A 72,089-nucleotide genomic window follows, 5' to 3' on the forward strand; every position below is an offset into this window, starting at 1 on the left:
AAAGTCCGATGCTTAACCAACTGAGCCACCCAGGCGCCCTCAAATAGTTTCAACATAATTTTTTTTCAAGTTTTTATTTAAATTCTAGTTAGTTAACATATAGTGTAATAATGATTTCAGGAGTAGAATTCAGTGATTCATCACTTACATGTAACACGAAGTGCTCATCACAATTGCCCTTCTTAATGTCCATCGCCCATTTTGCCCATTCTCTGCCCACTTCTAGCAACCATCAAGATTTTTCCTATAGTTAAGAGTCTCTTATGGTTTGTTTCCTTTCTTTTTCCCCCTTCCCTATATTCTCTATATTTGTCTCTTTTGTTTCTTAAGTTCCTCATATGAGTGAAATCATATGGTATTTGACTTTTTCTGATTGACTTATTTCACTTAGCATAATACACTCTAGTCCATCCATGCTATTGGAAATGGAAGATTTCATTCTTTTTGATGGCTGAGCAGTATCCCATTGTGTATATGTATGTATGTATGTATGTATGTATGTATGTATATGCATATGAATAGACACACACACATCTTTATCCATTCATCAGTCGATGGACATTTTGGGCTCTTTCCATAATTTGCCTGTTGTTCATAAGAAATTTTGACTTCATATGACTTCATATTACTTAAGATTTTGGTATTGAGACAAAACGCACATTAATAGAAACTTTGCATAGTCTCCTTGCAAGAGTTTGCATGAGTGAACACAAGATGTGATGGATCTATATGTGGGTGTTTTGGCTGTTTTCTTAAGCATTTGTTTTTATCAGAGGAAGTATATCTTGCTTAAAATAGCGGGATTTCAAATACTTAATAAGAATTACTTATTAAAGATAAAAACAAAAATCAGAACAGACAACACAAAATTTGAGGGCCTTTAAAATAAGATGAGAAACAGTAGAAGCATGTATCTCCCCTTCCTCCCAACGCCCCAATGTCCAAATGGAACAATTCTGGTGCTAGGAAGAAAAAAACGGAGCAAACAGATGGCAGCAGAACGGAAGAGTCCAGAAGCTACAGAGCAGAGTGGATTTGCAAGAACAGAGCCTCACGCTGTGGTCCTGTGCTTCCGGCACTGCCTCAGGCGTTCCTGTCAGGCTGAAATCTAACACTTATTCTGCTTACCACAGGGGCACCCTGGCATGGGGCTGGAGCACTGGGTGCCTTTTAGGTTTGCAACTTCCGAGTTAGCTGCCTCATGCCATTGTGGAGAAAATAGGGAACAGGAGAATAAATATATTAATTGTTTTGAAAGGAAAGCTGATTAATGTGTAAGTTAGGATTTATAGTAGTTTAGACAACAGTGAGATTAAAAAGAAAACCACAAATGATTATTTTCTTAAAGTGTATTTATTGAGAGAGAGAGAGAGAGCGAGCATGGGTGCACACATGGGAGAGGCAGAGAGAGAGGGACACAGAGAGAATCCCAAGCACTGTCAGTGCAGAGCCCAATGTGGGGCTTAAACTCACAAACTGTGAGATCATGACCTGAGCTGAAACCAAGAGTTGGATGCTAAACCGACTGAGCCACCCAGGTGCCCCACAAATGACTATTTTTAATTGCTTATTTGATTTTCCTGTAGTACTTTTTATGTTACACTGGAGGGGTACCTTAGGTGGCTCAGTTGGTTAAGCATTCTACTTCGGCTCAGGTCATGATCTCATGGATCTTGGGATCGAGCTCTGCATCAAGCTCTGTGCTGAATATTTGCTCAGAGCCTGGAGCCTGCTTCAGATTCTGTGTCTCCTTCTCTCTCTGCCCCTCTTCCTCTTATGCTATCTCACTCTGTCTCTCAAAAATAAATACATGTAAACATTTTTTTAAAAAGAAAAAGAAAGTTTAATACTAAAAGGTGAGATTTTTAAATATAATTTTGAAGATGTTCTGTATGTCAATTTTAAGGAAACTATTTGGCAAATATTTAATAAGGTGAGTGGACCTTCTTTCAAAGATACATCAAATATTCATGCTTTTAATCCCCATTAGCAGTAAGTGGTATTAATGTGTGTGAATCTTCATGCATTTACCACAGAATATAACATTAGACTAAAAGATAACACTTTATCAATGATTAGTATTCAAAACACCAGTTAAATGGTAGTATAAGCAAATGCCACATGGCACAAACTGATTTACATTTTTAATTTGGTACATTTTGCAAAGATACTAAAATAAAATAGGACACAGGCCCTAAATCCTTTAATAGAACATCTTGATCTTCCGATCTTGGTAGAGAGTTGGAGAACAGATAGTTTAAGTTCTTATCAAAGCATGTTTTTTTAATTTTTAATTTTGTTTTTTTTTATTTTTGAGAGAGAGACACACACAGAGCATGAGCAGGGGAGGGTCAGAGAGAGAGGGAGATACAGAATCAGAAGCAGGCTCCAGGCACTGAGCTGTCAGCACAGACCCGGACGCGGGGCTCGAACCCACGAACCATGAGATCATGACCTGAGCTGAAGCCGGACGCTTAACTGACTGAGCCACCCAGCCGCCCCAGGCATTTCGTCTTACTGGATGCTGTAAGATTAAAAAAAAGGTGAAGGCTTTGAACTGCTAGATTGCTGTTGTGTTTGGCGCTGGTTACAGAATCCCCAGTTCCTTGATTTGGGGGAAGAGCGTCTGTCAGGAACAGGAGATGAGGGGCAAGGCCAGTAGGCTGCAGGAGTCGGAGGAAACTGACAGGGATGCTCAGGATTCGAATTAGATGGTCTGCTGTTAAGGGAAACAGGGCAAAATCATGGCAGTGTTAATGATTTTGGTTTTTTCTCCAGGTTTTCTTTTCTTTTCTTTCTTTTTTCTGCATAGAAGACCACTCTTTAGAATGGTTTTCCTGATTAATTGTACTCCTGAATTATAAAGTAGAATTAAATGTTTGAGTTTCTTCTCTCTCCTCCCTTCACGGATCCTTGCATTAGGATCTCTTTCCTGCAGTCGCCCAGTTCCTTTATTAACAAGAGGTATTGGAAGAGGATTTTAGCTATCAGATTCTCGTAAGAGATATGAGCTCAATGGATGTGATGATAAGTCGTAAATATATTTCTGACAGTTTCTCTCTATTCCAGTAATTAGAGACGTGGCTGTACTTTGCTATTGATTAATATGGAGTATAATAAGTGCTTGCATGTGGCAAGCCCCAGGCGATAGAGGTTGATTGGTTAAATCGGTTAATTAAATTGGTACAAAGAGGAATGCTCTGCAGTCAGCTTATGTTTCCTGGACTGATAACTAGCTATAACTGATCATAAGTGAGAAAATGGGAAATCTAAAATTCTCGTTAATGGCAGTTCTTTATCAATTTGTATTTAAAAATATAAAGGAAAGGTAACCTATCATAGATTTGAGGGGTCCTCAAGAAATTATTGGGGCACCTGGGTGGCTCAGTCGGTTGAGCCTCCGACTTCGGCTCAGGTCATGATCTCACGGTTCGTGGGTTCAAACCCCACATCGGGCTCTGTGCTGACAGCTAGCTCAGAGCCTGGAGCTTGTTTCATATTCTGTGTCTCCCTCTCTCTCTGCCCCTCCCCTATTCATGCTCTCTCTCTTGCTCTCTCTCTCTCTCAAAAATAAATAAAACATTAAGTTTAAAAAAAAAGAAGAAATTATCTAGAACTGTCTTTAGCATCATGACAGGACTATGCATGACTCTTCAATACTGAAGACTCTCCTGTTGATTCTCAAACGTCTGAGAATGGAAAGTTCCACTGTTAGCAAAGCTGTCCTTATGTTTAAATCAGATTTCTCCGGGCACCTGGCTGGCTCAGTCATTTAAGCGTCTGACTCTTGATTTTACTCAGGTCATGATCTCTAGACTGTCATGACCTCATGGTCCTGAGATTGAACCCCAAGTCAGGCTCCACGCTGGATGGGGAGCCTGCTTAAGACTCTCTCTCTGCCTCTTCCCCTCCTCCGTATGTGCATGTGCGCACCCTCCCTCTCTCTGTGTGTCTCTCAAAAATAAATAAATAAATAAATAAAAAGAAAGAGAATGTGTCTTGCTTCAGTTTCTAGCTTCCCTTCTGTACACGTGCCTTTCATCTGGAGGAGGAGTAGCAGAAGCAGGCAGGGATGTGCTGGCGCTGGCTTGTACCGCTGGGGAGAGGTCACCGTTACATTTCTAGAGATTCTGCAAGCCAGTTGTTGAACCCAGCCTTTATTAAATATTAATTGCATAAACTTTAAATTAAATTAAAAACGCAACCCTTCCAGTTTATTTTACCGCATTGTACTGTTAATCTGTGCCAGCCGTTGTGTCTGTAAGGTAGACATCCCATAGAGCACTACGCTAGTGAGCATCTGTTTCAAACTCAGCATCCAGTGCGATCATATTGGTAGCTAAAAATCTATGATGGTGGAAGTATTGACATCATGAAGATACACAAACCCCACAAATCAGGCCTCCTGCCACCCCTCAGAGCCAGTTATTAAACATTTACCAGCACGCTTCTGGGCAGGGGCTTTCCTCAGAAGAAAGCTAATTTTCTCATACGAGGAGGGACTGATTTATAAGCCCTTAATGTAACTAATTAATGCATGAACTGAAAGTATATTTCCTAACCTAAATGTTTTATTTATTGCTTTGAGTGCATTTATAAGATTGTTTAAACATAATGGAATTTTTATTTTCAAAAGTTCCAATATTAACTCCTTTTATATAACAGCTTTCAGATCTCCCTAAACATCGAAGTTGATAACTGATTTGTAACTAAGCGACCCAGAATTGGTAATGGTTCCTAACTTTCATCTCCAGGTAACCGACCTCACTCTAGAGCCCTTCACTATGATGGAAAGCCATCTCTGCCTAATTTGAGCGAACCGATTCCCATGGGTGATGGAGGACCCACTCCAAAGCCCCAACCTGGCCACCTGGCCATGTTATCGGTTCTCATTTGCTTAATGACCAGCGTATCTTCCTGAATCACGCCAGGTTCCTCCAGGCTCGGGATGGGCTTCAGTTTTATGTTTCCCGCACCTTTAAACCCTTGAAATCCTAAGTAGTCATCCTTGAAGAAGGCTGTTGGAAGGGGATTTATTTGAGCACATACTAAAAACATGTATTTTCTGTCATTTCTAGTTTTTTACTTAATGTTATTTTTCAAAAAGTAGTCATTGTTACAATATGGAACAAAGCCCTCTTGCACCTCAGTTTCCTTGTTTCATTCTTTAAAAAAATTTTTTTTACATTTATTCATTATTGAGAGACAGAGAGACAAAGCATGAACAGGGGAGGGGCAGAGAAAGAAGGAGACACACAATCTGAAGCGGACTCCAGACTCTAGGATATCAGCACAGAGCCCGATGTGGGGCCCAAACCCATGAACCGTGAGATAATGACCTGAGCTGAAGTCAGACGCTCAAGCGGCTGAGCCACCCGGGCGCCCCATTTCCTTCTTATAACGTCTCCATAAGGCAGCTAGTTAATATATTTCCATTTCCAGATGAGAAAACTGAAACATGGAGAAATGAAGGAGTATGTGAAACTGTATGGTAAGATGTGGCGTCAACCATGAGAAATGCAGAAACATGGATAGCAACGTTTTGTTTATTACCTTATGGCTGGATTACAAGAGTGGTTTCTCTGGGTTCAGGCCAAACCTGTTGGAAAGAGTATTTATTTAAGCAAGCCATTTCTTGGCATGCAATGTAGTTTTCTTAAATGTTATCCAGGTGACTTGAGTAATAAGCAGAGACACTGTAACTCTTTGAAATAGCTTTTATTTCTCTTCTGCTTCTCTTAGTAGAAGGCAGCCCCCTCATGACTGATGCCTATATTTGGAGGCCCTCAGGAGACACTCCAATTTATCCTAAAAACAAAAGAATAAGATGCAAGAGTTTTTGCATGCTCTATTTTCTTCAACAGAGAAACCACTTCCAAAATGCTTTCAGTGTTTAGATATAACTTGTGAATACCATTGGGACATCTACTCACAAATATCCTTTCTCTCCATGAGAGTTTAAAACTTTTTTTTTTCTCTTTCTCTGATGGCAGGTTTTGTTTGTTTGTTTGTTTGTTTGTTTGTTTGTTTTGGCCTTGGAGTGTATGACTGTCAAAGATCTGTTACAGCCACACCATTGACTGAGTGTCTTCAATGCAGGGCCAATTAGAGGAATCACTAGATGAAGCCACTGAACAGTTAGGAAACTGCAAAGATTTCCTAACAGCGGTTTCATCTGAACAGAGATGTGGTTGGTAATACGGATGGACTCGTCCTCAGGGATCTGTCCTTCCACACGTGGTTCTGGTGAAGCATTTCACAAGTAGGAGGCTTAACATTCTGTAACATTTCACAGACTACATCATACAGAGGAGCCTTGGTATCTATTAATGTTTGTTTGACTAGTCCTGAAGTATATTTACACGTTCTTTTTAACTGCTTCACCACTGGTTCTATTTTTTATTGGAGGACAGAGGTTTGGGGGAGTTTGATTTAAGATAGAAGTAGTGGCTTTTCTTTTAAGATGACACGAGGTACAGGATATTAATTTTCTTCATACATATTTTTCCTTATTGATGACAAACCTGTTTGGTAGTTGAAAAAATATGCATGGAGTCTAATTCAAGACCATATTTTTGTCTTATGATATTGAGGAACTAGTATTATGCTCATATTTTGGAGGACCATACCCAAACCAAAGAGAGATTAAGTTTAAACATATTTTCAGACATTTGAACTTTACATTTCTTATAGTTTTAGTTGTTATAAAATTTGATTTGATTTTGAAGTGTTGATTAATTGTCATTCTACTCCTTAAGGAAAGATTTAAAATGCCCTTAGGAGAATGGTAGTTAAAGCCCTTTTTATAAAACAGAAATATACTTCTTTGGTCAATATGTGTTTTGCATTATATTTAATGAAGAGGTAATCTGAAATTTAGATTTGGGTCAAGCAACGCCTGCAGTGTCTATGTGCTTTCCAGGACTCAAAGCAGAAGGAAAAGCAGTGGAGAACCCTGATCTGACAGGCATCAGAATTATGCTAATGGATGGTTAGCCTCTCTGTAGCCTGGACTCTCTTCAAGGTGCTCCAGGGCCACTGGAACTTGGTTGACCCTTTGGAGGTACTCACAACTAAAGTGGTAGGATTAGTGCCATAAGAGCACCTTTTATGTGCTGTAACTTAACCCAAGATAGCAGCAGAGTCGGATGACATTGGAAATAGGCTGCTCAGATTGAACTAAATGTGAGTAAAATAGACGGTGCAGTAAATCATGGCAAATTTTATCAGCTTTATCTCTATACGTGTAAGGAATAAAATCATTGCATGTTTCTGGGAGTTTCTGATCACCAGACTTCTTTTCTTCTACGTTCATGCATAGGGGAAATGGTGCGTTTGGTGGGATTAAGGAACATTTTCATGTATAAACTCCATTATATGCAATGATAACAATGTACCAGAAAGTTCTGGAGATAAAGACCTTAACAGTAATAAACTACAGATAAAAGATGAATAAGCCTCGACTTATGCATAAATATAAACATGATATACAGCAATCACTCTTGTCAGCATGTATCAGATATATTTAAACAAAATAATGTGATAGTTTTATGTTCCTCATAGTGAAGTACTTTGAGAAATGTGTAGTCAAATTTAAAGGGAATGCTAATTTGGAAACGATTCAGAAGGAAAAATGAAGGAATTCAGATTCTTTAGCCTAATGGTGGATTATTAGCATAACAAGGAGCTGTCTCGGGACTTTGAAAGGAAAACATGAACCACAGCCTTCCGTTTTCGTCATCCCTGGAACCATTGTCCCACTGTGTATATTCTGGCCCATCCTAGCTACTGAGCCAGTGCTGACAGCGTCACAATAGTGTACATGTCATCTTTAGCTGTTCAGCTCGTTGCCAGGAAGAATTTAAATCATATACCTAAACGTCTTTTTTTTCTTGGAAGCTGAAAGAATGAAAGACAACAGTATAGCAAGAGGATATATCAGCCTAAGATGACCTTTCCCAGGGTGTCTTACCCACTGGCTCTCTGAGCGTTCTAGGTGGTTCCTCCGCCGCCAGCTGACTCCACCCCATATTGTTGGCGTGGGCGTCTCTGTGTCATAAGGTGCAATCATGTTCACTTGGCACCATATTTAGTTACTTCTCTTCCTTGTGCTTCCTGCATCAGTCTCTTACCGCCATGAAAGGTGCAGACGCTGAGGTTTACATACCAATTGTCATAACAGACACCCTCACTCTGCACATCCCAGCTGCAGTTCGATCAGTTCAGCTGTCCGTTGTGATCATGAAATTACAACATAAGCCTGCCTGTGCCACTGCTTCTGTGACCGCCGTCTGCTTGTGTCACACCGTGAGTTCTCTCCTCAGTTGTATTTCTGTGAATGTGACACTCTTATGGAGACACTCAGAGGCCACCTGGAATGGTGTTTAATGATTAGGCCCTTTCCACCCATATGGCTGAGAAGGAGCCAGGCGACATTTTCCAACATGGCCACCTCCCCCAGTGAAGAGAAAAGTGGTATCAGAAACTCGTACCTTATGGCGGCACATGGTGGATAAAACAGGCATAAAAGGTACTATTACAGAAAATGAGTTTGATGTTAATTTAGGTATGTGAGTGATCAATTCTTAACTGTCTACTCAAATCATTGTTTAAAATTACTACCTGGACTTTGAGAGTAAATGCATGTTTCTTTCTACTACTCCATTTGCTTTTCCATACATGTTTGTCTATCTGTCTGTCTGTCTATCTATCAATCATCTTATCTATATCTAACTATGTCCAAAGACAGGAGAAGATGGATGTCAAATGCAAAGATAACAAATTGTCTCTCCTGCCCATTGGTTTTATTTGGCCCTCAACAGATTTGACGATGCTCACCAGCATTTGGGAGGTGATTTACTTTACTGATTCAGATGCTAATCTTTCCTCAATCACACCCTCACAGGCACACCTGGAAATAATGTGGGTTTTCCCCTCAGTTTTGTTGAGAATAATTGATATACATCATTATATAAAGTTAAGGCATATAGCATCATGGTTTGATTTACATGTATTGTGAAATGATTATCATTATAGGTTCAACTAACATCCATCACACCATATAGATACAATAAAAAGAAAGAAAAACAAAAGAAAAAATTCTCCTTATGGTTAGAACTCTTAGGATCTACTCCTTTTGCAACAAAATGGATGGACCTGGAATGCACTATGCTAAACAAAATAAGTCCGTCAGAGAAAGAGGAGTGTCACATGATTTCAGTCATACATGGAATTTAAGAAACAAAACAGAAGAACATAGAGGAAGGAAAAGAAAAATAAGATAAAAACAAAGAGACGCAAACCATAAGAGACTCGGCAATACAGAGGACAAACTGAGGGTTGTAGGTGGAGTGGGGGATGGGCTAAATGGGTGAAGGGCATTAAGGAGGACACTTGTTGGGATGGGCATTGAGTGTTGTGTATCAGTGATGAATCACTAAATTCTACTCCTGAAACCATTATGATGCTATATATTAACTAACTTAGCTTTAAATAAAATTAAAATATACCCATAGGATCTACTCTCTTAACAATTTTTTCTGTGTCATATAGCAAGGCTAGCTGAAGTCATCATGTTGTAACTTGCATCCTGAGTACTTACTTATAACTGGAAACGTGTGCCTTTTGGCCCACTTCCTCCAGTCCCCCCTCCAGTACTCCCTGCTGGAGTGCCGCCTCCAGTGACCACATGTCTGATTTCTTTTCTGTGACTTCTTTCTTTTTCAAGGATTCCACATGCAAGTGAGGTCATACAGTATTACATGTCTGACCTTTCTTTGTTAGCCTAATGCCTTCAAGGTCTCCATCCATGTTATTGCAAATGGTAGAATTTCCTCATTTTTATGAAATAGTATTCCATATTATATATAATACTATATATAGTTTAGTATATACTATAGCATATATGTATGTATGTATATATATATATATATATCAATCACAGCTTTTTTATCCGTTCCTCCATCAGTGAACATTTACCGTGTTTCCACGTCTTGGGTATTGTGTATATGCTGCTATGAACATGGGGGTGCAGTATATTTTCCATTTAGTGTTTTCACTTTTCATTTCCTTTGGATGTATTCCCAAAAGTGGAATTGATGGATCACATAATAGTTATTATTGGCTTTGTGAGGATCTTCCATACTGTTTTCTGTAGTGGCTGTACCAATTTATGGTCCCTCCAACAGTGCCCAAGGGTTTCTTTTCCCCCACATCATGCTAGCTTTTGTTATAGCTTTCATATTTGATGATGACTATTCTAACAGGCGTGAGATGATATCTCATTGTGATTTTAATTTGTATTACCCTAATACCTGGTCACATTGAGCGTCTTTTCATGTGCTGTTAGGCTTTCCTATATCTTCTTTGGAGAAATGCGTATTCAATTCCTTTGTCCATTTCTAGTTGTATTATTTCTGTGTTTTTTTGTTTTGCTATTGAGTTGTATGAATTCTTTACATATTTTGGATATTAATCCCTTATCAGATATATGGTTTGCAAATATTTTTTCACATTCTATCGTTGTCTTTTCACTTTGCTAATGGTTTTGTTTTGTTTTGTTTTGTTTTGTTTTGTTGGTGTATAGAAGCTTTTTAGTTTGATGACTCCTATTTGTTTATATTTTCTTTTGTTGCTTGTGCATTAGGTGTCACATCCAGATATCGGTACCAAGACTCTTATTGAGGAACTTTATATCTATGTTTTCTTCTAGGATTTTCATGGTTTCAGGTCTTACATGTAGGTCTTTAATCTATCTCCAGGTAGTTTTGGTAAGTGGTATAAGATAGGGTCTAGTTTCACTTTTTTACATGTGAATATCCAATTATTGAAGAGACTGTCTTTTCTGCTTCCTTGTCAAATTTAGTTGACCATTAATGCTTGGGTTTATTTCTGTGCCCTTGATTCTATTCCATTTATCTGATTGTTTTCATGCTAGTACCATACTATTTTGATGACTATAGCTTTATAGTAGAGCATGAAATCAGGAAGTGTGATGCTCCTTGTTTTTCCTTTCTTAGGATTTCTTTGGGTATTCAGGGTCTTTTGTGGTTTCATACGAATTTGAGGAGTGTTTTTTTTTCTGCCTGTATAAAAAGTGCTACTGGAATCTTACTAGGGATTGCGTTGAAACTATAGATGACTTTTGGTAATGTTAACATTATAACAGTATCTATTCTTCCAATCCATGAACACAAGATACCTTTCCATTTATTTTTCTTTCATCACTGGTTATCGTTTTTTTTTTAACTACAGATCTTTTAACTCCTTCACTGAATTTATTCCTAAGTATTTTATTATTTTATTGTTTTTGATACTATTATAAATGGGATTAATTTCTTTATTTCTTTTTCAGAAAATTTATTGTTAATATATTTAAATGTTACTGATTTTTATTGTTAGTTTTATATCCTGCAACTGTACTGGATTCATTGATTAAATCTAACCATTTCTTGGTTGAACCTTTATGATTTTCTATATATAACACTATATCAACTGCAAAAGGAGATTATTTTACCACTCCCTTTTCAATTCTGATACCTTTTATTTCTGTTTCTTGCCTGATTACTCAGGCTAGGGCTTCCAGTACTGTGTTGAATAAGAGTGGTGAGAATGGGCAGCCTTTTTTGTTCCTGATTTGAGAGGAAAGCTTTCAGTTTTTTACAGTTGAGTATAATGTGAGTAGTGGACTTGTCATATATGGGCTTTATTATGTTAAGATATATTACTTCTTTGACTAATTTTTTAAGCATTTTTGACATAAATGAATGTTGAATTTTGTCAAAGGCTTTTTCTGCATCTATTGAAATGATCATTGGATTCTTTCCCTTCATTCTATTGCTGTGTTTTATCACATTGATTGATTTACATGTTTTGAAATATCCTTGCATCTCAGGGATAAATCCTATTTGATCATGGTCAATGATCCCTTTAATATGCTGCTGAATTGGTTTGCTAGTATTTTGCATCTGTAGTCATCAGGGATATTAGACTGTAGTCGAAATAATGTTTTATCAATGATTTGGGCATCCCTTATCCAGTCAGGTTGACACATAAAAATTATCTTCATTATCATTATACAGCCATTATTGAGGCAGAAAAATAAAATAAGAAGTTTTCAATAAATATTTATAGGCATACAATTGGTACATTGCACCCACAAAGCAAATATTTGCCATTTATTTTTTAAATTATGAATTTTAATTATGTGATTTCACTTAAATATGATTTAAGCATATTGTATTTTTCGATGATGTCATCGAGACAGTTCCCCTCCTTTTTTATTAACACTTAAATTTTATACTCTAAATTAGAGTCTCTGGGAAGCTGTATATTAGTGAAACTTCTTTGGTTGCATTTTTTTACACATTTTCAGTATGTAGCATCAACACTGAAATTAGGTGGCTTCAGAATCGGAGGCACAAGGAAATTTGAAAGAATTCCAAAGTTTTAATATTTTGTACTGCTTTCCAAATCAGTTTGGTATGAGATTTAAGTATCTGAAAGTCGGTGGATTCAGATATGCAGTATAATTCCTGCATGATCGTGTATGACCATGGTGAAAATCCCCAGCACCCTGGGAATATATTTCTCAGGATATTCTGTGCCTCACAAAATGGATTTCAATTGAGTTCCTCACTTCAAAAGGAGCACGTTCTTTCTTTCCCTACCTCTGCCTTCTCTTCTTTCTTCGTCTATTCTTCTTTCTCCTTATCCTTCCTCTGCCTTTCCTGTCCTATATTTCTTTTCTATCTTCTGTTAACTTTATGTAGAAGACAAGGAGTTTGAAAAACTAATTATATATTTTATAATGGTACATATTTTCTCCTGGATGCCAATTTACTTTTGGACACTATTATTCCCATTTGATGTACTAGTGGCACTTAAAAATTACTCATTTCTACCAATGAGATTTTTTCTGAGGGTGTTAGCGCCTCATCTGTGGAATCACAGCAGCAAATATGATTAGATAGATATGAACCAAATCTCGGAAGCCATTAACACCCATTTATTCTCTTAAGCATCTAGTGATTTATTCATGAATTTATTCAGGTATAATTACTAAAGGCGACACACGTGCTCTGCCCCGTGCCAGGCAATGGCTGACTAGGGCACACATGGCTTTCCCTTCACGGAGTGTGGCGCTCAATGATAAACAGAGTTTAGTTACAGTAAATGGCTGAAGCACAGAGGATTATAACATGAGTAAGTGTTATATGTCTGAGTGTTTTTGGCTAATGTTTGTAGTGAGATTGTGGTTAATATTAACATTACCTAACAAGATTGAAATAATTTTACTTACTACTTCATTATTACTACGATTACTACTACTACTACTACTACTATATGACTGTCCTTGAGAGAACTTACAAACTAAGCCCGATGTTGGGAATAGAGATTATTTAACTAAATAAAACTTTACTACAAAAATTCATGGTTATCTTAAGGAGTCTATAGTCTTGTGAATGGAGATAGGGAGGTAAGTAGGTAATGTCAATGTCAAATGCTAGGATACAGAACTAAGCTTGGAGTTCTCAGTAGACATCTAACCCAGGCTAAGAGCACGGCACTCACAGAGGCCTCCAGGACGAAATCATGCTGGAACAAAGTGTGCAGGAAGGTGGCTCAGTGTCAGTCAACTTTAACTGATAGATATGGTCATGGGTAAATCATTCATGCACAGTATTATTGTGAACAAGGCAGAAGGTCAAACCATATGGAACATGAGTAATATCTATAAGAATGAGAAATATCAATAAGAAATGCAGTTTTCTGATATAAAAACAACCTACCATACTTTCTTCAGTACAGAGAATATCAGGTATGAGCATTGAAAAAATGCTGTGGCACCAGTGTGCTGCTTCACACAGATGTCAAATGTTCTAAGGAGTCCTAGAGTTCCAGAAAGTGCCTCTTGGCTCCTCAGAGGGGAGCAATAAGTGAATCCAGGTCAAGAGGCCCCGGACTCCACTTCTGATCCTTTTCTGTAGGACATGCAGGCTAAGAACATTTTCATCAGAGCAGTTAAGATTCGATGTTTTAGAAAACACTGAACTCTAAGACTTCATTTGGGAAAGTGGTTCTACTACTGAAGAGAATCATAAACTCACTAGTTTAGAAAGTATAAGTGGTTGACTTATTAAAATCCAGATTATTTATTCTTATTGATTTACAATTTAAAAAAACTCCTTATTAAAATTCTTGCTAGGAAGTGTCCAGATATAAAACATTAAGACTTTTCTCTTTACATGCATAACTTCACATTAAATGATGACAAATACATTTAGAAATATAAATAATAATGAAATAATAAGTAATGAATAATGAAATAATAAATGAAATAATAAAACATATTACTTCAAATGCATATCATCAAAACCTCGGACATGCTCAAAGGGGAACATCACCTGAAAAAGTTAATCTCATAGTGTGAGTTTTAAGGGGACTCTTGAGAATTGTAATACATATTCCATTGAAGAGATGGAGGAGACTGTATCCATCACTGCCATTTTACAATAACTGTATTTAAAGCAAACAATTTTCCTATGTTGTATTTTTTTCAAGAGTATATAACTCTGAGGGCACCTGGGTGGCTCAGTTGGTTGAGCGTCCGGCTTTGGCTCAGGTCATGATCTCATGGTTCATGGGTTTGAGCCCCACGTCAGGCTCTGTGCTGACAGCTAGCTCAGAGCCTGGAGCCTACTTCCAATTCTGTGTCTCCCTCTCTCTCTCTGACCCTTCTCTGCTCACACTGTCTCTCTCTCTCTCTCAAAAATAAATAAAACATTAAAAAAAATTTAAAGTATATAACTCTGTTTTCTGAATTAGAACAAATAATAAATAGAACTCTCTTTTTGTGTTCTACAGTGGAAATTTTGGCTTGTGTAGATTATTCAAAGTTGTAGCAATACAAAAAATGACTCAATTCCATTTTCTTGCTCAGCATTTCTCCTTACATGGAACCCATTTGTTTAATTTTTAATAGATTACTAACTCAGGGAACCCTGGTGAAATTTCAGTGGGATTTCAGCATTTTTAGGTCAAGTATTAGCAGTTTTTTATGTTTCCCCCTAATTATTTGTCACACTTATATTGACAGATAAAATTCTATATTAACGTGAGTGGTTATCTTCTCTGAATTAGTTCTCTGTGCTAGTGTTCCAGGTTATCACTTTTTTATTATTTGTATATATGTCCCCCCTGTTGCAAGGATGGAAGTTTCCTGCTCTACTTGTTTTTATAGTCCTCACAGTGTCTGTACTCTGATTCACACCTAGGAGCTGCTCAATAGATACCTGCTGAATTCGGAATTAAGTGAGTTATTGTTTCCTATACTATTAGGATGGCTTTGGTTGCGTAAAACAAAACACGTGGGTAAAAGATGCTTAAGTCAGTGCTACTCATAGACTGGAATCAGCACACAAACTTCACTTCTGATCTGTAAGGAGCTACGTACTTAAGCATTTAGAAACATTTATAGCAATTTGAATTTATCATGACATTCAAGTGTCTGACTGTTATCCTAAGAACTTATTTTTATTGTATTTCACAACTGGTTTTGCCTTCAGCTGATTGAAAATTTAAAAAAACAGTTTCTTTATTATAGAGTGTTTGAGATGCACACATTTAGACACTGAGTGTTGATATTACTAGGTCTCACATACGAGAAACCCAGAGGGAAGTAGTTGCCAGGATGGCATTACCAGGGCAGCAGTGTTAGGGCTCCAGGTTCGTGTTTCCTGCATTCCTTTTCTTCTACCCTGGTTACAGTGAGCCATCAGTGGTTCAAATCTTCTGTTTTCCCATGAAAATACTCATCTCAGACAAGAAAGGAGCCAGATGGAAAAGAGCCTTTTCTCTCTTTTCACTTAGAATCTTGGGGTGCCTAGGTGGCTCAGTCAGTTAAGTGTCTGACTCTTAATTTTGAGTCAGGCCGTGATCTCATGATTGCGAGACTGAGCTCGTCATCGGACTCCATGCTTTGTGTGGAATATGCTTGGGATTCTCTCTCTCTCCATCTATGCTGCTCCGTCACTCACACTCCACCCCCCAAATAAATAAACTTAAAAAAGAAACCCTAAAACAAAATAGAAAGAGAATCTTTTCCAGATTTCTTTGCATATTATACTGATGAGAATTGGGTCACTTGCCCTCCCTCAGTCAATCCCTGCAGAACTCACAAGGCCAAGTCCAGCATGACCCATCCTCTGGCAGGACACCTCGCTGCATGATGGATCTAGGGTTCTCTCAGCAAGAAGGACGGGAGAACGGCCGATCTGCACATTTCTCTAAAGACTTAACATTATCAGAAATTGACATAACCACTGAGAATATTTCAGTAAGTTGGGAGGTATAATAATTGCTCCAGTTTATAGAATGCCTACTATGCCTGGTATTTTATGTTATTCTTCATACTTTGCACAACTACCTGCATGTAGCCAGTGTTACCCTATTTTACAGATAGGGGAAATGAAACAGAGAAAGATTAAATTTCTTGCCCAAGGTCACATCACTGGGAGGTACGCAGAGCTGGGAATCCAGCCCTGCATCGTGAATGTCTCAATCCAGATTCTTTCTACTATACTAAAAAGGTTAGTTTCATTTGGTGCCATAGGGTGACCAGACAGTGGACAGGATATCAGAAACCTGGGGAGGTCTGACCCAGCAGACTGACGTGAGTGATGTCCTCTTTTAAATTGGTAATATGAACTATCTTAATATTTCCAAGTATAATTATTGGCTTTCTGGCACATGGGTCTATACTTTTTTCTTCTCTGGTCACTAAAATGTGAACCCACTCTGCTATTACCTGAAAAGCATCCCCTATACTACATCTGTCCCTGTCAAAACCCCGTCTCTTGTCACAGGGATGTAGTCCCTGTAATTCTGAAATCTAGAAGACCACTGTCCAATAAAACCCTTATGCCTGGTGGATAATTATAGCTTGAAACTTTCCTAATATGTCAGTATTTACTAACATATCAGCAGCACTCTGGCTTACCTGGGCTTTCATGGGCTTCCCAAAACCATTTTGAACCCCAAAGTGTGCCAGACAACCAACTTCCAAGCACTTCTTTACAACAAAGCTCTTTGTAAGCTGAAAATTGCTCAGTTTATGGAGCTTTCTCTCAATCCTATAGTTTCTCATATTCCAATTCCCTAGAAAATTGCTTCTGAGGTACGTTAGATGATATATCTCTGGAGCAGTCCATTTTTTTTTTCATTCTACTGCTTAGCTGGGCACACAATCCTAATTATCTTCGACCATTTCCTTTCTTCAGGTGATACTCTGTTCTGGTTAATGCATGCAGCACAGCAAAGTTTATAGGGCTGCGAAAATAAACTTTGGAACATTCATGTTCACTGCCCAAATATGTGGATTTTATGATCCCTGAACATTTATTTTAGCATTTATCAAGCTATGTGGGCCCACCTTGAGGCATATCTTTCCTATCACAGCCATATATTGTCAATTATACTCAATTGTAAGTTACTTCAGGTCAACAACTTTGACACGTGTGGCATTTGATGATACTCATTAATGTTGTTGACATTGCCTTTGGGTGGAAAATTCCAGCATGTACATAATGCATAATTGAACATTCTTATCAGAATCCCCATTTCATGGGAAGTTACAAAAACCACACTTCAGGTAAAATAAGTCCATATACCTTCTAAAAATTTCCATGTTGTTTAGGTCAAGTAAAAGAAAAATAAAAATTTATGTTGAAGTACAAATAATGAAAGAAAATTAATGGATTCATTTTATTTTAGCTCTGGAGGTCTTCATGCTGTTTCCAGTGTTTGGTAACTCAAATATCAAATGTTTCCTTTGAAAACATGTTGCGGTATTGGTATTGCAATAGTGAAGGGTGGTCATGTTGAAATTTAAGGTCTCTTGTGAAATAATGAAAAATTGGTATTACAAACAAAGTATTTTTAGATGTCCTAAGAAAATACATATTCCTCATATTTTCCTAGTGTTGAACATGAAACACATTTAGAGTATTCTCTCTCCAGAAAAAAAATTTCAAAGTACTTACAAACTGCTTTAATTTTACTTAAAAACAATACAGAGAGTCAAAGATTGAAATTATAAATCAAAGTGGATCTTTTTCTACCCGGGTTGGAATGCAGCATAAATAATAAGATATACCGTGACCTAAACTTTCAACGGAATAGTTCGTGACAACAAGATAGGGCCACGAATGAGGGTTTTTTTTTATTATTATTGAAAAAAACTCTATAGCTGTCTGTTCTTACTATTTTCTTTGTGCTTGAGATTTGTGGCAGGCCCCGAAATTGGGAATTTTAGAAAGAAAACTCTACATGGGCCTGACTCAGGGCGATAATTGAGAATAGCTTCGTTTTGTTGTCTGTGATGAAATATCAGGGTGTGCCTGAGAGCTGAACTATAATAAATTACTCCAGCTCTGGACTGGTAGGACTAGGGGGTGTGCAGCGTGAGAGGAGCTAAGAACTTCAATTCTACTTCATCAAGCCAGGAACATCGTGCTTTCTTAATGCTGTGTTTTCCATGTAGTAAAAGTATCAAGAGTTATATTTCAATGCTTTTAAGATGCTAAGGATTCCATTTGGTGTGATAGCACTGGAAAGGACTTAGAATCCTTTTCCTTTTTTTTTTTTTTTTAAATTATGCTTTAGAGGTCATCTACCATAATCCCTTTCTTCTGAGATACAGAATTGATTTCAGCTGTCACGTTTCTTCAGCGGGCCTGCTCGGGGGCTGAAATCCTGTGGTTCTTCAGCTTTATTCTTCACAACACTTAGTGAAAGTCCGCAAGGATCTGTGGTGAGCTAGAGGCAATTTCCCTCTCCGCTGTGGTTCGAGGCAGGATTGCTGGGTGCAAGTGTTGCTCAACTTGGGTAGTTCAGCTGAGCAATTCATAAAAAGATGTGACTAATGATAGAGGCGGTAACTGGTGGTTAAACGATGGGGAAAAGTCTGCCCTCCAGCCAGCCTCAGATGAAGTAGTAGGATCATAGTGTCTTCCCTGAACGAGGTGCTCCGTAAATATTTGTTGCACAAGTGAATGAAGGAGGCTATGGATGGACAGACTTGTGGAGTGGAAGTAGACCCCAGATTTAGACCCTTCAATAATTTTTCTTTGGAATTCCAACAACGTATCATCTCAACTTGGTTCTTAACCCAGGGCAGTGTTGCACCTTTCTGCTTATGTAGGGCGTTTGGAGTTGTGTGAGGACATTTTGGTTATCACAGCGTTGGGAAGGGTGGGGTGTGTGAAGTGCTACTGGCGTAGCAGAGATGTAAATGGGCTACTGGGCAGAGATGTTAATGCTTTTCAAGGAACAGGGAGTCCTGCACCATGAAGAATTCTTGACTAAAACGTTAAGTAGGATCCCATCTGGGAACACTGCGTCTCCATCTGAGTTCTCAGATAGGAAGGTCAGAGACAGGACAGCCACCACTTTATAAAGTATCCAAATGCCTGTTGGACAGGTAACATTCAGAGAAAATACTTCAGTTTTGCCAGGGCTTTCGGTCTCTGCTGCAACCACTCAACTAGCCATTGCAGCATGAAAGCAGACAGAGATGATACATAAATGAACACGTGCGTTTTGTTTCAATTAAACTTTATTTACAAAAACAGGAGGGGGGTAGATTTGGCTCATGGACCATGGTTTGCCAACCTCTGTTCTGTACTTAAAGAATAATTTGGTTAAAATCCAAACCAAATTATGGATTATTCATATTATGTCTGTTCATGTTATTGTATTGGCTTCAGCCATTTGTTCCAAATAGCTGAGAACCTCTTGAATGTTAGTTATTCCAGTTCTGGTTATTCAATTAAAAAATTAAACTCTATTTCACTTTGCATCACCCAATACATAATTCTATACTTTTAGCTAGTTATTCTTCAAACCAAAGACACCTTAAACATAATAAAGCCTAAAAATGACTCTGTACCACATAACTCTTTTTTCAGTTTAAGATGGTAAATGGTCTCAGTAACAAATATGTTTGATTACCATAGTGTAACCGTCAATTAATTCATGAAACTACACCAAAGTTATATTATGCCCTACACTTGCTGCTCTTCTTTACAAGCATCATAAGGGGATTGTACTGTATTTTCTCCCAAAAATCAAGACGTATGTCTAGGACAAGTTCATGCATGACACTCTATTAATGCCAACAAAATTCATATTGATAATATAAAACCAACTTTCAGTAAATCATCTGTTTACTCATATATTCTTGCAACTTGCCAAGAAGAGATGTGAATCTGATCAGTCTGACCCCTGCACCTGCTCCTCTTAAGATACTTGCCCAGTGGGTTTTCATACATTGTAGCATGACTACTCAAATGCCTGACTGGGGTCCTGAGTTATAGATGCGGTAGTGCCCTACGTGGGAAGGAAGGAGTTAACAGTGGTCCTAGCTTTCTCCTGCCCTTCTCAAGAACAGCAAGACCAAGTACTGACCTCTACTAGACATGCTGTAAACACTTCAAGGAGATTTAGTAACAGGTTATCTAAGAAGTTCATACCTAAGAATTTTTTTAACAGAGTATTCTTTTTCTGTCTTGACTACCTATTATAAATAAACCTGGAATTTATGTGATATAGGTGGCTGGAGAATGGTAGTCATATGAGCTCTTTATCCATGTGAGGCATGAACAAGAAAAACTAAGAAGCCCTAAACTGCTTTTCCTGAACCAACCTGCGCACGCACACACAGTGAGCACTCATCTGTTACTCTGAGACCAAACTGCATCCCGTTTGAAAAAAAGGAATTTTTCAGAAACTGTGATAGGTCAGGGTTCTTCAGATTACAAATGTGCCTGTGTCCGGGCACCTGAGTTGCTCAGGTTGGTTAAGCATCCAACTCTTGGTTTCAGGTCAGGTCCTGATCTCACACAGCTCATGAGTTTGAGCCTTACATTGGGCTCTGTGCTGAAAGTGCAGAGCCTGCTTGGGGTTCTCTCTCTCTTCCTCTCTCTGCCCCTCTGATCTCTCACTTGCTCTCTAAATAAATAAACTTAAAAAAAATGTGCCAGTATATGGTTACTTATACTGTCAAAGACAAACAAAGCCTGACACTAAAGTGGTGAGGACAGATTTTAATTGGTTATTTATTAGTAACTTACTAGTTATTGAATTCCAGTGTGTATGGAGCTCAAGTTTGATTTGTACAGCGGTGACGGGGCATTTTAAAGGGAGAATGAGAGAATAAGGAGTGGAGTGAGAGTCAGGGAAGAGAAAAATTACAAAAAGCAAGATAGAGAATTGGTCCATTGAAATTCTTCTGGATTTGCCATCTGGCTTGTATGGAAGTTGAGTTGCGCCCCCTCCAGAGGCTGGGAGACACGTGTCCTCAGGTTTTGGCTGGAACAAAGGGTGAAAACTCTTGCCAACCCTGAGGTTTCTCAGGCCGGCACTTTGAAGGGGGTGAGGTTCATCCTAGGGATGTGAGTAACCATGTTAGTGTTGGTGTACATCTTTTTTTTAGGTCGCAGGTAATGAATCTACTCAAGAAGCAGTCTCAGAGGAAACTGGGTAGAGTTTTAAAAGAAACACTCTTTGTCAGTACCCTTCAGTCACCATTCGTGAGGTTGTGTGCTGTCTAGTATCTGTGATTCCTTGGGGTCTGGTGTGATCATAAAATGCTGGGATTCAGCACTGATAAAATTTGGTTGGATCTGAGACTTTCTCTAAGTTTCTCTGCCAATTTCCCCCACGTTGTGAGCCTACTACTTCTTTTGTCACTTATTTACTTCAATTTCTTCCTTTCTTAAAAAAATGTATAATCCTGCCTTTTACAGTTTAAAAACCAGTTTTTATGAAGAACTAATAGAATAAATCTAAGGGCTATGAAACATGGTCAAATATTATTTATGTTAAAGGAGTAGAAGAATCTTTTGAAATTTATATTTAAAGTATTAGTTAAGTAAAGTATCAGTATGCATTTTTGTAATATATAATTTTTCCAATACAATTCTATTAGCATAAAACTATTTCTGTGAGTGTTACCATAATGTGAGCCTTGTAATTATTTTAATGTTGAAATGGAGAAAACATACTGAACAATATTCACTTTTCTGAATTTGAAGCTTACCATTTATTTTCTTCTTGGAATTTTCCATAACTTCTTAGATGCTAAAGAAAAATAACTCTTCAAGTCTCTAAGTTAGCTGTGTGGAAACTTGGGGTATCTTGGTCCTGGGTTAAATAGGACTCAATAGGTTGAGAATGTAGGGGGAAAATGCAGATTGAAGAGAATGGAAGGTTACTGGTATAGGTCTATTATGTCAGTTCTGATTTTTAGTTTTTAAGTTAGTAATTGAGAAGTAGTTTAGTGTGGTAATAAAGCTCTACATTGCTAGGCAACATCACTAGACTTAACAAGAGAAAGCTAGAAATAAAGCAATGATTGTACTTCTGATGACCTCAAACTCTATCCTAATGACTATTTATAAAATGAGAGCTGATGTGCTATGAAGTATGCATATGCCTCATATTAATTTTACATACCTACGTATTCAGTTTTGTCTATTAAAATCACATTTTTTGCATGTGTATTAGGTTGGCATATTTCCTAATTTATTAGTTCATCTATTCATTTCAGGGACTATTCCATAGAGTGGTAAGGAATGTTAAAATTAAAAGGCTAGGAATTGATCATTATAAACAGTCATTCCTAAGTTAATGAGAATGGCAATTTTCAATGCTTTCTTCAGGAGGAATAGTTTTGACTTGTTGAAGTCAAACATCACAATAAAATCATTATTTTGACTCTTTTTAGAATCCAACTGATATTTCTATTCTTTATTTTCAATGGTAAATAAAGGCATATTTTCTCACTGTTTTTCTGAGTTTTGTTCTTCCTTGTTCTCCATCCTTTTACCAAAGATGATTCTAGTCTTTTGATCTTTGACTTGTATATTTTTTCTTTTAATTTGTGTAATTTGTTAATAGTAGTCAACTTTTACTGATCACTGAGTTTCAATTTTAATTATGATGTATAGAATGCCGTTTTAAGAAACTGCCTCCAAACTAACTACTTTTGAAAATCAAGGATAAATACTATTGAACATAAGTTTGTTATTAAAGAATAAGTGTATTTCAGCTCATGAACCTGTCAGAACAGTACTGGATTGAAAATTATATACAGAAGATATAAACTTTTAGGGTATTTTCTTAATCTTTATAATTACTGGTTTGTAACTGAACAGAAAGAGGTTTGTATTTTCCAGCATCTGGTCTTCTGCAAAATTAAATTTAGACCGGGACAGGTTCGTGGCGATGCACAGAAGTGTAAGTGGACGTGTGTTATTGATGTTGGCTGTGTCAGTCACTCACACTTCTGACCCTCTGGGCAGTCTAGTGTTGCAGACTCTCCCTCTGTGGGCTGTGGCTTGTGGGTGATGACTGACCTCTCTCCCTGGACAGGAAGATGAGTCATTATCCTTTATGTGACATAGCTTGTGTGGTATTGACATTTATCATCTTCTCTGAAGCCATCTAATATATGGTCATCTTTAAAGCTGAGATGAAATGTATTCATATAAAGCTATTTCCCCATTTAGAAATCCAAAACCAGGGGATTTAAATCTTTTTTTGTTTTGCTTTGTTTTATGGGAAGGATTAAGGTAAGTTACGATGGGCTTAAGAAATGTCCTTGAATAAAGTTCACTTTATTTATTTTTAAAATCCTGCTTTAATTACATGTAGACCTCTGCTTCTGGCAGATGAAGTGACTGGTATTGAATTAGTCTTTTGACATAAACAACTAGAACTCTGGACAAAACATGAGGTGATGCTCTCAGGTGTTAGACAGCAATCAGTGCAGGACTGTGACCCCGAGAGAAGAGAGACACTGCAGTGTACTTTCTGAGAGTGAAACGGGGTCTGGAGCCTACCCAGATGGCAGTGGTCTTGCTGATATGAGGATACAGGTAATGGGGGTCACGACAAATTTGTGAAGCAGAATAGAGGGAGAGACAGTGAGACCAAGGAGTTGGTGTGGTTATGTCTCAAGATGCTGGCCGTGGGGTGGGCCACACATACTCAGAGTGAGGCTCTGTGGAGCCCAGCTCAGAAAGTCTGATGCAGAACCAACAGATGAACACAGAGATGAAGTCCTGGGAGCCACTGGATTTCTGGTGGAACAGAGTAAAGGAGCCTCCCTGACTGCCCTTCAGGCAATTGCCACCACCAAAAGCCCTGCTGTAAGAGTCATTACACTCTAAATTAAGGGTCACGTGCTACTACAGCTGGAGAATAAAACAGACCGACTATATAGAGCATAAAACCATGCATGACAGGTTGCAGAGATCCTGCCATTAAGGTAACAAATACCAGTACCCCTTCAAGGAGGACAGCGCAATTCAGACTCCATATGACTTGTCTCCATGATGTCCAGAATAAAATATATATATCAATACACACATATGTGCATACACACACACACACACACACATTTGATATTCAAAGAAAATGCAATAAATAAAAAAGAGTCATCCAGAAATAGAGACAATGTAGACCATAGAAACAGACTTCTGGTTGATCAAGGTATTGGAATGAACAGACAAGGACTTTAACTCTTTCATAAATATGTTCAGGAACTTAAAGAATCATATAAATGATGAATGAATAGAGAGGGGAACTCAGCAGAGAAACTGAAAGTGAAAGAAGACCCAAACAGAAACTCTGAAACTTAGAAGTAGTATAACGGAAATGAAAAATTGTTGTAATGGGTTTACTAGCAGATTGCTCATTAAGAAAAAAGAACCAGTGAACTTAAAGAGAAGCCAATAAAAACTGTAAAACCTTAAGGAAAGGGATAAAGTGTTGTAAAAAAGAAAAGATCAGAAACTTCGTGACATGTGGAGCATTATAAAATTGATAGAAGAGAATGGAAAAAGGAATATTTGAAGAAGTAATGATAGAAAATTTCCCAATTTCATGAAGAAAAGTCAACAGATTCAAGAAATCAGTAAGCCCCAAGAAAAGCAATACAAAGAGGATCACATGTTATAATCAAACTATTGATTACCTAAGGTAAAGTCTTCAAAGCTGTCAGAAAAAAACCAAAAAGATGCATTACATATCAGGAATATATGTGTACTATATGAATTATGGCTAATATTTTATCAGTAACAGCAGAGGCCAAAAGAAAATGGATGGCATCTTTAAATTTTTGGAAGAGGAAAAGGTCATGTGGTAAGTTAGTATGCTACCCTAAGTTGAAAATGTCCTTCAAAAGTCATGGTAGGGGCGCCTGGGTGGCTTAGTCGGTTAAACGTCCGACTTCGGCTCAGGTCATGATCTCATGGTTCATGGGTTCAAGCCCTGCACCGGGCTCTAAGCTGACAGCTCAGAGCCTGGATCCTGCTTCACATTCTGTGTCTCCCTCTCTCTCTGACCCTCCCCTGCTTGCACAGTCTCTCTCTCTGTCTCTCAAAAATGAATAAAATATTAAAAAATTAAAAAGTCATGATAAAATAAAATTTTAATAAAATAAAACAAAATAAAATAAAATAAAATAAAGTAAAATAAATTTTCAGATAAGCAAGATCTAAAGCAATCTGTTGCCAGCAGAATTACACTATAAGAAATGCTAAAGGAAACTCTTCAAGCTTGAGAGAATTGATAACAGAGAGAAAATCAGATCCACGAATAGCATCAGAAATGACAAATATTCAGATAAGTATTTTAACTTATTTCTTTTAAAGGACAATAAAAATAAAAATAATGGCATCACATTATGTGTATTATATCGCATATAATATCTGAAAAAAAATGATATAAATAAATGAAGTCATATTACCATAAGATTCTTACATTTTACATGAAGAAGTACAATATTAATTTTTCAGTAGACTGTGATAAGTAAAGGATGCATTTATAATCCCCACAAAAAATATGAAAGATGTTCAAAGAGGTGTAGCTTTGAACCAGCAGAGAAAATAATATAAGATAAAATGACTCTAAAGAAAGTAAGAGAGGAGGAACAATTACATAAAAATCATAACTGACAAATTAGTAAATATATTATGATGATATAGAAAATCTTAGCAAACCAATAATTACATCAAATAAATTGATTAAACATTCCAATTAAAAGCTATATATTGTTAGACTGGATAAAAATCAAAACCCTGACATATTCAACTAAAAATCAAAGATAGGAGAGGGGCCTGGCTAGCTTAGTCAAGAGAGCTTGTGACTCTTGACCTTGGGATTGTGAATTTGAGCCCCATATTTTAGGTTATAGAGCTTAGTTAAAAAAATAAAGATGAGAGGTAGATGAATGGATAGAGAAGATGTACATACACACACACACACACACACACACACACACACACAAATGGATTTTTTGCAGCCATAAAAAACAAGATAAGATCTTGCCTGTTGCAATAACATGGATGGATCTAGAGGAAATTATGCTAAGTAAAATAAATCAGACCAAGAAAGACAGGACAAATACTGTATGGTTTTGCTCATATGGAATTTAAAAATAAAACAAATGAATAGGCAAACAATTAAAAAGCAGAATCTGAGCTATAAATACAGAGAACACACTGATGGTTCCAGAGGGATAAAGGGTTTGGGGGAGGGGTGTTGGGCGAAATGGGTGAAGGGGAGTGGGATGTACCAGCTCCCAGTTATGGAATGAACAACTCAGAGGAATAAAAGCTACAGCATAAGGAATATGATCAATGATATTGTAATAGTGTTCTGCGGTGACAGATGGGAGCCACATTTGTGGGGAGCCTGGCATACCAGCATAACATGTAGACATGTTGAATCATGTTGGACACCTGAAACTAATGTAACATTAGATGCCAACTATACTCAAAGAAAAAAAATTAATGTGTGTATAAATTCACCATACTGCTATATGGTATATTTGAAAGCTACTAAGAGAGTAAATGCTAAAAGTTCTCATCACAAGAAAAGGAAACGTTGTGTATGTGTGCACATCTTTATGAGATGATGGATATTAACTAAACTATTTTGATAATCATTTCACAGTATATCAGGTCAAGTTACTGTGCTCTACACCTTAAACCTATACAATGCTGTATGTCAATTATGTTGCAATACAAAAACAATTTTAAAAATATCAAAGATAGAGATATGTACTGTGCCAATCACAAACATCAAAAAGTTAGTGCGCTTTATGAATAATAGACAAAATCGAAATCAGAAAAAGTATTGCTATTTACAAAAGGAAATGCTTTTAAAATGATAAAAGAATCCATTTAAAAAAATCTGTGTATTCAGTTATTAAGTTTTAAGACATATTAAGCAAAACCAACAGCACCAGAGGGAAAAATAGATAAATTTACAATCAGCAATTTTAACAACTCTTAGTTATCAGTAGGAAAATCAGACAAGAAGATAATTAGTAAGGGTGTAAAAGAGCTAACGCTTTAAGCCAAATCAACGTGACTGTTACTTATAAAAGAATATATTTAAAAACTGAAAAATATAGATTCAATCTCAGTAAAAAAAATCTTAATTTTTAAACAAATTGATAAGCTAAAAGGTAAATGAAATATAAAGGACTTATATATAGAAAGTAATGATTGTACAAAGAACAAAGTTAGAAGACTCAACCTACCTGACTTTAAAATTTGCTATAAACCTACAATACTCAAGGTAGTGTGCATTGGCATAAAAGGATTTAAGGAATATAAAAAGTACCAATAGATTCACATGTTGCTGGTCCATTAATTTTTGACAATGGCACAAGGCAAGTCAATGGAGTAAAGAAAATCTTTTCCACAGATGGTGTTGGAATACTGGATCAACACAAAGAAAAATATGACTTTGGACTCCTATTTCATTCCACTCACAAAAATTAATTTGAAGTGGATCATAGACATAAACATAAAAGCTGAACTTGTAACTTTCTGGAAGAAAACATGAGAGAATAGCATCACAACCTTGGAAGAGGTAAGGACAATATACAAAGGCATTAACCTGAAAGAAAAAAAAGTGATAAATGGTAGTTCATCAAAAAAATTCTGCTCATCAAAAGACAAATTTTGCAAATAAAAAGACGAGACACACACGAAAGAAAATACTTGCCCTTATATCTTCCCGACGAGGGACTTGTACTTAGAATATTTTCAGAACTAATGCAAGCCAATAATGAAAAGACAAATAGTCCAGTTTAAAAATGGGCAAAGGGGGGTTCCTGGGTAGCTTAGTTGGTTGAGTGTCTGACTCTTGATTTCACCTCAGGTCATGATCCCCAGGGTCGTGGGATCGAGCCCCATGACAGTCTCTGCACTGAGTGTGTAGCCTACCTAAGAGTCTCTCTCTCTCTCTCTCTCTCTCTCTCTCTCTCTCTCTCTCTCTCTCTGTCCTCTCTCTCTCCCTCCCCCTCTGCCCTCTCTCCCCCTTGTGTGCTCTCTCTCTCTCTCTCTCAAAAATAAAAAAATAAAATGGGCAAAGGACTTGAAGAGATACTCACACAAGAACATATGCAAATGCAGCAAACATATGAAAATATTCTCAGTAGTTGTTCATCAGGAAAACAAAAATTAAGATCACAATGAAATTCTATTCCATACCCTTCAGAATAGCTAATGCTAGAAGACAGATAATGCAAATGGTGGTGAGATGTGGAGCGTCTGGTGCACTCACACATTTTGGCAGAATGTAAAGTGGTACAAATGCTTTGAAAAAAAAACTGTCAATTTCTTCGAAATGTGAACATCTATGTACTCTGCTCCAGAATTCCACTCCTTGGTATATACAGAAGAAAAATGAAAATATATGTCAAAACAAAAGCTTGTTCACAGTTTTCCTAGTAATCTTTTTCAAAATAGTCCCAAACTGGACACAACCTGAATGTCCTTCGATGGAAGAATGAATAACCAAATTGTGGTATTACTCACCAAAGAGAAAGCATAAGCTACAGATACATTGAATAATGTGAGTGATTTTCGGAAATATTATATGGAGGGAACGAAGCCAGATGTAAACATCTAGAAGGAAACATGGAAGTTCTTACTTTTATAATAATATGTTTATTTGAAGTTCAAGGATTTTTATTGTGATAGAAATCAAAATGTCAGTTCCTTATGGCTGGGGGAGGTGGAAGCGAAGTTGAATAGAAGGTGACAAGTGAGAACTTTCTAGAATGGTGGAAGTTTCTGGATCTCCACTCTGGGTTGTTGGCTAATGCAGTGTATACATTTGTCAAAAATCATTGAATTGTATGTGTAAGATCTTTGCATTTCACTATGTGTAAATGTTTCTTTAATTAAAAAGATGTTTAGGTGTTCAGTTGTAGATTCCCTTTCAATATACTAAAGGTCCAAATGATTTTGCTGTTTCCCATTTAAGAAAAAATGTTTTAATGTGTTGCAGAGTTACCTGCTAATTAGCTTTCCTAGTGCCTCATTTTGATAGCTACGGACATTATACTGTGAGAAGGCTTAAGTCAGCTCTGCATTTTGTCCTTTCATTAAAAGCTGTGTTAGTGCAGAGACCATTTCTTCCATCTTGTTAACCATTATGTCCATTCTCTGTAATGGCCAATTGATTGTTAATAAATTTCTCATGGACTCCTGAAAAACAGGTAATTAGACTATTTTCCTTTCAAGGTCTGACTTTCCTTGCCTTTTGATCTGAGGATCCTGTTCCGAGGATTTCTGGCTATAGGGAACACACTCATAATCCCCCGCTAAAGATTCCAATATACTGCTCATCAGGCAGATGATTTGGCAGAATAGTCATGGGGGACAGACTTGTGTGAGCAAGATGCTCTGCAGGCTGCAAGAATGGGAGGGGCCATGATGGAGGCAAACTAGAGCTGTGCTAATGGCACACCTTCCTAAAACCAGTCATCCGGAATGCTCTTCTTTACTGACTTTCCAAATAAACTGGCAATATTTATGCTTAAAACTTGCAAGTGTGGTTATAGATTGGAAAGTACTTAATTCCAAGTCATGACTTTTAATAGTTTACATTTTTGGTGATGCATGCATGAACACATTATTTTAAACGTTTTGTATTTGGCATCCTTTAGAAATAAGTATGCCAGGCGCATGAAGCTCTTTGATTTCTTTAGGGATACATTTCCGTGGTTTTCATAATGGATTGACTTAAAGGGAAATCACATAACAGGCAACGCCAAGGTGGCAGAAATGATGACAGTGATGTGTGAAAATTAAAGTCTGAAAATACTGTTGTTGTTCGTGGAAAAGCTGAAAGGCCTCCCTGCCTGCCCTTCAGTGAACTATGAACTTCTTCAACTTTCCTTTCTTCGACCTTGATGCCATGCAGCCCACAACCACACCTGCTTCCTGTACATCTGAATGTGCTCCTCATTGGAAAGGCAGCCCTCAAAGGGGAGGGGGAGGGGGACTCTCTGCTGGGGGCAGGTGGGCCCATGTGGCACTGGTGCTGGCTGGCTCACAAAACTGTGGAACTCTGGGATGCTATTTTTTGGTCATTGTAATCCATGTGACTAGGACTTAGGGGAACACAATGGAGGCGGTTGTGGACATTTCTCTTTTTCTGATTCCTGTAGTGCTTGCTGTCCTTGCTCTTCTGGTTGAAATGGTAGACCCTGTGGAACTTAGCATCAGAGTGCATGGTAGTTCAAGATCTGGTAGTAATGAAGCACAGTGGGTAGAATTTTAATAGGAAGAAAGGGGTAAAACATGGTATGAATGAAATGCAAAAGTAAACTCTAAAACTGGAAAATCTCACATGCAGTTACCTACATATAAGCCAATCAGAATTCCTAGATAAGTGTAGTATTGATGGCCTCAGGGACATTCCAGTTTCTTGGTATAGACATACATCTGGTGGGGGAAACTGACTTTAGATTTCAGATTCTTTGTAGTGAAAACTGGCAAAGCAGTGTTTTAAAGCATTGGTCCAGGAATACACTAGGGATGACTATAATTTCAAGTATGTTACTGTTTCTGGAAGATTAAAAAAAAAAAAAGCACTATTCTAAGACCTTTCAATACTCATTATAAAACCTCTCCTTTTACCATTCCTGTGATATTTCCCAGGCTTCACTGATTCCAAAGCCCCCAAAATACACGTATTCACGGAAGAAGAAAAAGTCACTATAAAATTGAAAACGTATGCCTTCTAAGCCATTGATCTGAAGTTGCCAGCTATAAAGTCTTGGGAAAATACTGCTCCTGCCAAGTTGTGTATTTTATGATGGAGAAAAATCAAAAGAATACACAAATGCATATTGTGCTCATCTAAAAAGACACTAATGCTCTCCTCAGCTGCCACTAAGGTGCTCCGTCCTTCCGAGGAAGCTGAGTCCACATTGCAGGGAGGCCCTCAGGTGACTGGCACCACTCCCGAGCCCTGCAGCGCCCACCCGGCCCTGCACTTGACTGCACCATGGCCTCGTCTCCTCTTGGAGCTTGCGTGCATCTACTCGGCCCTCAGCCTGTGCATGAGGTCCCGGAGGATGAGATCAAAGCCTCCATTAAAGCAGCCGGTGTAAATGATGAACCTTTCGGCCAGGCTTGTTTGCAAAGGCCCTGGCCCACGTCCACGTCCACATCGGGAGCCTCGCCTGCAATGTAGGGGCTGGTGGACCCGCCCCGGCACCAGCGAGAGGTCTTGCCTTCTTCACTGAGGAGAAGAAAGTGGAAGCCAAGAAAGAAGGATCGGAGGAGTCTGATGATGACATGGGCTTTGGTCTTTTTACTAAACCTCTTCTATAACCTGTTCAATAAAAAGCTGGACTCCTAAAAATAAATGAATAAACAAATAAATAAATAATAAAAACCTGAAAATCTAAACAAACAAAGGTACCTTTAGCCTCCTCTTGGAAATTATGGCTTTTGTATATGTCATTATTAAGAGCTTGGATTTCTTTTAAGGTGTTCCTAGAATGGGAATTACAGTTGAAGGGGCTGAACTTGAAACCAGTGGAGGCGGGAGCTGATTATGAGGAGAGTCATTGGCAGTTACCCGAGCCCTGTCCTGGCTCTGGCCCGTGCTCCGGTCTGTCCTCTGCTGTGCCCCGCGGGGCTCTGCATTAAGATGAATTGTCCTCCGTGCACCTCTCAGAGCTCTCAGTGACACACGACTGTTATCAACCCCACTGCTCATTCTTGATGTCATTTCCTGGATTTTGGATGAACCTTGACACCCATGGACCTTTGATTCCATCCTGTCCAGTCCCTTCTCTGGAGACAATAGACCAGGGTAACACATGTCCCTGCAGAAATATCTGGACCAGGAAGCCTGAAAGCAGTTTTTCTTTATATAAAGCTTTACATGATTTACCAACTCAGTTCTCTATACTCATGTATTGGGGAGGGGGAAGAAAAGAAAGGTTAAATTAGACACTTTTCTCCTAGAAAATTGAACGTGTATTATGCATGTGGACATATTTATTTATGATGTACCTTCTTCCATTTACTGGACTTGTGGTAGCTTTCATATCTTTTTAAAGTGCCAGATAAGATTTTTATATCTGCATCCCAAATGTCTAGCCTAGTGCTGGGTATATGGTAGATACTCAGTAAACGCTTGTTAAATCAAATTGAATTTTAAAATAGTGCAGAGATGGTTTATAGGAAGGAAGTGATCATACCAGATGTCTGAATGCAACAGGATCTTATCATTGGGCCATTAATTTGTCTCTGCGCTTCCTAAATTCAACAGTCTTCCCTTTGTAATAAATTGTCCATGATTTAGTTTCTGACAGAATAGCATATAAACCTTTGAAAGTAAAGGAATATAAAATTTATCTTAACAGGCCAAATATAAAGAAGCGGTAAAACATAGTGGCCAGTATCTTTGACTGTGTTTTTCTTTTCTATTTATATAAAAGAAGATGCAGAAATACTTTTAAAGTGAATAGGTCTGATTTCCACACTCTGAATGGTAGATGGCACAATAATACTACACTGTATTTCAATGATGGAATTCTCTATAGACCAGAGATAATGCTGTCTAGGAATCCTCTATGTATATTCCAATTTAATGTAATGGGACTTGTATAATTTAAATGAATGGATTCCTATTAAACTATCACTTTCAAATATTAGTATTCCTGGCAAGTTCCCAGTGCCAATCAGTTCAGAAACAAGTACCGGGACCCAGCTAGTCTTGGTTTCTGATTTACAGAAACAATCCCAACATGAGGAGGTACCACTGACAATTAGTCAATCAGTGATGGGTGGATTAGGAGCCTGACTTGTGTCCTTACGTGTAGAGAAGCCAGTTCACTTCAATACAAGATTGAGACCCAAGGTAAGCCGGGGGGGGGGGGGCGTGGGTGGCTCAGTCTGTTGAACGACCAACTCACTCTAGATTCGACTCAGGTCATGACCCTGGGTCATTGTGGGATCAAGCCCTGTGTTAGGGGCTGAGCATGAACCTGCTTGAGATTCTCTCTCCATCTGCCCCTCTTCCCTACTTGCACGCACTCTCTCTCTCTCAAAAAAAAAAAAAAAAGATTGAGACACAAGGGAGCTTTCTTGGGGGGAGCTAATGGAGCTAATGGAAAATAAGTCAGTGGCCTTTGTCTGCATTTAGAATATAGATTAGAATAAAAATGCTTGGACATATGTTTTCTACTTTTTTTGCTTTTTAGAAAATTTATTAATGAATATTTCTAAATTCCTTACAGATTTCTTTTCAGAAAACATCAAATAGGAAAGAATGAAAGCACAGTTTCAATGTATTTCAAGTCAGGCATAAGAAATCCTGAAGTATTCCTTCACCACATATTAAAATTTTGTTGGTGGATCTCCATAGCCTAAAGAGGAAGTACAAAGCCAAAAAAGCAGGTTCAAAGAGAAGAGAGGTGGGGGATAGGTGGGCGATGGGTGAAATAGTCAATGGGATTAAGGATGCACTTGTCAAAATGAGCACAGGCCGATGTATTGAATTGTTGAATCTGTATACTGTGCACCTGAAACTAATACAACACTGTATGTTAACAATACAATACTGGAATTAAATATATATATATATATATTAAAAAAAAAAAGACTTCCAGTCTTAGTTTATATAGTTCCTCCTGGAATCCTCTGAGTAGAATAAATCTTTCCACTTGATTTATGCTTCCAGTGTCTGTGGTACCACCACATTATTTCTTGAGGTGTATGTTTCTGTTCTACACATGAGATTGTAAATTCCCAGAGAGCACAGTACTTTAACCAGAGAACGCAGCTTTTATTATACATAGTCCAGTTCCTTGCTCATAATAGATACTCCGAAAATATTTATTGAAGTGAATTTATTTGAAAAGCTTTGACAAAAACGATCTTTCCTCATTCAGCATTTCTAACTGAATTGCACAAAATATATCATAATAAAAATTATGAACGTCAAGCACCCCACTCAATAGGAGTTCATGAACGGATATGTCTTTCTATTCTGAAATTTTCCTATAAAAATTGAGTCCAAGAAATCTATGAATTGCATAGTTAGGATTCATGAGAGGACTCAAAGTTTTACCCTTCCCAAAATACACAAACACATACACTTTTCCCTTTTGGGTCATGTTCCAATATTTACATCAGCTTGTTGTGAGTGGACTTGTAAATGGATCCTTGGATTACTTCTCTTTCTAGAAATTCATGTGGCCTCTCTTCCTCCTCACACTTTAGGAATTCCAGCAAGACCAGGCTTGGTTTGAAGGAAAAGGATGCGAAGGCTTCAACAGAATGATTTTGTTCCTTGAATTTGTTTTTTTGTATGCTCCAACTCCATATCACACGGTGGGCCCTTGCAGACCTAATCAGGACATGTGTACAGAGAACTATATTCTTGTCTAGGACATGGGGAGTATAGTAGGTTCTTGGCTCATATAAGTAAATTAAATAATTACAACAATAATAATTTTAATAAATAATTTTTATTTATTATAATTTATCTTATATAATAAATAAAATTGATTTGGTGGTAAATAATTAGTAAATTAAATGAGTAAATTACAAAAGTAAGACTGACTCTTATTTTTATAAGGTTTAATATCCAACAAAAATGCATTAGGGGAGCCAATAGGTATGTCGGGCAATCTTCCTACTTAATTGTAAATTCACTGGGACTCCAAGACAGTGTAATGCCCAAGTCGCAGTATCGAGACCACCAGGGAGACCGAGTCACCCATGCAAAGGGCTTTATTGCGGGCTTATAAGCTCGGGCTCACAGCCTTCACCAGTGCAGTGGATCCATGCTGAGAGCCCTGAACATGGCGGGGTAGGGTTTATATGGGGTCTGGGAAGGGGGAGTTACAAGAAATTGTGACATAGATACAGTGATCCAATCATAATGGTACAACAGTATTGGCAGCAACTTTAACCATACACATTGTTCAGAGCGTTCGTTACTTTTGATGGGACCCAATCACAATATTTAGAGTAGTTTTGAAATTAACCAATTACAGAGCGAGCCCAGGGTCTTGTTCGGCGACTAACGGGTTAACTTTAACATTAGGTAACAGGGTCCTATCTAAAGTTCCCATCTGCAGGCCTCATCTGAGGAATGTGGAGAGTGGTAGCTGGCCTTTCCTGATTGGATACCGCGAGGTGGTCTCTCCTGCTCTAGGCAATGCGTAACTGCCTGGTAGTTTTGGGGAAACTGAAACTTAGGCCTTCTAGTTCAGAGGGGAAACTTAAAGCCTGTTATGGCGTATGTTTGGTTCAGACTCGTATTCTTACAACAGTAAGGTGCGCTTTGGAGTTAGGCTGACTTGAGTTTGAATCCTGGTTCCCTGTCTTGCAACATGGCTTTGGACAACCTGGCAACTTCTGAGTTTCGGTATTACAATCTATAAAAATAGGAATATTGACACATATCTTTAGAGAATATTCATAAGCTTCTATTTCACAGCTTTAAAAAGACATTCTTAAATTTTTCATATAAAATTTAAGATCCCTTTATCCAGTAAAAAATCCTACCTGCTGGTTTCTAATAAAAACTGGATTAAATTTATGTATTAGAAAACTCGGTGTGTGTGTGTGTTTGTGTGTGTGTGTACATGAGATTAAATCTATCCATCCAAGAAAAAAGTTGTATCTTTCCATTGGTTCCCATTAAGAAGACTTTCATTTTTTTCCATAGAATTCGTGTCTTTCTTGATAAATGTGTTCCTTAGCATTTTATTTTATGGTGGTTTTCCTTTATTTCTTTTTTACCAGTTGACAATAAAATATATTCTGATGTGCATTTCCAAGTGCATATTGTGAATGGAGAAAAGCTGTTGACTTTGATATATTTATCTTGTATCCCAGCGCCTTCCCAAATTGCACATTAATTCTACCGGCTACTTTATACTGGAATAGCTTATATTTTCCGATCCTATCAGAAAAAGTAGCTGTTTTATGTTTTCTTTTTTTCTAAACATTTGTACAGATTATTTAATTTTCATGATTTATTGCATTTACTGTAGACCCTCTAAGACAATGTGAAATAAAAATGGAATAGTGGCCATTCCTTTCACATCTCTGATTTCAAATGAGATAAAGATAATATTGAGTTAAAATTGAGGCTAATGTACCCTCTTGTTTTTTGCTAATTTTCTTCACTTCCTATTTTACACCGTAATTTCATTAGAAGTCAATGCTTATTTATTTATTTATTTAAAATGCTTCCTTAACGTTTGAAAGATGTGATGTGACACGTGAATTTCCTTCCTCAGATTTGTAGATATTGAGGATTTTGGTGGACGAGTTTTTGGTTGCTTACTCAACAGCCATATTCTCCCTTCTCCCTTTATATCTTCCTAATAGAACTCCAATTTATACCTTAACCTGGACAAGGGTGGCCTCTCCCATTCCTAGAGACTGATAGTGTTACCTCTGAGCTAATGAGTGCAATTACCCTCCATATCCTTTCACCAGAGTTTACTCTAAATGCAGGCCTATGGCATAGTCTAATTAATGAGACCTAAGAAGAATCCTTTTATGATTAAACAAAACAAAACAAAACCCAAAAAAACCCCAAAAACAAAACAAAGAAAGCACAGATCTCATGGAGAAAAAGCTTTTACACTCCTGCCTTCATTCCTGCTTGTCCTGCTTGACCTCTTGTGTGAGGACATGGTTCCAGGAGCTGCAGCAGCCATATTACTACTGTGAGGCAATGGAGAATAAAGACACCGAAGAGTCAGTGTTCTAAGGATGGTAGAAGAGAAGGTTAGAAAACAGCTTGGCACAGATTCCGGGCAACTGAATCCGTGTAGCTGCTGATTGTATGCCTTCTTGTTCTGTACAAAAATGCTCTATTTGTTCAAAATCCAAAATCCTGCCGGACCCGGTCCCTGGCTTCCTCTCCTCTTACAGCTTTTCCCTATCACACTGGGCTCCAGCCTCACTGGGCTTCTTGCTGTAATAAAACACAGCAAGAATAGTCTCAATTCAGAACATTTACTCTCACTTTTCCTCCTGCTTTGCTCAGCCGCCCGAGGCATGTGTGGTGACCCCTGACTCAGTTCAGGTCTCTGCTTGCTTGTCACTTCAACAGAGTATTTACAAGAGCAGCTCCTATCGTGTTTTGGTTCCTTAGCCAGTTTTATTTTTCTTCAGGAATCTTCTCCATATGAAAATACATACATTATGTATGTATTTTATTTACTATCTTCCCCCAACATAATCAGAGCTTCATGAAGGCAAAAACTGTATGGCTAGATTTATTGTTGTATCTGAAGTACTTGGAAAAAATAACTTATGTACAATAAGGCAATCAACACATAGCTGTTGAATAAATGAAAGTATGTTTGTTATGAAGTTACTCTTTTTCTCTGCCTGCCCTCTTCGTGAGATCCCTTGAATTGCTTTTACTTTTCTGGTTTTCTCTACCTCAATGGACACCAGTGTTCCTACCCTCAGCAATGCTAGCGTTTACTCAAATAGTTTGGTACTCTTAATTCTACCCTATATTAGACTTTCCCTTGTGGTGTATCTCTTCATCTTTTCAATTTCAAGGCTCTTTATTAAGCTATTTATTTTTTTCCTTTCCTTGCCTTTCCTTACCTTGCCTTTCCTTGCCTTGCCTTTCCTTTATTTAACACATTTTTAGTCAGCTTATCTTTACCCGTTTTTGTAAGGGGCAAAGTCCATTGCTCACCACTGTTTCCTCTTCTCTTTCTACTCAATGTCAGTGTCCTTCAGCTGAAGACCACCAGGAATACACCCATAGTTGAGCAAGTTGAATTTATTTGTGATGATGAGGGAGCTAATACCATCAGAAACCATGGGGAGCCTTATAGGATGTTAGAAAGAATTTACAGAGTTTGGGTTTAGGTTTAGGGATTTGGGGGATGGCTTAAGGAAGTAGATGGCATACTGCAAGGAGCAGGTGTAGTTCCATGATTAGGCATTTTAATAACTCTTATCCTCAACAAGGGTGGATATGAGTCAGGCTGTGGCTGTAATTGGTAAAGTAGCACCCATATCTGCTATGAGCTAGGAAAGGAATATGTCTGCTATTTCCTGGTTTGGACACCATTCATATTTTGTTCTGAGTTCAGACATGATTACAGCATGGCCTTGTTTTAGACATGACCTTCAGGGAGAGGGGTCTTGTGTGATGCTGATGGTGTAAGATTGTTTATGTTCAAATGGAAAAGGCCAACACCTGTTTCTGGTACAGGATATCAGGAGCTGCTTTCCTCTCTCTATTACCCCATCTTTACACATCTCTATTCTCTTTCATTTGTTATTCACTTAAATTGATTCAAGTACTGTATTTTTCTCCTATAGAGAACTTAGATGGTGTAGTTACTGAATTTTGCTGTTCTCCAATGTCTTCCTTTTACTTTGACAAATAAATGGTATAAGATTTTAAGTTTCATTTTTTCCTTTTTTAAAACTTTTTAAATATATTTTTTTACATTTATTTATGTTTGAGAGACAGAGCACAAGTGGGGGAGTGGCAGAGAGAGAAGGAGACCTAGAATCTGAAGCAGGCTCTGGGCTCTGAGCCGACTCAGCTCAGCTCTGACTCAGCTCTGACTCAGCTCTGACTCAGCTCAGAGCCTGATGTGGGGCTTGAACCCACAAACCATGAAATCGTGACCTGAGCCAAAGTCGGATGCTTAACTGACTGAGCCACCCAGGCGCCCCTCATTCTTTCCTTTTAGTAGACAGTAAATGGTATTCCACTGACTTCTCGAGTCGATAGTTGAAAATAGTCACATGACACTTTTATTTTATCCCCTTTGTAGAAAGCTTAGTCTTTGGAAGATATATCCTATTTTTGAAGTTTAAGAAATTTTCACCAGAATTTGTCTGATTTCTTTTCTCTTGTTTTCTTTTCATTCTTAGACTAAAAACTTGTATTTTCATTATTTGTCCAATTAGTGTGATTCTTCAAATGGTTTCTTTTTCTCCTTCTGGAACTCTATTTTTTTTTAATGTTAAACCTTATATATCTGTTCTCTAAGTCTCTTATCTTTTTATGCATGTGTGATATATGTATGTAAATTGTGTGTGTGTGTGTGTGTGTGTGTGTGTGTGTGTGTATTAGTAATTTTTTAACCTTTCCGATTTTTTTGAGTTGATCTTTGGGTCCTAATTTGGATCTCAAACAACCATACTCTCCTTATATTCATCTACTAGATGTCTAATTAGAAAATCGTCTTTATTAGCTGAAGAACATCTTTGTAGTGCTATTGAATCCTTTTAGTGCTTTTTGTTTTTTATTAAAGTTTTCTGTCTTTTCCAGGAACTCTATTTCACTGGGTATATATTCCTGTTTTGGCCATTGGACCCCCTTAAATGGGTTTGTATGTGTGTGTGTGTGTGTGTGTGTGTGTGTGTGTGTGTGTGGTTCTGCTCATTTTCTTTGTCTGTTCATTGTCCAGATATCCTGAGTATTGGTTTTCCATAAATGAAGAAAAGAAAAATGTTGAAGCAGGTTGGTCATTCTCTCCTTCCTGGAAGGAGCTTTCCTGTTCCTCACATCTCCAGTCTCCTTGAAATCTCACTTCAGCACTGGGGACACTCAGCCCACTGGTTCAGCCACTTCTTACTCAGGAAGGCCAGGGTGATGTGACCCTCATGTGGGAAGCTGATTTCACTCTTTTCCTAGGGCTCTACAGGTCTCTGTGGGCCAAACTCATACTTCTTAATGTCAGTCTCTGCTTGAGACCCAGGATGAGGTATTGCACTGGCCATGTCCATAGACCTTTGAATAGCCCAAGGCCTTCCTCACTGCCTACAGACCTAGAAAGTGTAGGTTCTGGAGAAGCTGCCATATTGGAGTAGAGGGTAAGGGAGCTGCACTTCAATTTCCATGTTCCTATAATTCTCTGTGTAATATCCTTCAGAGCACAGTCCTGTCCGTCTAGCTACTCTATTTGGTTGGCAAGTCTACTAGACATAAAGTAAAACTCATAGTTTTTTATACTTTTTGTCAAGATGTTTTAAATTAATTTTATTTATTTACTTACATCTTCAGCAGTGTTTATTGAATAGCTACTTTGGGTTATCAAGCTTCTATGTGCTGAGGATATAGCAGTGAACAAGGCAGGCAGATCTGTGCTCCTGTGGAGTTATACGCCCAGTAACTTCACACCCAACGTAAACGTTCTGCTTTAGCCAAGACCAACTTGCACCTTAAGGGATTAGTACATATTTTTGGTTGATCTGTGAGACTACATCAAATCATTTCAGTAAGCACCCCAGCTTTGACTAGAGCAAAATTGCCTTGTCTTAATGTTTGCTGTGATTTTTAAAATTTCATTTGGACTAAAAATATCTCTATGTTTGGAGAAAAGAATACCATTTATAGAAATAAAGATATATGGAAAAGATATATGAGGTGTCCTTAATGGAGAAATTGAAGAAATGGATACCAAGAAACGTGCTGTTATGTCCTGCTGGGATACAATTAAAGGTGGAAAAAGGAGAAACAGGAAGAGTCTGAATAACGTACAGGAGGCGGCCGTGTGAACACAACTGCTGGAAAAGCATTTGACTAACTATATTAAATGTATCAGTGTGAACTATCTGCAGCCTGTTTCATCATGGGCCGTTACTAATTTGTAAGGGAATTGAACATGACGGGAACTTTGAAAGAGCTGTCCCGGACAAGCATTTAAAGGAGATTCCGTGTGGCTGTGTTCAGAGATCTTTGAGTCCATTATCTCATCTTCAGGTTGGATGTAGCATATTTACTGGAGTAAGAAATTAGAGATATTCTACAGTGATTGCAATTAATATCTTAAAAAAAATCGAGAAAGGGCAAGAAGTTTTCAAGTGATTGAAAACTTGAATTTTCCCAGATTAGTGTTGGAGAAAGTTAGACTTGTACATTTGCAAGTCTGCATCCAGAGGAGAGAAAATAACTAATGTTCCTTTGGTGTCCAATTGCTGTAAAAAGGCCGTCTGCCCACAGACAAGGGAACTAGAGTGTATCTAAGTATTTGTAAGTTGTCACAATAGCATCGTATGTTTAAAAATAAAATGTCTTTTTTCTACCTTTTTAAATCTTTCTAGATTGAATTTGAACTTCAATCACATCAAGATTCCTTTTGAAGTCAAGTGACTAGAATGGATTTTCTCCTATTCAGTCACAAGGCACCTCCCGCCAGATTCCATTACAACGAAATGGTTAATCTGCCCACCATCTGTTTCTTACCTCAAACAGTATTTGATGTAACAAAATTAAATACTATTTATTCATGTAAAATAGTGGAACAAAATAATTACAAAACTCTTTGGAGTTTATTAAAATAGTTTGTGAAGATATTTTTGAATTTAAAAAAAAGCTAATAATCATCAACTCACATTTTCAACCTGTCCATCTCTTATTTTCATGAGAATAACTCCATTATGAATTTAAATGTGATTGATAGGAAAACATATTTTTCAGCAGTATGAATATCCCCTACAGATAGTCAAAAATGTTTACTTTCTTACCTCTTTTACTGAAAATCTGAAACTGTTTCAAATATAAACATGGCTAATGATTTTTTTCCCATTTTTTGGATCCCTAAGTATTTAGAAATATTAATCTCTATGGAGTTTCTTCAGTATTTCTAAATCATGTATGTCCTGGGAGAACTTTCTGCTGAAAGATGTTTGGTGCTGCCTGTCATTCTCAGTATAATTACAGATATATTTTTCCTGAGTCAAATACTGAGGAAGAAGGGGGTATTATTTTATTAGAGTCAGTGAGTTCTTTCCTTTTGCTTATAAAAGTGATTTTTGTTTTGTTTTCTGAGGGGGTGGGAATAAACAAAAATTGGAAAATAAGAAATAGTTTTAAGTTTTTTATGTTTAATTTTTATATTGTTTGTTTTTGAGAGAGAGAGAGACCTTATGCGAGCAGGGGAGGGGCAGAGAGAGAGACACAGAATCTGAAGCAGGCTCTAGGCTCTGAGCCCGATGTGGGGCTCGAACTCACAAACTGTGAGATCATGACCTGAGCCGAAGTCGGACACTTAACTGACTGACCCACCCAGACACCTCAATAGTTTTAAGCTTTTAAGATTTGCTTATATTGTTATTACCACCTTAGTGAAATTTTCATGAATGACTACTTCTTATTTTATGTGGCAATAAACTGATATTGATGAGAAAGAGTCATTAGGGAAATAGAAGGTACTTTTGAGGGTCATATTTTCCTCAAAATATATTGAGAATAGTTCAGGAAAACTTTTTCCCTAATTTTTAAAAATTACATCTAGCTCTATGTAAAACAGAATAGAACATTATGAAATTAACCCAGAGAGCCAAAAGAACAGAATTTGGTGTAATTATTGAGCATAGGCCTAGCTGGCCAACCTGGACCATGCATCATGTACAAAGTAGATCTCAGGAGTATACTGAGTGAGTCTTTCAAATAATTTTCCTATGATTATTGATTTGCCTATGCCATGTGGATACGGGACAAATATAAATGGACACTTGTTTGGTGCAATGTACATTTGCAGTCTGTTTTTCTCAGTTATTTCCCCAGTTCCAAGAGGAAGGTACAGACGTTTACCACCTCAACAGCTGAGGCTTCTGGTCAATATGCAGCTTGTCCAAGCCAAGGAGTGGCCATTTGATTTCCAGTCTCAGCCCTTAACCCAAACACTTGTACTGCCTTCCATGCTTTTATCCCCAGCTCCGCACTGGTTTTCTTATTATTCCAGGGGCCTACGCATAACACTCATTTTCACCCCTACCAATACCAGGCCTGGGAGAGGAAATCATGTCTGTTCAGATGGGCAGGAATACGGATTATAGACTTCTTGAGTTCAGGACATGGAATTGTTTGTCATTGACTTTGCAAGGCCTGGAGCCCTGTGAGCTTATCACATGCACTCAGAAAAAAGGAATGTTGTCCGCGTTAAATCTTGTCTCTACCTTCTCCCCTGTCTACCTGAGCTTCATTTCTTGTTTTTAATTGAAGTTTGGTTGACACATTCTGTTACATTGTTTCTGGTGTGTAACAGCCATTTGACGACTCTGTATGTTATGCTGTGCTCACCTCGAGCGTAGCTACCATCCGTCCCCACACAACCCATTGTAACACTATCAACTATCTTCCCTATGCTGTGTCTTTCGTCCTCATGACTTACTCATTCCATAACCAGAGGCCTGTATCCCTTTCTCCCCTTCACCCATTTTGCCCATCCCCCCATGCCCTTCTTCTCTGGCAATCATCAGTGTTTATGGGTTTGTTTCTGCCTTTCGTTTATTTTATTTTATTTTTATATTCCACGTATAAGTGAAATCATATGGTATTTGTCTTTCTCTGTCTGACTTGTTTCCCCTAGCATCATATCCGCTAGATCAAACCATGTTGTTGCAAAGGGCAAGATCTCATTCTTTTTTGTGGCGGGTGATATTCCATCGTATATGCATACCATGTCTTCTTTATCCAGTCATCTATCAGTGGACGCTTAGCTTGCTTCCATATCTTGGCTATTGTAAATAACGCTGCAATACACAGAGGGGTGCGTATGTCTTTAAGAATTAGTGTTTTGGGTAAATACTCAGGAGTGGAATTACTGGATAATACAGTTCTGTATTTAGTATTTTGAGAAACCTCCATAGTGTTTTCCATGGTGGCTGCACCAATTTGCATTCCCACCAACAGTGTGTGAGGGCTCCTTTTTCTCTATATCCTCACCAACACTTGTTATTTCTTGTCTTTTTGATTCTGGCTATTCTGACAGGTGTGAAGTGATATTTCATTGTTGTTTTGATTTGCATTTCCCTGATGATTAGTAATGTTGGGCATCTTTTTCATGTGTCTGTTGGCCATCTGTAGGTCTTTGAAAAATATGTATTCAGGTCCTCTGCCCATTTTTTAAATCAAATTGTTTGCTTGTTTGTTTGGTATTGAGTGACTTGTAAAAGTTCATTATATATTTTGGAATTAACCCCTTATCGAATGTATCATTTAAAATATCTTCTCCTGGGTCACCTGGGTGGCTTGGTTGGCTGAGTGTCTGACTTTGGCTCCACTCATGATCTCACAGCTCCTGAGTTTGAGCCCCACATTAGGCTCCTTGCTGTCAGCACGGAGCCCACTTCAGTTCTGCTCTCCCTTTCTCTCTGTCCCTCCCCAGCTCCTCCTTCTCTCCTTCTCAAAAATATAGAAAAATATCAAGAAAGATCTCCCATTGAGTAAGGTTGCTTTGTTGTTTTGTTGATGGTTTATTTTGCTATGCAAAATTTTCTTATTTTGATGTAATCCCAATAGTTTATTATTGCTTCTGTTTCCTCTGCCTGAAGAGACATATCTAGAAAAGGCTGCTGTCACAGAGATCACTGTATATATTTTCTCATAGGGGTTTTCTGGTTTCAGGTCTCATTTAGGTCTAATCTATTTTGAGCTTGTGTAAAGTATAAGAAAGTGGCTCACTTTCGATCTTTTGCATGTAACTGTCCAGGAGACTGTCTTTTCCTCATTGTATAAATTTGCCTCTGTTGTAACATTAATTGACCATGTGAGTTTACTTCTGGTTGAGCCTGATTTTTTGAACCTTCTTGTTTAGTTCCAAGTTCATAATCTTACTAATCTTCTATAATATTCATTTAAAATTCTCATGTTGTTCAAATTGGACCTTTAAAGTTCCCAATAGATACTGAGTTTATAAATAACGAGGATTGCCTGGGTATTCTGAAATTTGTTAGTATCTTCTTCCTCCTCTTCTCTGCTCCTCCTCCTCCTCCTCTTCCTCCTTCTCCTCTTCTGCCTCTGCTTTCTCCTTTTTCTTTGCTAGGAAGAGAGCTTGTCAAATGAGTTAGGTCTGAGCACATTTATGGATTCTACACTTTTATTAAGTATGGGTGAGAATCTGTCGAATTCAGTCTTCTCATTTTAGAGATTAGGAAAGTAAAGATCAAAAGAGTTATCCAAGATCAGACATCCAGTTTGTATCACAGATCAAATCTAGGGCTCTATTTATCTTAATACAGCCTTCCTGAATGAGGGATTATATCTAAATGCATTTAGCTCTCATTAAATGCTGCATTTATGCATCAGTGATTCCTTGAACATGATGTTTCAGGTACTTTGCTCACAGGGCTGGCTTCTTGGCTGTGTGGCTTGTGTGGCTGCCCAGGGCCCCGCACTTACTTTGATGCTCTGCAGTTGCCATTTTGAGATTCTTAGTAATTTTGTGAGGAGGGGGAAGAATGCAAGCAGGGGAGGGGCAGCGGGAGGGGGACAGAGAATTTGAAGCAGGCTTGGCACTAACAGGCTGACAGCAGTGAGCCTGATGTGGGGCTCAAAATCATGAACTGCGAGATCATGACTTGAGCTGAAGTTGGACACTCAACCAACTGAGCCACCCATGCACCCCTCTTAATAATTTTTTAACAAGGGACCCACATTTTCATTTTGCATTGGGTGCCGCCAGTTTTGTAGCTGGTCCTGTATGCTAGATACTGGTGACACAGAAGTAAACATTCAATCTTATTTGTTTATTTATTTAGAGGAGCTCCCAGTCTAATGAGGAGCTGGACACATAAAACGCTAGGACTGGAAATGAGGGAGTAAATTAACTTTGCCCAGAAAGAGAAAGGGAATTCCAGGAGAAAACAAAGGAGACAGAGGGATACAGAAATAACCCAATGTTGCAGTGACCAGTGCTAGTGAGTGTGGCAGATAAAGTAGTGGAGTTGGGGAAAGATGTCAAGAGAGAAGAGAGCCTGGAGGATGGGAAGCTGAAAGTAACTGCGTTTGGGTGTATCTGGCATCAGTGAGTGCCTGAACAAGTTCAATGGCACGGGACTGGGAAGCTTGGAGCTTGACTGTGTAGGGTTGATGAGAAGTTGGAAGAAATGCGCAGAGGGAGGGTCAGGATGACCCCAAGCGTTCATTCCAAGTGCCAGGGTAGCTATAAATGCTGTTAACTTAGAGAGGAAGTAGAGGGGGTGCAGGAAGTTGAATATATTGGTGATGGTGTAAATTTGCTCTCCCCCATTTCACCACACTGTTCAGTTTTTTCTGTAAATTCCCAAACTGCAGTGACTTCTACACATTGTCCACCTTTTTCAGACCATCTAGGCTTTTCTGGCTCATCCTTCCACCCTCAACCCTCCACCCTCGCACACTGCATACTTTGATCAAGTGAGAAAACAGAGGCCACCAAACCCCCATCTCCCCACCATCTATCACGATGTCTCCCCTTTTCTACCTCCGAGCCCACCTTTCCAAGGGTGACTTGTCTACTCTTGATCTCATAGCTTCTGAATTCTCACAAAATCTCGCCCTTTCTACTGTATCATTCCTCATAAGATATAAATATGCCTATCTACCATTAAAGAAAGGCACAAAATCCTATGTTCTACATTATGAGAATATTTTAGGATGTTGTTATAAAAACCTATCTCTATGTATTTTGACACTTATCTTTACTTTCTTCCAGTTTACTGTTCAACCCACAAGATACGGTTCCACTCCTGATATTCCACTGAAATGGCTCTTGCATATGGCTTTCTTATTGCTGAGTCTAACATTCACCTTTCATTCTTCATTTGCTGGACTCAACCATTTTCCTCGCACCCCTCATTTTACTAGCTTCCATAGTGCTCTTTTTCATTTTCCTTCCTTACGCCATCTCTGCATGCGATGCCTGCACATTTTCACATGGCAAGGATGACTCCCAGAGGCAGCCTTCTCTCTTGCTCTATCTCTTGCCACCACTGCCCTCTCTCCTCATGCCCTCCGCAACTTAAGTTTATTTCCCTGGCCCAGACTTCCTTCAGTTCTCTTGATCCTCGCAGCCACTTGCCCACTTCCTCCCTGGCTTCCCTAGTGTAAGAATTACAAAGTATAGCCCTCGATCTCCTCGCAGCCACTTGCCCACTTCCTCCCTGGCTTCCCTAGTGTAAGAATTACAAAGTATAGCCCTCGATCTCCTCCCTGTCACCCATGTCAGTGTCTTTGGCCATTTTTCCACCTCTGTGCCATCGAGTTGCTTGGGGCAGAAGCCCGAGAACCTCACGCTCCCCCTCATCTCTCATACCTGATCCATCATCAAATCTTGTAGAGTCTGTCTCCAGCCGGCTCTTGAATGTATTTGCTTTTCTCCATTGCCATGACCACTAGCCTGTGATAAGCCACCACCCCTTGCTAGACTACCGCTGTCTTCTGCCAAACAGACTGCTCTACCACCTCTTCTTCTCCATTTGGCAGCCAGAGTGTTCTTCCAAAGGATGGCACGGGTAGGATACTGACAGGCCCTGGTGTTAATTCTTCCAGCACCTTCCCACTCCAGTTCAGATGCGAAGCCCAAGTCCATAGCTGAGCCTGTCTGGCCCCAGCCTTCCCCTCTAGCCTGCCGTCCTGACCTCCCCTGTCCGCTTTGCTGTAGCCACACTGGCCTCTTCCCTGTCCTGAGAAGCCCCATTCTTTCTACCCTGAGCCTTTTCACATGCTACTCCTCCTGGTGAGCTGCTCTCTGTTTCTAGGGGTCGGCATAATGGCACTTTTTCTAGAGAAGCCTCTCATTTTCTAACCTAAATCCTCCTCCTTAATTTTGTCCTTCATGGCATTTTCATAACTTTAGCTACATGTTCATTTAGTGTGTTGAGTGTACCCCAAACCACGAGAAATCCATGTGCCCCGGGGACTGCTTTCTCACTACTGTGTCCTTTCTCACTACTTGTGTCCCTCACAGAGTCCTTGCGGCAGAGTAGGTCTCTGCTGGTAAATACTTTTCAAATGGGTGAATGAATGAATGGGGTGAGGTTTGGGGATGAGGAGAGAATGCTTACCCTGTTTTTCTAAGACCTTGCTTCTCCGACATGAGGAACCCACACTCGCCTCTTATAGCTAAGCAGTCTGTGTACTAACATTAAGCTGCTAACAAGGTCAGGGAAGTGTTTAATTTGGTCATTTCTCACTTGTAAATAAAGTCGTTTTGGGTTTCTGAAAAGTATTTTGCTCTTCTGTCATTTTTCAGTGTTACGTGTTAGTGTTTTGGTTTGGTTTGGTTTGGTTTGTGACATTACTGTGGAACACTCTGCAAAGAGAAAAATTGCCCGTGTTCTCCATAGCTGCTTGCATTGCCTCTGCCGTCGGTGGGGCAGTGCCCTCGTGTGACGGGTTGCCCTCATGAAGCCCCTCATGAAGACAGGGCTTGGGCATGTTTTACAGTAAAAGGAGCCACATGCAATGTTTCAGTGGCCCGGCCAAAAGGACAGTCCCTGACCACAGGCTTCAAAGTCACTGTTCACGCAGGTCTGTCTCCCAGGGAGCCTGTGTGTCCTGTCATTTTGCTGAGTAAAGTGTCCTCAGATGGAGAACTTGGGGGTAACAATGCAGGACCCTCGAGGGTTTTTTCCCACCTTCACAGAAAGGTTTAGCTCAAATGAATTTTATTTGAACCCTACACTTTCTCATGTATAGACAAGATCTACATTCAAGATCATTTTAGAGACACACTTTGTGAATTTAGGAGTCAGCGTAATTCAGGAAAGGAACATTCCTTTCTGAAACACTCTAAGTCTTGTTGCATCATTTATGTGACAGACTTTTATGAAAATGTTCATATATGATATATTAAAAGAAGGGGTTTTTTAGTTACTCTTAGAAATGTGACACTCATTGACCAATATGTGGATGCAGAAAGGCTTTATTTTATTGCTTTTGCCACACTTCTCTTCATTTAAAAAGAAACCCTGTACTTTGTTATCAATTTAGGGGTCTATTTTTAGCTAAAAAATGTGCTACTCAGGACGTGAATGTTGATCAGGAAATCGTAGAGTTTTGAGGAATGATGGTGCTATCTGTGTTTAAAACCATAATCAGAAAAAGAACCACTTCCCTTTCACTGGAGGATCGCATCAGCTACATGTGGTCACGGTCTGTAGTAGTTGCGACACGTTGGTGCTGTTGACGGGAAGCAACGTTTATATCACCCACTTGGACCTTGTTTGTGTGCGTGGTGGGGCTGAAGTGTCTGTGTATATGTGAATTGGCAGGGGTTGGGGGAAGCCCTCCTGAGAAGTGGCCGTGCACGGACGCCTGGGGGGCTCCGTTGGTTTAGTGTCTGACTTCAGCTCAGGTCATGATCTCATGGTTCGTGAGTTTGAGCCCCATATCAGGCTCTGTGCTGACAGCTTGGCCTGGAGCCTGCTTCGGATTCTGTGTCTCCCTCTCTTTCTCCCCCTCCCCCGCTCACACTCTGTCTAAAAACACACATTTAAAAATATGTTAAAAAAGAAGTGGCTATGCAATACAAATGAAAAAAATTATAGTAACCCAAAACATAATTATATTATTTTCATTCAAAATAGACGAGAAGAACCCTTTTGGAACAGATGTATAAACAAAATTAAATTAGAGGAGAAGCAACAAATGAAATTATAATCCTACTGATATATCACTTATCTCTATCTGGAAAACATAATTAAATAAAGTTAGGTATGGATTGTAATAAGATTATCCACTCTCATGGAAAAGCAAAGACAGACTTCAGTAAAAAGTTTGGTTTCTAATTATAAAAAACAAAAATCACAGTCAATTTTAATGTATTATTAACAGCTTCAAAATATATAGTTCTAGTAATTAAAAATAAATCAAGTCATGAAAGAAAAATATTACAGTTGGGATAAATAAAAGTTTAAAAATTATCCTATTAATCAAAATAAGTCTCTTTATTAAAATTTTTAGAATTTACCCTACTTTTAGTACTTGACATTTGATGGGAAAATGCCAAAATATCTTTTTCATATAACTAATTTAAAAGACTTAGAGAAGTCACAGTCAGCTAGCAAGGAACATTTCTGGGGGGCGCGGAGAGTGTGACGTGGGGTCAGAGAGCGCTCTGAGCGGGTTTGGTCCTTTAAATCATTTATATGATCCTTAAATGTGCGCTTTGTTTCCTCCTTAGCCAGATTTTGAAATTCCTTTAATATAGGAGTCATCATGAAATATAAATTATAATGGAAAAGAGTGTACTATAAGAACATAAAGTCTATAATTGAAGTAAACTCTGCAGAAATGGTGAAGGTCTATAAACAGAAGCCTATGAAACTGATAAAGAATAAAGGTTTTAGCACACAGAGAAGCTAGTCATTACTCTAATTTGCAAATATTAAATATATAAAAATATGAATTCTCTGCAATCTAATTCGTATGTTTAATGAACTTAAATCACAACTTAAAGAGGACATTCTATAAATTCAAAGAAATTATTTGCAAGTTCACTTGTAAAGGATAGTCAAATAAAATTAAAATGTTATTTAAGCTAGTGTACACGTAAAACAAATAAATAAAACATAGAAACAAAGTAATTGAAACACAGACTTTTCTGGTTTGGGTATAAAAATAGGGTTCTAAAACAGGACAAGTTTCCTGGAAGTATTTCTTTATATTTTGGAATTTTGTATATACTGAAAGAAGCATTAAAGATGAAGATGAGGAGGATTAACTTAATACGTAGTATTGCAGTAATGATTAACAATTTAGAGACAGATGCACATAAAACCTTACCTTAAGTTGTCAGTTTCTGCAGGAAGATAAATCTCTATTTTTTTTAGATTAGGAAATCACAAAAGAAGGCATCTATGATTACATGAAGAGTAAAAAGGGTGTGAAGTGAAAAAGTCAAGCAAAAGATTAATATTTGCAAGAGTATAATGAAGATATTTTTATAATGAGTTCAAAAAATAATGAGAATTATTAAAACTCAATAAATGAATACCAAAAGTAGTTCATTTTGACATTTCTTTAAAAATGAAAATAAGACAACTATCTAATAATAAAGAGGATACTCAAATAAATTATGGAATATCTTATTCATAGAAAAATAAGCAGCATTTTTAAATAGCTTAAAAAATTAGGTAGGCACAAAGAAAAGTGCTTGATGCCCAGCAATAAATGAGAATGGGAAACAGATATTGGGTACAGTCTTATTGTGATGTAAAAAAATGTCTATTTGGAGAAATGTCTGTTCAGGACTTTTGCCCATTTTGAGGACATCCAGATGGCCTACAGGCACATGAAATGATGCTCAACATCACTCATCATCAGGGAAACACAAATCAAAACCACACTGAGATACCACCTCACACCAGTCAGAGTGGCTAAAATGAACAAAGCAAGAGACTATAGGTGCTGGTGAGGGTGTGGAGAGACGGGCACCCTCCTACACTGTTGGTGGCAATGTAAACTGGTGCAGCCGCTCTGGAAAACAGTGTGGAGGTTCCTCAAAAAATTAACAATAGCTCCCCTATGACCCAGCAATAGCACTGCTGGGGATCTACCCAAGGGATACAGAAGTGCTGGTGCATAGGGGCACATGTACCCCAATGTTCATAGCGGCACTTTCTACAACAGCCAAATCATGGAAAACGCTTAAATGTCTATCAACTGATGAATGGATCAAGAAGATGTGGTACACACACAAAATGGAGTACTACATGGCAATGAGAAAGAATGAAATCTGGCCATTTGTAGGAAAGTGGATGGACCTGGAAGGCGTCATGCTAAGCGAAATAAGTCAGGCAGAGAAGGAAAGATACCATATGTTGTCACTCATAGGTCTAACAGGAGAAACCTAATAGGCAACCATGGGAAGGGGAAAGGGGGGAAAAAGTTGGGGAGAGGGAGTGAGGCAAATCATGAGAGACTTTTGAATGCTGAGAACAAACTGAGGGCTGAGGAGGGAGGGAGGAAGGGGGAGGGGGGTGATTGTCATGGAGAGGGCACTGGCGGGGAAGAGCACTGGGTGTTATATGGAAACCAACTTGGTAATAAACTATTAAAAAAAAAATAGACTTTGTCGTAAAGAAAAAAGAGGAAGAGATTTCTAGGCCCAGATGTTTTCTCTGGTAAATCTAAGCATTTAAAGAATGCATAACATAAATACTATGCAAGATTTTCTAGAATGTTGACAGGAAGCACATCCCAACTCATTTTACAAGGCCTGCATTATTTTAATACCGAAACCAGAGATGGATAATACACAAAAAAGAGTAAACCAATCTCCTTCATGAGCACAGACTTACAAATGCTCAACAAAATATTAGCAGACTGAATCCATAGCTACATAAAAAGTATTAACACATCAAAACCAAGTGGGTTTTGTCATAAAAATGCAAGGCTGGATTAATATTTGAAAGATCAATCAATGTAATCCAACACATTAACGGTCTAAGAAGAAAAATTATACAATTATATCAACAAATGTAATTTTCATTTTACAAAAATAAAACATCATTAATCATTAAAAGAAAACTTTTAAAAAAGCCTAAAAACACAAGAAGGAAATATATTACACATTAGGAAAGTTGCAGAAAAAAACATTGCATAAAGACTAGAGGATATTTTATTTTAATTGTTTTAGAAAAGCTTTCTTTGTCATCATTTTATAGTTTCCAAATTAGGAATAAGCATAGAAAGTTTATAAATAAGAATTTGAACAAGTTCATGTACTTGAAAAATAATAAGCAAGAAAAAAATCACAAGTCTATTTTTAAAGTTTATTTATTTTGAGATGGGGGTAGGGGGAAGGAGAGAGAGAAAGAGAGAGAGAGAGAGAGAGAGAGAGAGAGAGAGAGAGAGAGAGAGAGAGAATCCCAAGTAGACTCCTCAGTGTCAGCACAGAGCCCCACGCAGGGCCTGAACTCACGAACTGTGAGATCATGACCTGAGCTGAAGTGTCAGATGCTTAACTGACTGAACCACCAGGCAGCCCATAAATTTTGTATAATTATATTAATTCTCAAAGCTTTTGCTGTGCACATGAGTATAGTATTTCCCATTTGAATACCATGCTAAATATCAATTTGAAATAGATATTTTTATTACACAAGAAAATACAAGTGATCTCTTTAGGAGTGGATGATGTAAATTGTTAAAATATGGTTTTTTTTGCACTAAGAGGATAATTATTTTGTTTTCCATTTCAACAAATACCCTATAGTATTATATGAATGGATTATTATTTTAAGGATTTTCTTGCAGAGAGCCATTGGTGGAAAGTCTGGTACCCGTAGGTGTCCTTATTAGTTCTTTCTTACACATCTAGCATGCGTGTCTCAGAGCCAGCTTCCAGTGTAGACCCATCAAATCTGTGTGACAACCAACCCCACAATCTGTTTTTTGCTTTCTTATCCACTGTCCTATATCGTCAGTATCATTTGGCTCATTTGAACAGAATAAAATTGTAGAAATGAAATGTAGCTTCATTCTATACCTCTTTCCTCCCCATGTCTCTCCTTCATGCTATGGGATCTTTCTAGGTGCTGGGTGACAGGTGCTAGGCAGTATCTGCAGGGCGAAAGAGTTGGGTTGAACTTTTTTGGAATACCCATGAATCTGGAAGCTAAGTAAGGGAGCCTAGGTCTAAATTCCAGAGTAGTGAGTCAGGAAGAGGCTAAATCCAGGAGGGAGTTTGGGAGGCAGAGAGGAAGACTGAATTCAGAATAGGGAGCCAGGAGATAAGATTATACAAAAACAGGTTCTAATTAATTGGGAAGAGGACAGGGCTAGAAGGCTCCAGAAGCAAAATAAAGACTAAAGAAACTTTGCTCATGTTTTTATTATGTCACAAGCATTTACTGATTGCCTGCTCTGGGCACACCCTGGACAGGACTGTGGCATTGGGATGACGTAGAGTGATGGAGTGTGAGAGCCCAAACAGGGTTTATAGAGAATGGACATATAGTGAAATTATTTAATGTAGATATGACATGTACATGTGTTCAGTGGGCCTTGTATGGTCTTATATGTTGTGATTGGCTATTCCTTTCGAGGAAAGTTAAGACAGCACTAAAAATACATATCATGGGTTCAGGAATAGGGGAATATTTTCTTTACATAAATAATTATCTGGATCTTGTACTGCTTTAAGCGATACATGTTGTGAATCTATATATGTTAATGATAGAGTTACCGTTATTTTCTGATAATATTCAGTGTACTGCAGTGTGTGTGTATATGTGTATATATATGTGTGTATATATGTGCATATATATATATATATATATATATATATAGTCACTGCAAATAGACCTTTTCAATTGCTAAGTTTCAAGGAATTTGCATTTCCTTCTTTTTTAATCGACCTTTCTTGGCAAGGAAGTGGTGTACGTCAAAAGTACACTCCTTTAGCATATTTTGCAATGAAGTATGCCACTCCAGAAAGGAGAAGAGTGGTGGCTCATGATTCTTGGCCTCGAGTGCATCTGTGTCCAGTGGCAAATTATCCAAAGCCATGCAGGTTGAAGGGAAAAGTTGAAATCACAAGCTCATACTGAAATACTAAAGAGATGAACTGAATATTGAGATGGGCAAAAGCTTTGATGTTCCATATTAGTTAGGCTTTTGAGTCCCAAGGAATATAAAAATTAGGCTACTACTCTTCATTTTTGTTAACTCAGCCATTTAAAATACTCATTGGTGCACTAGGGAATCATTACGAATTATAGCTTCTTAAAGTGCTGCCCACTGCGGTCCTGTTCCTCTTGTCCCACTATGGGTCCAAGCACTTTCTCTATCTGACTGTGGTCAAGATTTATGGTTTGTCTTTCAAATGCATTAGCTATAACTCTAGGCTCTGACTAACGATGATGGCAATGATGATGGTGACCAGAGCTACAGCCACATTTCTGGAGGACTTATTTCTCCAGTAGGGGCATTTCAACTTGAGCCTTCTTATCACTTCCCCACTGGGAGTTGGGGAGGATGGATGGCCTGAGGCTTGCAGTTTGGGCACAGTGTATAAACTGTAGGAAAAATGAGTTTTTATCACTTGATATATGTTTGATAAAATTAGAGCTTACCTACCATGTCTTCCAGGAAGTAAAAGTCAAGATCACAATTTAAAGTAAAGATTATACTTTATGGAGCTATTTTAATGAGATGTAATATAAATCAGTAGTAACATAGCACCTATATATCAATAAAAGCTTCTACGCTTATGAACTCATGAACTTGATTCTTGCAAGTCCTGTGAAGTAGATATGAATTGCTCAATTCAATCGTCATGTTTTAAGGCTCAATTCAATCATCATGTTTAAGGTATAGAGATCCTAACTGACCTGCTTGGATCAGGGAACTAGACAGGAATATCTTCATGTAAGGGGACCCAAAACTGCATGTGCAAATCATATTTAAAAACAATGGTGCTTGGGTAGCTCCGTCAGTTAAGCATCCACTCTTGATTTTGATTCGGGTCATGATCTAATGGTTCAAGGATTTGAGCCCCACATCAGGCTCTGCACTGATAGCATGTAACCTGCTTGGAATTCTCTGTCCTCATTTCTCTTTGCCCCTCCCCCCTCCTCTCTCTCTCTCTCTCTCTCTCTCTCTCTATCTATCTATCTATCTCAAAAGTAAACATTTAAACATTTAAAAAAGAGAAAAAATATCTGGTTTTCATGTTATTCTATCAATTGCCCTTTGACTCACTGAGTCTTTAATAAAGTCTTAGTATTTCAGAACTGACATATAATTAAATTAAGATATATTTAAATTAAGACATAATTAAATTAAGCATCCTCACTTGGCCCAGAGTTGTGACGGGGAGAAGAGGCCAAGGCTTGTGGCTGCAGGAGTCACTGATAGAGCCCTCCGGGGGAGCACGTGTCAGGGCCGTCAGAGCTGGCTGCCTAGTCCTCACCACACTCCTCCTTCAAACCTCTGGGAGGAGATCTGGGACACAGGAAGTCACAGATCCCCTTGTCCAGGGAGTAACCCCACTGCCATTGGTCATCCTGGCACTCAGCCACACCCTGGGTGTTGCGGGCAGCTGCCCGGCCTCTACAATCTTATACGTATTCTCTCAGCCCCAAGCCCCACCACCCTGCTTCTCAACTTTGCTGAGATGTCCAGGTCAAATCCCTTCTCAGTTCTTCCCTTCACATTTCCTTACTCATCTTGGGATGTTTACCCCTTCTACCTTAACTGCGACTCCTCAGTTCAGCTGTTCTTTCATTTCAATGCCCTTTATCAATCTGCTACAGCTACCCTACAGATTATTAGCTCTGTATCAGTCTAGCTGTCCACATGCACTTGGGCTTTTGAATGATGCAAGGAATATAACACTGTCTTTTTAAAGTTTATTTATTTTTGAGAGAGAGAGAGAGAGAGAGAGAGAGAGAGAGAACTTAAGCAGCTTAATCAGGGCAGGGGCAGAGAGAGAGGGAGAGAAAGAATCCCAAGCAGGCTCTGAACTGCCAGTGTGGAGCCCTATGCAGGGCTTGATCCCGTGAGCTGCGAGATCTTGACCTGAGCCGAAATCAAGAATCAAATGTTTAACCGACTGAGTCACCCAGATATCCCAGAAAATAACACTGTTGTATAGATTGTTGCTGATACTCATTTAGACTCTACAATTTATCTAGACCCATAAAACTTTCACAGGGATTATATGCTTGCTCCAAAGATCACACACTCACATTCCTAAGAATGATTATTCCAAATCTTAACAGATCACCTTAAGTACTTATGTCACTGACAGCTTCTCTCATGCTGAATAAAAGACAGTCCCGAGCTGCCTTAACTGCTCACTGTCAGACCTCCAGCTACGTCTACATTCATAGTTCTTCTCTCCTCTTTTTTGGTAGGGTTGTAGTGGTGCCTCATTGTTTTAAAATCTTTCCCTAATGTCAGCATGGTTAATTAAGTACCTTTTTCATGGCTGTTGGCCATTTCAATGCCCCTTTGCATAATGCTGTTCAAGTCCTTTACCAATTGTTCAATTTGATTTTTTTAAATTAATTGATATTAGGGTTTTTTGTGGAATCTGGATATAAATCTATTAGTATTTATATATGTTACAAATATTTTTTCCCATGTGTGCTTGCATTTCTACTTCTTAGTGGTTTCTCTCTTGTACATTATCAACCTCTTCCTTCTTTCTGCTGCCTCCTTCACCTGATTCCTTCTAGCTGTTAATCTGTGTTCTTAAAATCTGCGTCCACTTCCCTTCTCCACTTCCTCTACCTTGGTTTCTCAAATAAATGCATTCTTTTACTTGCCATTCTTCTAAAGCTGCCCATAAGAAATGCTTTCAACAAAGTCCTAGATAATTTTAGTTTTATTTTTCTTTCTGGTTTGATTTCAACTCCCTGGAGCATTTTACAGGGCTGACCTCTCAGTCCTGCTTGACACTGCGCATCCATTGACTCGCCTGTCCTGACTGGCACCTCATACTTACTCAGAATTGATTGAATAGCTGCTGTGTTTCAGGCTCATGGAGCTTAACCGCATGGGATCTTCAGTCAAATGGCAAAGATTGACCCTGGAGAAGCAGAATGTGGTTCAGGATGCAAAGGAGAAAATATCTAGCCTTTGTGGGACTAGGAAGGTCCCAGACTGGTCTGGCAGGCTGTAAGGAATAGGAAGGCTTCCCCAAGGAAGTGATGTTGCTGCTGAGATCTGAAGGAAAAACAGTGTGGCCACTATCAGTTTACCACATTGTATATGATTAAAGGGTTTTAAATTGTATATCTGGTTTTTCTCCTAGTACTGGAGGCTCATTGAAGACAGACATGGCTTAATTTTTCTTATATTGCTCCTACCTGGTGCCAAGGTTCATCATTAGTGTAGGAGCAATGACTCAATGAATAACCAAATTAGTACATGTGTGATGCTGATTTTGAGTCACACCAGATATATCTAATGCTTGCCTCTTTAATCCTGAGTCATATGAAATTTGGGGTGACCTTAGTATTTGCAAAATACATTTGAAGGAGCACAGGCCAAGAAGGCTACAAATATCCATAAACACTGCACTTTAATTCTGTAGTGAGGCCCATTGCTGTTTTTTCTACACAGCACTTGGCTTTAATCTTCCCCATAAAAAAGTGATTTAGTGGGTTACTGTCCTTTTGCTCTAGAGCCTGGCCATTTGGTCTTGGTCAGTAATTGTCCCAAAGGAATAATGTTGTGCCACTGGACCATGGAGACTCAGACACAGAACATGTTTCCCTTGATATATTTCTCCTCCACTGTTCTCAAGCATCTTGTAAATAATAGCCTTTATACATTATATGCCTCTGTGTGCCAGATATGGTCAAGGTGTTTTGTTAATATTATCTAAGACCTCAAGTAATTTTGCAAGATAGGTATTTTTATAGATCAGTAAAATGAGACACAGAGAAGTTATGTAAATAGTACCGAATCACATCACTAGTGGTGGTGGGACATTTGAGCTGATGTGTCTTTGACTCCACGGCCTTATCACTACACATCTCTTTTCAGACTCTGCGCTGATCTTTCTGCTGCAGGGAGTTCAACCTGGTTCTCTAAGGTTTCATTTGCTCTTTGGAGACTGAAGTATTCAATAGGAAGTAAATCATTTAATCTCCATTCATTCATTCATTCATTCATCCGACAAAATGCTTTGGGCATCATGCCTGGCTGTGTGTGCTACATGTCAGGCCATATGTCGAGGCTATGCAAAGAGGAATATTGCATAGTCCCTGTCTTCAATGACTCCCAGCTTATAGGTAAGGAGAGCCAATAAACAAGTCTTTGCATTCAAGAAATAAAGATACACAAGGTGTGGAGTATAGCACAAGCAGGGAGCCGAAACTTTTCATGGGATGGTTGACATTTGGTTGGTTCTTTGTAGTTACTATGACTGGTCTAGGGACCTCTAATTATAACCCCAGCATGCTGACGTATGGAGCTAGACAGCTCAGACAAAAGGATAACTGGCTTACACGCCAATGTGATGCAGCTTGGCCTGCAGGGGTTCTCACTGTGAGGGCTTCTCTGTACAGGTCTACAATTCCAGGCCCCCACGCTGGTGGGATGAGCAGAGAGGCCAACCCTTGGCTAAAAAGGATGCTTCTGGCAGGCTGTGAAGGGCACATTGTTAAGGGTCCTCTCCATCATCATTCTGTTCCTTGGTTTGTGCACATGCCACCCATCAGAGCCAAGCTGTGGGTGGCATCATGCTGCCCTCATGAGGAGTACACACCCCCAGCACCCAACAGGTGTCTGACTACCTTCCCCAGGAGCTCTAGGGCTTCTTGCAACTTTCAACCTCTCAATAAGTTCTGAGGAAATGGCAGAATCAGGATTTAGTTACTTTATTGGACTCAAAGCTACACATAAGATAAACTAAAGCTATTCAACTTGGGAAAGGAAATGGAAACAGATTTTCCTGTTTCAGATGACTCCATCTTTCTGTCTATCCATCTCCCTCCCTCTCTGTCTCCTCAATACACACACACACACACACACACACACACACACACACACACACACACTGGTTGCTATTTGCCAAACTCCAAAATTAGTCCTTCCAATTTGGGTCAGTCTTTTAAAAAAATTATTGTTTTTTTAATGTTTATTTATTTTTGAGAGACAGAGCATGAGCGGGGGAGAGGCAAGAGAGAGGGAGATACAGAATCTCAAGCAGGCCCCAGACTCTGAATTGTCAGCACAGATCCCGATGTGGGGCTCAAACTCATAAACTGTGAGATCATGACCTGAACTGAAGTCAGACGCTTAAGCTTAACTGACTATTTACCCAGGCACCCTTGAGTCAGTCTTTTGAAAGAACAACAGCATATAAAAGAACAATGGAAGTAAATATGAGTGTTACCTTGTACATAATCAAAGTTGAAATCAACCAAAGGTGTTGGTAGGGCCTAAAACTTTGGATTTCATCATCAAGAGCCCTACTGAGTGTTACCCTACCCCTGTAGCCTTCGGGAAATTCTTGGTTTTCAGCAGCTGCCACCACAGGCCATCCCCAAAATAGCCTGAATGCCACTCCTTACTCACTCTGAGTGTTCCCACTTCCCTAATTACCCTACAAGGCTTCCAAGATGAATAAAAACATGTTCATCTAGCCCTGCCCCCTTGACATGTTCAGAATTCTCAAATGAAACTATTCATTGAGGCATGACTTGGCACTGTTTTCTATTTCAGGTTTTGCCAAATGGGTAAACCAAGGGCATTCATGTGGGTTACCTATTCATTAGGAAGAAAGCACTTCTCTATCCTTGCTCATTAGAATTGTCTACTTCCCTAAACCACATGAATAAAAGGCACCCTTTCTTCTTACCTCAGCTGGGTTCCCAACTTCTTTTGCAGTCCTTTTAATCAAAGGGAAATTTACAGGTCAGTATTTCAAAGAGGAGGCATTATTTCTTGGTGCTCTACAGAAAAATAATTAAAGTGTATTACACAAAAGCTGTTTCTTTTTAGCTTTTTTAAAAGAAGTCGTATCAATAACAAGGAAGATGTAAACACTGATTTTAAAATATCATCTTAATTAACTTTACACTTCGTTATAGTTACAGACTGCCCCAAGTAGTGAGCATAAGCATGTGAATATTTCCTTTGGAGCTTTGGTTGTGATTTCTGGCTTTTCGTCACAGTGCCAGGCACATAGGAGGTACTCCTTGAATATTTGCTGCATAATAATGTAACTCTTATCCTCCACATTGTTCCTGAGGTGAGAAAAACCACAGTAGATCACCAAGAACATGCTGCAGAGTTCATTTCCTTCTTAGTAAACAAAAGTGTATAGGAAAAACAATTGATAGTAGGGTTCAATCTGATCAGAATAAATTATCATTTGGGGCATCTTTGTCAAAAGATTCATGTTTTGTGTTGCTCGTCATCCCTGGTGGTTCTCTTCCAATGGTGATGTTATATAAAAGTTTGGGCTGCTAATTCCTCCCACTTGTGCCTTTTAAGAACACAGTGGCATCTTGACAAGACCGGGTAGCAAATCACTTGAGCTGCATACCTGAATTCTAATGGGTGGAGTGAGTGTACGATGAAAAAGTTGTGTTCCTTGGTCATGAGACTCCTTGAAACTTTTTTTTAAAGTTACTTTATTTATTTATTTTTTACTTTTGAGAGAGACAGACACAGCATGAGTGGGGCAGAGAAAGAGAGAGAGAGAGAGAGGGAGGGAGGGAATACCAAGCAGGATTGTCACTGCCAACATAGAGCCCGATGCAGTGCTCAAACCCCTGAAACCATGAGATCATGTCTTGAGCTGAAACCAAGAGTCGGATGCTTAACCAACTGAGCCACCCAGGCACCCCTGGACTCCCTGAGACATCTTAAAACAAAGCATGGAAGAGAAGGGTCACTTGGGAAAATATGTTCTTCAGTGTTTGATGCAGTTTCTTTTGGAAAGAGCTGTGTTCTTTGGTCACTAATTCTGTAACAATTAAAATGAAATGTGTGACACAAACTGTTGAATGATCCCTGGATGAACCCAACAACTCTGGGAGTGTTCCAGTGTGTGAGCTCAGATCCCTGTTCTAATTTGCTGAAGTCATCACAGGACTCTGGAAATTCAGCCAATGAATAAGGACCACTCATTTCCTACCTCATGCATTTTTGATAACATTTCCCCCCAAAAGGTGTTTGCTAACAGCTACAGATAGAATACATCTTGGGTAGGAATCAACTTATTTTTCAAAATGTCAATGTGAAAAGTAAGGTAACTTCAAATTCCAAGTTGCTAGGATTACAGAATCTTTCAAAATACATATTGAAAATGTTGTGTGATTACTAAAAAATACAGCACCTAAAACTCAAAAGCTAATGTCTTGATTTTAATCTTATAGGATTATAGATGCATAGGATAAAAATAGCCAGATTGCAAAAATTGTTAAAATTGTATAGGTTTAATTTCTAAGGGAGTATTTAATAATCTTCTGTTTCTAATTTCATTTAAAATGTGATTAGAGCTATCTCCTTAAGAAATTGCCAGGAGCCAAGAGAAGTAGAAAATGCAGCAGACTCATCCCTGACCAACCACAGAGCCTGGGCAAGTCACGGTTGAGATGGTGTGAAAATGCATTACTGAGAAGATGTGTATCTGTTCAAATCCATCTGCTTAAGGGTGTTGTCCAGCCAAAAGGGAATGTATGCAAAAAGTTATTAGTGCCCTGCCAGTTCCAACCAGGGGAGAGAGGAAGGTAGAATATAGATTGATGGAGGTCCAACAGGACCTCTGTTCTCATGCCATACCTAAGAAGCTGTTTTCTGATGAATAATTGAGTCTTCAATCCTGACTTACCTAGCACACTTAACAGATATTTGATATAATGTAAGGATGCAAATATAATGAAGAAAGAACAAAGAATAGAGAGCCAGCAGGTGTAAGAGACTAGTCTCACTCTGTTGCTAACCTACCTGTGACCTGAGTTGATTAATACTTCAGGACGAATATTTCACACATCAGGAGTTTAAACACCATTGGGCGTTATAGAAAAGTATCTGCTTCTGTTCACCCTAACTAGAGGCATCCTTCTGCATTGTGCCCTTGACTTATGGATGTTCAGGGTAAAGCTGATAGGTCAGCAGAAGCCACTCCAAAGTCAAGGGAAAACTGATTTTGGGGTGGACCAAATTTTGCTTTGGAAAGTCTTGGGTGTGCTGGAAAGAGCAAAATATAGGGAAATAGCACATTGCCTTCCTCCGAATAGCTTCTCCCTGAACAGTGACTGGTCTTAGCATTGTATTAACTGTAACATGTCTTACCCTTCATTATACAAAACATAAAGAAGTATTTGCTCATCTTTCAGTCCCGAGTTGCACATTCATTTTACTGCTGTTTTCATTGTTGATAACTATTTTGAGAACAGATGTTTCTTTTTAAAGTGGACATTTACTCTAACAGTGCATGAGGTGTTTTTTTTTTAATGTTTCCTCATTTTTGAGAGACAGAGAGATAGAGCACACGTGGGCAGGAGCAGAGCGAGGGAGACAGAGAATCCAGAGCAGATTTCAGGCTCTAGAGCCATCAGCACAGAGCTCGACATGGGGCTCTAACCCACCAACTGTGAGATTAGGACCGGAGTTGTTTATGCTTAAACAACTGTGTCACCCAGGTGCCCCAGGAACAGATATTTCTATTAAATATGACTTTAAAGCTTTAATGGTTGTAGATCATTCAACAGGAATTGGAATTCAGGAATAGAAGTTGAGTTAGGGAGTTTCATAATGCATAATGTTAACAGGAGGATACTGCAAAAACATCACCAACCTTAAAACTCATCTTAATGGGGAGCATGGGTATTAATGAGGAAAGACATGTACCAGTAAACCTCACAAAGTGCCCACTGACTTGTGGTTTCTCATTGACAAATGCACTCCTAAAAGCCACTAACCTTTTTAAAAGGCAACTAACTTTCGATTTCCTTTCTAGAGAAAGTGGAAACTGTTCCTCTTTTTCTGCAGTTCCTTTGAAATGCCTGTCCAGTGTCCTGTAAGTCTCCCGAAGGTCTAAACAGGATGGTGTTGCCAGACCCTCCTTCTCGGTCCTCGGGCACTAACATGTAGTAATGGATGAAAAAGAATGAAAGGCTGATCTTTACTTGCCTTCTCCTTTTGGATTGTAAGAAGTTGTGGTCCTTGGATATATTATTAAGTTTGAGTACCTTGATTCATTCTCCTGTGTCATGTCAACAAATGGGAAGTTCGGCCTCTGAGTCCTGAGCCTTCTGTACTTATGTCTAATCACCCAGACCTTGCCCTGAGTTCCGGTGAATCAGAATGGACACAACCTAATAACTAGGGGATGATGACTCTTCCTAACCTAGCATTTCAAGCTATTCAGCTTTCTTTTTTCAGTTTATTTATTTATTTTCAGAGACCGAGGGAGAGGGATAACATGTACATATGTGTAAGCAGGGAAGGGGCAGAGAGAGAGAGAGAGAGAGAGAGAGAGAGAGGGAGAGAGTGAATCCTAAACAAGCTCCACACAGTCAGCACAGAGTCAGATGTGGGGCTCCGCTTCACAAATCCATGAAATGGTGATGAGCCGAAACTAAGAGTCAAATGCTTAACCGACTGAGCCACCCACGTGCTCCTATTCAGCTTTCTTGAACTATTCACATTGCTCGTGGAATTTTGATCTATAGTCAAACATTATGATTAAGCTTCCTTTCCATTTATAACTTTTAAACTGTTTCAGTGGTGAAAGATTTAGCGTATACTTATCATTAATTTGGTTCTGCATATACTTTTTGTATTTGTTATATTTCTTACTATTTTAAGTGCTTGATAATTTTTTTCTTAACTATTGGTAAGGTACTGAATATTAGTATTTGGGGAGAAAACTAAATTTAATCATCGTTTGCTGAGAATTTTTATTGTACTTTATTTTTTTAATTTTTTAATGTTTATTTTGAGAGAGAGAGAGGGGCAGACAGACAGAGCATGAGCTGGGAAGAGGCAGAGAGGGAGACACAGAATATGAAGCAGACTCCAGGCTCTGAGCTGTCAGCCAGAGCCCGATGTAGGGCTTGAACTCACCAACTGTGAGATCATGACTTGAGCCAAAGTCGGATGCTGAACCAACTGAGCCACCCAGGTGCCCCAAGAATGTTTAAAATTGAGATATAACTGACATACGACGTTATTTTCAGGTGTCTGACATGATTTGGTATTTGTGTGTACAGTACCATGAAATGATCACCACCGTAAGTCTAGTTACCGTCCATTGCCACATGCAGTTATACATTTTTCCCTTGTGATGAGAACTTGTAAGCTATACTCTCTTAGTGGTTTTCAGACATACAACACAGTAATGTTAAGCATGATCATCCTGCGGCATGTTACATCTACAGACCTTCTTTATGTCATAACTGAAAGTTGGTGCTTTTGAACACCTTGAAAGTTCTTGAAGGAGTACCTGAAAGGAGTGTTTGCCTTTTACCATACATGGCATATCTCCCACGAATTGAGAATTAAGAATGATAAAACATCTCGGAAAGTTAAACTGTTAAAGCAGAGTACAAGGAGTAAGAGCAGGCTGTGAAGACCTTAATGAGATGGCTTTTCTCAAACAGGCAAACATCTGACTGATTATGTTCATTAGCTAAAGAAAGGATGTGTCAATCATCAGAAGGTGGTGCGGGCGGGGAAGGGGCAGAGGCAGGTATGGATTGGCAATAGAATATAGAAAAGGAGGGGTCAGTGTGTCAGATGCTGATGCTGATCATTCAATAACTGATAGTTTTAGTGAAGTGATAGCTTTGGCCTGAGAGCCAGCTACTAGAACCCCATGTCCAGCATGAATGACCGACCACCAAACAGACAGACACCTTGAACTGCCCTGGCCCTAAGGCTATTATTATGTTTTCAAATCACAGAACTTGCCTGGTTCTGATCCCAGTACTCACCAAGAAATAGGGGCAGGGAGAACGTATGTGGGTCATGACCTCATCCGTTCTGCTAGTTCCATTTTTCCCTGTTCCTTAGAAGAGTCAATTGTATTCTCATTCTACCACCTTGGTTTGGGTGAGCTTGGTAATTTGAATACTCTCCTGAGAGAGGAATCGCTGCTGCGTGGCCCGCTCACGCTTGTGAGCCTGTGGGACTGAGGGGCCCATCCGCGTCATCTGCTGCCACTCCAGAGACCTCGGGTAGCTAAGAGGCTGGCTTCTCTGGGTGACATCCTGACCACCCTGCAGGTGATTCCATTTTAAATGCTATCTTACCAAATAGTTTCAAAAGAAACAAACAGCTCTTTTTTCCTTATGATTTAATTCACTTTGTCTATTAAAATGCTGCACAAATACCTTTATTATTATGAACCTAGTGGAGACTAGCAAGTCAAAAAACTATGTATGAATATGTTTTCTCTCCTCTTTTTCTCCACTTTCTTCTTCCCTCCTTCCCTTTTTTTCCTCTTTCTCCCTCTTTTTTCTTTCTCTCTCTCTTTTTCTTTCCTTTCTTACTTATTTTTCTTCTTTACTTCCTTTCTTATGCATGTGTTACGCACCACTACGTGCCTAACACTAAGTTTTATATTCTAGGAATACAAAAAAAAAGCATATAATCTTGTAGGAAGAGAGAGACACATAATCAATTATGCAATAAGAGGTGAAACATATTTGTCATTTGTGGCACGAATTCAATTTAACTCCACAAGTATGGATTACGCTTCTCTTGTGTGCAAGCTCTATTTTGGGTTTTGTGGAAGGTGCAAAAAGCAGAAGGCTTGGCTTCAGGTTGTTGTGATATTAAACATGTAGAAATATAAGAAAAAACAACTCGAGGCAGAATGTGAGAAATCTTATGTGAATTGTACAAAATGTTTTGTGGGCGAGAAGAGATGGCATTTCTAGCTGAGGTGCTCTGGGGTGAGGTGAGCAGTGTCAGGTTGTGTGGCAGGACTCCATTGGCTGAATCTGAATGGAATGGAGAGTTAAATTGGGGGGTTGTGGTAAAGGATGAACAAAAAGGCAGGCTTGATGGGATAGCTCGTGTGAAGCCAGAGCCAAAAGCAGTGTCCAGATAGAGAAGGGAGAAGCCAATTATTCTGAAAATAATGTAAAGAAAATTATACATTTTTTATTTTTAACTTTTTTTTCCCCCTGGGTATAGTCTGGAGTGGTCTAGTCAGCTGTACCTCAAAGGCTTGCTTACCTGACCAAGTCCTTAGGCAGCCAGCTTTCCTCACTCTTCATGTCCAAGGGCCATCTGGAAACTGGAGGACCTGGTATTTGTGGAGAAAGATATGTATTTCATCCAAGCCAGTGCAAGTGTAAATGTTGAGCCAGCGGAGTCAGGGACTCATGAGAGCCTTAATTCACGGTAAGGAATTGGAAGTCGATTTGAAAGGTGATGTGAAGAGTTAGAAGGTTTGTTGGGGGAAGACATTGATGGAGAGCTATAGTTTAGGAAGATTATTCTGCCAAAAAGCAAGTCTGAATATAGGTGGACATTTATGGATATATTGCCACATCTTTGGAAGAAGTATGGGAACGGTCAACTAGAATAATTGTACTCTATATGAAAGGTCATGCTCATGGGACATGGTGGAAATGAAATCAATAGAACTTGTCAATCAATTGACTATGGAAGCAAGAGTCATGTAATTCAAAGAACTTTAGTCTGGGTGATAAACCAACTTCTGTATAAAGTAAGGGACATTTAATACGAGTAGGGAAATAAGCAAGAGAGATTTAGAAACAGAATTTTCTGATTTACTCAGAAATCTTGTATTTCACAGCTGAAAATCCACCTGTATAGCCCATCGACACATGGGATGAGGTGCTTTGTTTACTGTCATAATAAAATACGTATGTTTTTGCCTTAATTTGGAAAAATGAAGCAGCTATGCAAGCATATTTTGAAATCTGAAAGGGCACTGTAATTAGCCCCTAGTTATCTTGAAAATGAGTGATTTTTCAGACTGGATAGAAAACATCTTGTTTTATCCAAAGAAAAAATTGCATAATTTTATAACTCAAAATATCCATTCATGAAAAGTGATGCTCAAGCTATATGCCAAAAATTGTTTTATAAAAATGGGGCTTACTTCACTGTGTATTTCCAATTAAAAAAAACAGTATTTGCACATATGTTGTATGGTTAAATTGAAACAAATTTGTTTAATCATGATCCAAGAGGATGTAAATTGCTAAATCATACATGTCTGTAGAAGTCATCTTATGTTTCTTGTGATAGAAAGCCGCACTCTGTGAGTATTTCCTATTTTGAAAATGTGCATACAAGTCACATTTGGGAGGGTTTGAAAAGCAATGAGCTGCACGTCTAGTAAACTCTAATCTATGGCAGAAGAGAAAACCATCATTCACCTTGGACAGGTCATGCTTTATGAAGTTGGTAGTTAACAGGTTCTAAGTTATATTTTAGAGAAAAATACTAGCCTTTTTTGCAATATGAATGCTAATTGTGGACCTGTAACCTCCCAAATCCTTGAGTCTGTGTGCTTCAGTGAACTAACCATGGGCTTCAGACCTTTCTAGTTGTATATTTGTATGATTTTTTGTTGAATGTAGATAAGTATTGATCATTTAGATTTTTTTTATATTATTGGAAGTAGACATGTACTCTGTATCATAATTTAGCAGGAAGACAAGGACTCTTAGGTTTTTGAAGCAGCCTTGGTTTTTGTAAGGAAACTTCTGACACATCAGTGGATCTCCAGAAATACCAAGCAAAGCTTAAGCCATGTAACTCTAATGTAGACAGACTGGAACATCCTGAAATTGTCCTGTTTCCAGTAATTCTGCTTGGAACTATATATCTTGCATTATACCCCAATTATAAATTATTTCATAAATCCTGGTACATGAAGAAAAAAATTCTAAATGTAATTTTTAGGAAACAGAAAACTGTTATTGATACAAGGTCAGGCTGATGCCTGCCCTGCTACGGATTCTGGGTGTCTATGGATGGAATGACCTTTCTCCCATTGGAATGTTCTTTTTCACCAACTTAGGTAGGATCTACTCTGGGAAAGAAGGAGGAGTCCTCACCCACTTCCCCAACATTACCTTTGCATGTGCACTTCAAAAGGCCTGCCAGGATGTGGGAGGAGTTCTGGCTTTAAGTCACAAAGACTGTTACCCCTAAGGGAAACTAGAAGAAATCTGAAGATTTGAAGATGAATATTCAAATCTTCTTCCTAATGAATTGTCAATATGTGTTTCTCTAATTTTCAGGATAGAATCGTTGATAGAGTAGGGAGGAATGTATGAGAAAAATGTCAGGTGAGCAATGAGTTGACATGGGAACATACTACGTTTAAGTTAGCTACTACCACACCCCCATCCTGTTAGGAACTACTGTTTCCAGCAAAGAAATATGAAACACTTTTTCTCTGTATCTGTTTCAAGCTAATTGTGGATATGTGGCTTTAATCCATGAAATTGTTGCAGAACACTAATTTGTGTAAACTCCCTCAAGTCTTCTGTATTATTGAGTAAATAGATAGTTGAGACTTTTCCTTCATGAAATCTGTCCTCGTATTATTGACTAAATAGATAGTTGAGACTTTTTCTTCGGAAAATCAGTTCTACAGATTGAATGAAGTTAACTCATGGCTGTAAGTCATGTAAACAATGAAAGTTATGTCTTTGAAAGAAAATTCTTTTTTTTGCATGATTTTATTTAGCATTCTGATTTTCCTTCCCTTTATTCTGAAAGCTGGAAAAAGTGATAGTACAGATATTGATACACACCTGGCATACAAACTTCTGTGTGATGCAAGTCAGAATATTTCTTTGGAAGAGCAAGCGCTCAAGGCATAAATGTCAGCAATTTTTAAAAAACTAATATTAATTATAAGGAGCTCAGGGGGAAATAGTAGATATTACTGATGGGAATAACAGACACGAAGGGCTGAATGCATAAAAAGGTTTTTCTATTTTGGGGAATTTCTACATATCTCACTCACAGGTTTTGAAAAGCATAAAAGTCTGTCCTTTCAGATACTGTTACTAAGAATTCCAGAACCTTTTATAAAAAGGTTATAGGCATTAGCACAAGTGTCCATGGGACAACAAAGCCCACATTCGATTATTTTCTGAATTTCTGTGTGCTCTGTCATTTATTTGTTTATTCATTCACAAACTATTTGTTGGGGGTACTATTTATAAAGCACTGGCAATGTTTCTTCAATAAGATGGCCCCCATCTGTGGCCCAGGGGAAGAACACAGCTATGTTTTCAGCCAAAGAGAATGGCAATAAAACGTGTACCTGTGTTGTTATCAGAATTGCTGATGTTACCTGTCTCTTTATGTTAGAGATTATAAGCATCTTTTAGTGGGTGAATCCATCTGAGAAATGATCTCTCTCAAGTTCCTATGTAGGCATTAAGAGTAAGTTCATAAATTAAGGGCATGTTTAAACTATTCTGCATTTAATATAATATCAAATAAAGTGTAGAAAGCATAACTGGATGAAAAATTTTGATTTCCTCAATTACTAGGCACATTTTAGCTCTTTCAATATTTAATAGCACTCCAGAAAACTCTCCTGCTGTATTAAACTGTCATTCTGCTGATGTGTTCCGGAGTCACAGTCTGGCTGTAGTGGCCAGTCAGTGTAACTTGGGTGTGCTATCATCCAAGCCCTCAGGAGGGTCTTACCATTCCCATCACAATGAGTGAAAAGGCCTCTTTCTTGTAATGACAGCCTCCAAGATATGTGAGGAAACCAGACTCCTACCCTTGACTTTGGATTACTGGTTTCCTGTTAGGCAGCATTAGCTCTATTGATAGGAAGCCGATCTTCCCTTGTGAAAGGGATTCTCCTTCTGTAATCATTGTCTAGCTTCAGTTGAAATGCTAGCCTGTATGACATACTTCTTCTTCTTCAGCAGAAATAGAATCTACTGATTAGCCCTCCACTCCCCATTTGTGTTACATTAGAATTTGGACCTTTCTTTGATAGGCAGTCTTTAGTTGAAGAGAATCCTGTTCATTTGAGGTACCCTATAATGATAATGTCTTACCAAATAATATATTTGGCAATAATCAGAACAGTGCATTCTTTGCAGTAGAGGTTTTTAATATGCAGTTTATACTTTATTTCGTGCTAGTGAATGCTTACCTGACAAGGGTCTATAATCATGAACACTAGCCCCCAAATGCTCTTGTGAAGAAAAATTCTTTGTTACAGGAGATTAAACTTGAGAGCCCTAACTCATGAAGTTTGCAGGTGAGATGCTTTTCCCGGCTTGCTTGCCCCCACTAACTGTGCTCAGCTTGGAGGATTTTACTGGGGATAGAATGGCTTGGTGTTTGGGGTAAATAGATACAAAAGAAGACTTAATAGATTTTTTAAGACATGGTCATTGTATAGGACCCATTTCCTTTTTCTGACAAGGATAGCAAATCTAATTTGGCACATTTTATCTACTCAGCAACCACTGCTTAAGTGCATGTTATATTTGTTTAAGAAAGAAACCATAGGTCTAGCAGGAAAACAAGAGGGACCTAATGGAGAACCAGGGGAAACGGAGGAGGGAGAGAGAGTTGGGGAGAGAGAGGGATGCAGAACTTGAGAGACTATTGAATGCTGAGAATGAACTGAGGGTTGGGGGGGAGGGGGGAGGGGGGAAGACAGGTGGTGGTGATGGTGGAGGGCACTTGAGGGGAAGAGCACTGGGTGTTGTATGGAAAACAATTTGACAATAAAATATTATGGGAAAAAAAAAAGAAAGAAACCATAAAGGAAAATACATTTGAAAATGAAACTCACAGAAAGTTCTTGCATAGTCCATTTCCAGAGTTCTACTACAAATACAAATTGTAATGTGAACATAATGTCATGCTCCTTATTATTTTATAAATTTCTGTTAAAATGTTCAGAGCACTTACATTCCAGACCCATCTAATAAGTCTTTTGACCTCAATTTCCAGGGTAGCCTTAGAAATCCTTTGGGATTTGTTGCAAATGCTAAAGATCGATGATCTTTAATGCTGTTGGAGTCACTCAATTGTCCATTATACTTCATTGGGGTTGATTTAACAAGGGAACTATTTTTTAAAAGTTGTTTATCTTGGGCAATTAGAATGACAGGATAAGCCTGCTTCCCATATCTAAAATGTAAAATATATCTGAAAAGTAAAATATAAATATATCTGAAAGAAGCAAGCATGTGAACTTGGGGAGGGGCAAAGGTCAAAGACGTGGTCATCTTGGTCGATCTTGTACAGCAGTATAATAATGTAAATCTTTTTGCACTGGCAGGTGATAACCAGTTAGAAAAAGATGAGTTTTCTTCACTGAAATGCAAGTGATTCTGTGAAATAAGTGCCTCGTCTTAAAAGCAAATTGATGTATTTTCATCAAGCTTCCTTCTGTTATAAGCAAATTCAAATATTGTTTTGGGAGGGTGGATGAAAATATATTAGCAATTATTGCCAGTAATTACTGCAGATTATTTGAATATTTCAAAACAGTTATTTTTTTTCTACAAACCCATATT

General features: G+C 38.5%; 1 long non-coding RNA gene and 1 pseudogene across 1 annotated transcript; one reads left to right on the top strand and one right to left on the bottom strand.

Annotated features, from left to right (window-relative positions):
* Nucleotides 1-5,701: 5,701 nt before the first annotated feature.
* On the bottom strand, nucleotides 5,702-9,686 carry LOC115279163. Its single transcript, XR_003903255.1, has 3 exons — nucleotides 9,602-9,686; nucleotides 7,973-8,372; nucleotides 5,702-5,808 (listed from the first exon to the last, which is right to left on the bottom strand). It is a non-coding gene; the product is annotated as an uncharacterized LOC115279163 (long non-coding RNA).
* On the top strand, nucleotides 7,923-31,768 carry LOC115279162 (annotated as a pseudogene).
* Nucleotides 31,769-72,089: the final 40,321 nt, after the last annotated feature.

This window comes from Suricata suricatta, chromosome 15, assembly GCF_006229205.1.
Source record: "Suricata suricatta isolate VVHF042 chromosome 15, meerkat_22Aug2017_6uvM2_HiC, whole genome shotgun sequence".
NCBI classification, from domain to species: Eukaryota; Metazoa; Chordata; class Mammalia; order Carnivora; family Herpestidae; genus Suricata; species Suricata suricatta.